The 72,089-nt window shown below is 40.0% G+C and overlaps 2 protein-coding genes across 2 annotated transcripts; both read right to left on the bottom strand.

Annotated features, from left to right (window-relative positions):
• Positions 1 to 31,570: 31,570 nt before the first annotated feature.
• On the bottom strand, positions 31,571 to 32,788 carry LOC138899146 (uncharacterized). Its single transcript, XM_070185268.1, has 2 exons — positions 32,533 to 32,788; positions 31,571 to 32,265 (listed from the first exon to the last, which is right to left on the bottom strand). The coding sequence occupies exons 1-2, from the start codon at positions 32,786 to 32,788 to the stop codon at positions 31,571 to 31,573; spliced, it is 951 nt and encodes a 316-aa protein (XP_070041369.1).
• Positions 32,789 to 63,282: 30,494 nt separating this feature from the next.
• LOC138899145 (uncharacterized) lies at positions 63,283 to 64,385 on the bottom strand. The gene is made up of 2 exons (XM_070185267.1): positions 64,190 to 64,385; positions 63,283 to 63,791 (listed from the first exon to the last, which is right to left on the bottom strand). Exons 1-2 carry the CDS (start codon positions 64,383 to 64,385, stop codon positions 63,283 to 63,285), a joined length of 705 nt encoding a protein of 234 aa, XP_070041368.1.
• Between the last annotated feature and the right edge of the window lie 7,704 nt (positions 64,386 to 72,089).

The following is a 72,089-nucleotide window of genomic DNA, read 5'->3' as shown; positions in this document are numbered from 1 at the left end:
TAACCTTTTTTGCTATCCAAGTAGAACAATCAACAGGTTAAGAGACTAGCTAGGTGTTGTGGGAGAATTTGGTGCTAGTGAAATTTAAACTAAAATATTGTAAATCTAATCTCCTACGTATAGGTGTGTCAAGTGGGCGGGTTAGGTTAATTTTGGACTTCTCAAAATGGGCTGAGTAAATGAATGGCGGATCAATGACCCTGCCCAAAAGTAACTTGGGCTGAAATGGGCTAGGTCAAGTTGGGCTAAAATTTAGGTTATAACCAATTCGTCCAATTCTTACCAAGTTTTAATTAAGAAGAATTAATCAAAATAGCCGCTCACCCTACCACTTAAATTAAAATAGCAGGTAATGTATAATATATGCATAATTTATGTATTATATGTGTATAATCTATGTATATGGGTAGAAAAGTAAACAATTAATATGGCCGGCTATTTGTGTAAAGATCCCTTTAATTAAGAAGAATTATTTTCTTATAAATTGTTTAATTGTCAAATAAACCTTCTTCTTTTTTGTTATGGTCATATATAACATATCAAAGAAAAAATAATTACTTTAAAGATATTTTAGCAAAGTTACTCATGGATCAATTTGGACTAAAAATTAGCCCAACTTTATGGGCTGCAACGAGTTGGACAAGATAGACTGAGTTCAATAAATGAGCGTGTCAATAACTAACTTAACCTTGAACTGATTAGGCGGATCAAATGAGTTTGGGCACAAATTACCACCCTTACTTATACATATAGATCAAATACAGAACACGAGGTTTGCAATTTGACCTGTGCATCGACAAATTTAAACATTTATGCGCAAAATTTTGATCAACGAGATTCAAAATTGAACATGCAAAGATGCCAAGATGATTCGGCATATAATAAGTATATACATAAATAAATTTTGACCTTATATAATATAATTTTTTTGGCGAAGTAAATTCAGTTGTTGTTTTGTTTACCACCTTCCGCTCTCTAACTCAGCCTATACCGGATATCGACGAAAAACAAAAAAAGTCAATTACTGGAATTTAGCTAGCGTTTGACCATAGATTCCCAAATTTATTCTGAAAAATTTGATTTGGGTGAAGTTTGGTTTGAAGTTGAAAATGTGTTTGGACATCTGTTTTGGGTGAAGTTTAGTTTGGAAAAATATGAAACATGACTTATACCCATAAATTCTAAAAAATATCACAAATACCCAACAATATCATTATCAATAACATTCATTATATCATCGCAAACCATAGTCCTGAACATAAATAAATTTGATACAAATTATTATTTTTATAATGAACTACATGATACACTATCAAATGACCAAGAAGACGAAGCAACATCGTTACAAAATAATAAATGGTGAGCTTTTTTATAAAATACAAAAGTTTGAGGCAATTTTTAAAAAATATAATAGTAATATTTTGGCCATAAGCTGATTTTGGGATTTTGGATTTAAGATTTGGCTAAAATATAGATAAAATTTATGACCAAACATGTGTTTGTCAAATAAAACCTAAGTTTATTTCGGCAAAGTGTATGACCGCGGGGTCATTTGGTCCAGCGTCTTAAAATCAAAAGCTAGATGATTTGACAAAAGAATTGTTCCTAAGAGACTGCAGATACCATGCTTTCATATCAGTGTCTCAGTTTCACCGGTTCAAATACCAATGACTTCTTTTATCATTTCTGCGTTCTGCCTATATTTGTAAATATGGCACCAATTTATATTGAAATGATTCCCTCTTTTTAAAATACTGAAATTTGATATTTGCAAATATGGAAGTATTATATATGGGTAAATAAAGCCTTTGTATTTTGATATAATAAATTTACGAGTTTAAGTTATATACGCTATCAATGTAAAGAATTTTAGCACGATTATGTCATTCAGAAAATATTTTAGGGTAAGCATATTTAAAATGTGAAATTTATAATCTAGTAAAACCTAAATTGAAAGTGTAATTTTCTTTTTACACCGACAAAATATATATATAACTTAAACTCGAAATTCATAGATTACTAATAATATTTGCTATACAAGTTGAAGATAGTGGAGAGTTTCTAGAAAAAGGGATTTCCCATTGTGGGATGTTTTTTTTTCAAAGAAGCATTTGATGATGTTGCATTTGGATGTTAGGAAATAATTGAAGTCTAAGGCACATATATAACCCCCCCCCCCCCCCCCCCCACCAAACCACATACCATCCCTCAACACCCGAACACAATATTCCTTTCATTGTCAAATAAGGTGGCTGTCTCTTCTATCTATAAAATAAAATACAGATGCAAATTTAAAATTTCTCGAATGCATCCCCAAAGAAATTTAAGAGCCTCCTCTTTTCTATACCACCATATCGATATAATAGACTTCAAAGAAAACATGATGATTAAACGAAAACCAACGTTTAGTCGTATTTTGCTAGTATCTTAGTTGCTGCTCTCTTTTTATCTTTTCTTGAGTCCACGATCTGAAAACAGGATTTATTTTTTTACAAGAAAACGATAAGGTTTACGAAAACACTATTTTTTCTAGGTCAACTTGTGATAATATACTGAGTTTATTGTTGTTGTTGGAGGCAGATATAATATGAGTTCTTTAAATCCAGCTGAACATAATTTTTTTTTACTCGAAACATATCGATTGTGTGTGTTTACTATAATTAAAATTTTAATACATATTAAATTTTGAATTCATAATTTTAAAAGTGTAATGAGCCCACAAAAACTTAAAAATTACACGTTAATTAAATTTTTAAGTGCGTTCCATAATCTTCATGACCGTGGGGGAATAAGCAACAATATAGAACTATAACTGTCGTACGTCTTGATACAAATATTAAGAAATTATATTGTAATTTGTAATCTAAGAAGAGATAAATTACAAGTCATAAAATTCAGCATTTGCGGCTTAAGAACTTGTAAATTTTCGTTTGTTTATGAAATGCCTTTTGAAAAATAACTTAATTAATAAGCATGTTGGATGAACATGCTATTTATAAATTAAATATATTTATATGTAATAATTTTTCATATTATTAATGTATATAAATCAAATCCTTTTCTAATTCATTTTTAGCTTTGAATCATTATATTCCCGAGGTAATTGTACAATTAAATCCAACAGGGTGTTTCTTTGCTCACAGAGAGAGAAAATAGACAGACATAAAGAAGACAAGGATGAAAGATAAGGAAGAGGTGGTACTTGGTAGGAGAAAAAGTCCTACCAAGACAAGGAAATCATGATCTAATATTCCCTTCTGCTTTTGCGTTGATAATAAAAAAAGGTAAAGAGAGGGTTTGCATGGAAAGCTCACGCGTTATAATCCACAATGATTTTTAAAAAATTTATATTATTATTTTTTTCGTTTTTGTCTTTCCCAAAAAGAATATACCTTCTTATATTTAGAAATAAGTTAAGTTTAAACTTTCTATTTTGTCTTTAATGAGATGATTTATAACCATAAAATATTTTGTGATGACCCAAAAATGTCATCTTTAATTTAAAGATGACATTTAATAAGATGTTGAGAACTTACCTGCTATGAGTTATGTATCACATGAATAGTTGATATTAATGGCGTTCCTTTTCTTGTAATATATTGCTTATGAGGCCATTGTTAGTATTGTTTTCATGTTGTGTTACATTGATTAGATTATGTATGTGTTATTAGAATTGATTTTTGGGATTCTCTGGCAGGTGGATAGACCCAATTACAAAGGAAACTCTGGCAAAATTTTTGGAAATTTTGGGAGTTAGTAAAAATTCAGAAAATTGAAATGGGTGAAAGAAGAGATAAGTTATGTTATGTGTTTGGGGGCGGACTCTGCTTCTCATTTGAGGACTATTAATATGATGTATATCAATTAGATATGATAATAAGTGTACGAGGCATATTATAAGTGATGTGGGGTCTAAGAAGAGGCCTAAGTCTAAGTCAAGTTGGAAAATTTCATAATAGACTAAAGTTCCAAATGAGTACGCACAAGACCAAATTTTGGACAAGCATATCTAAATATATATATATAAGCAGTTATGTAATGAGCAACCTATCAAATGAAAGGTCTTCGAGACTAGTTTCTAACGCTTCAAACCGTTTGTCATTTGGACACTCCTACAAGAAATTATGACCAAATTACCAAAACCTGGAAGAATGTAATTTTTCGGTCAAATGTGCGATCGCAGAATTATTATGCGAACCGCAAAACCAATTGTGCGGCCGCAAAATGGTCGCAGACCTGACCAGTGTATCTCAGTTCTGGGCATCAATTTTGCGGTCTATTGTGCGACCCGCATACCAATTATGCTGTCTATTGTGCGACCGCATACTTGAGTTCGGAGGGTCCATTTTCCTATTTTCATAACCCGACCCCATTTTGATAAATAGGCTTTGGGGTAATTTTTTGATGATTTTAGAGAGAAGTTAGAGTGTTCTAGATAGAGGAAGTACATGAAGTGCTTTGTTCATAAAAAAAACTTGTTCAAGCTTTGAAATCCAACAAGGAAATATCACAAGATCTTCACCCAAGAGGTAAGGTTCTAACCCCTAGTCTTCAATTTCGAGTTTGGGTAAAGATGGGTGAGTGAGAGTGTAATTCTTGGATGTGAGAGTATTAGTTATACATGCTTGTACCAATAAGATTGTGGGAAGATTGTTGAGTTTAAATGGGTAAAGATTGGGTTGAAAATGGTAGAAATATTCAAAGATTTTAATTGAGGATTTGAAAGGCAATCCGATGTCGGAATTCGATAATTTTTGTATGGTTGAACTCGTATCGGAACGGATATTCGAATTTCGTGAGTTTTTCTGGGATTCAAGATGTGGGTCCCACTGTCGATTTTTAAAATAAATTTCAGATTTTAATTCGAAAAATTAGTAATTTCATATGGAATTAATTCCTACGGTTCGTGTTGAGTATATTGAATTGTTTATGACTAGATTTGAAGCTTTCAGACATTAATTCGCGAGGCAAAAGTTTATTGAAATCTTGAATTTAGTTGCAAAGTGAGGTAAGTGTTATGATTAACCTTGACTTGAGGAAATAGTACCCTTAAATTATTTGTTAAGTGAATTTCATGTGTAATGGCGTGTAGGCGAGGTGACGAGTGCCTATACATCGTCAAATTTATTGTTTGCGTAGTTATCTGAAAATCATAAATTATTTTAAATCATGAATTAATTATTACATTAATTATTTCTCTCAAATTCCTTGTTCAATATTATGTCTTAAATCCATGCTGTAATTGCTACATGCTTATTTGAATTATGTGTCGTAATTGCTACTTGATATTTAGCATATTATATATTAAATTTCCTATTTTCTCCCTGATTTCCACAATTAATTGCTACTTGTCATTACTTGTTTCCTAAATAAATCATAATAATTGTATGCTTTGTTGCCTAATAATTTCTTATTAAATGTGATATTTATTGGAGTATTTTTACATTTAAGAGTTGTTTAATTATATTGTTGGAGCGGGTTGCACGCCGCAAACGAATTTATTTTAAGTTTATATTGTTGGAGTGGGTTGCATGCCGCAACAAAATTTAATTGAAAGATTATATTGTTAGATCGGATTGCACGCCACAACGAATTTTATTTTAAATTTATATTGTTGGAGAGGGTTGCACGCCGCAACGGAAATAAATTGAGGGATTATGACTGCTGAATTGACTTCAATTTTTGATATGATTTACCAGTCTTACTTTTATTCCTATTATTATTATTATTAATGCGTACATGTTTATGTAAGCGATCTGCCTTAGCCTTGTCACTACTTCGTCGAGGTTAGGCTCGGCACTTACATAGTGCATAGGGTCGGTTGTACTCATACTACATTTTGTACTTCTTGTGCAGATATCGAAGTTGGTCCCAGCGGCGTACAATAGATTTGCTCGGATTCAACTATTCGCAGGAATCTTGAGGTATGACTGCATAGCGTTCGCGTTCTGAAGTCCCCTTCCACTTTATCATATATGTGTATTTCTTTCAGACAGCTTCATTGTCATTCAGACCTTTATTTGTATTATTCTAGTAGCTTGTGCACTTGTGACACCAGTTCTGGGATGGTATTTAGATATCGCTATTATTATGGATTGTTCACTATATTTCAGACTTTACTTCCGCATTTGTTTCTTTATTATTAATTAATTTAAAATTATTTTAAAATGGCTAATATTATTCTAATGTTAGCTTGCCTAGCAAGTGAAATGTTAGGCGCCATCACGGTCCCGAAGGTGGGAATTTTGGATCGTAACATAAATCTGTAACTTATTTAAACCATAACTTTATTTTTTAAAATATTCATTCTTTCTTAAAACCGTCAGAGGTCGGCGTATGCAGTGTTATAGTATCGAGTTCATCTGAAATCAATACTTTTAACACACAATATAAATTTAGTGTAAAATTTCATAAAAATTATAACATATAATAGGTATGAATTTATAACTTTAAAAATATAATAAATTCAATACTAACAATATTAAATATTGAACTCATAATGTTTAAATTATGGATCCTGACATTTAAACCCGTGCTCGATCAAGGTGTATAAAATGAGACGGAGGTAGTACTATATTTAGTCTACAATGTTGTAATAGTCAGAAGATTATGATGATTGATGTGTTGAATGACGCCACAATCCAAAGCAACCTCTATCTAGTCATTATGTCTTTTACTAGAAAACGGACATTATAAAGGCCATGTTGAAAATGGCCTTTCACCGGCCAATCGCTCCACCCTCATACTTGCATTTTTCTTTGACACTTGTTAATTAACCTAACCATTTTTTCGACTATATTTCTCTATAAAACATTTTTCATACTCATATTTTCCTTATAATTGAATACAAACATAGAACCACAACAACATATTCAGTTTAATCTCACAAATGAAATTTCAGTAAGGTAATAATAACGCAACATTATCTTACCTTTACCTTTATGCAAATAGAAAGATTGTTTCCTATAAACCCGTGCGGCTCAAAGCTGAATAAGGAACATACATCTTTTAATTAATTTATATTACATAAATGCAGTTTATATGATATTTGGTTTACAATATAACTCTTAGAAAGGTCATTTGTTCAAAGGTAAGCTATGTATGAATTAGTAAGTTAGACATTATAGTGGAGATATATAATGCAAGAATTGTAATGCATGAATTACATGCAAAAATTATGTTTTATTGGATATTTTATTTGTTGTATTAAAAATTAAGTGTATAATAGATGTTTAGTTTTAAACAAAATAAAAGACTATTTTATCCTTTCAGTTACTTCTTATTATTTCACATCCTATTTTGCACAAATATTACTCACTCCATTCCTCTTTTTGTGATACACTTTTTTTTTTAGTATATTCCGAAATGAATGTTAGAGTTGAATTATTTGCTTTGATGGATATATGAGATGCTAGCAAGTTTTTCTAAGCCACCTTTTATTGGATTTTGTGTCATTTTCATCTTTCAAACGTGCACTAGCTTGCCGTGTCTCCTTACTCCTTGCGAGTGCGTCGTTTAGTATAAAATCTGGCGATTGGGTTTCTTTCCAAAATCTGGCCAACTCGAAGCCGAAACAAGAAACGTAAAGAAACAATTACCCCTATAGACAAAATGCCCATTTCCTTATTCTTCTTCTTCTTCCCCTTTTTTTAAATCCCTCTAACCCTTATAACTTCTCCTAAAGCCATTTCTTTGTTCATCTTCTCCAAGTAAGAGATTTAGTTTCTATGTGAATAGTACCTCTCTAAAAGTACACTATGTTGAGTTTACAAACATAGAAAGGAAATAGAAGCGCGAATCTGGATTGGTTGAGTCAGTGAATATATGCAGTTAGAAAAAAAGGTTTGGTATTATAGAGGAAAATTTGTGAGATGGATCAAGAAGACAAGCACTATCTATTTTCTTCTTTTCTACGAAACGTCCCACATTCTCTTTTGGTGCAGAAGTGGAGTTTTTGGATTCTCAAGATGAAGGATAACATTATTTTTGAGGATATCTTCTAATATTTAGCTTGGAAAGTGGCAAACAGATTGGAGCCAGGCATTCTTTTTTCCAAAATTCCGTTGCTTTTTTGTTTTTTTTCGTTCTTCCTTTTCCTCCCCTTTTATTTAGACACTGATCATACTCAGGTTCTATGTTGACTAATAGTTCTTGAACCAGAGCCAAGAGGAGTGGAGAGTTTTTTATATTTAAATATAACTCTTGTATTAGAGCAAGTTGGTGCGTAGTATATAAACCTAGTTCCTTTGCAGAACGTTATGATTCTTATTTTCATTTGCGAATTTACTCTGAATGTTAATTGTGTTATTTATTACTGCCATTTCATATCCACTTTTCAAGAAAAGATGCTACTATATATATATGTTTCTACGCATGTGTAAAAATCCTAAAGGGGATATTCAATCAAGATCTTATATCTTAGCTTCAATTTGATAAGTGCCGACTGATATTTTGAATTTTTTATTTGTCTTATCATAGATGCTATGACAACGGACAAATTCAGAATTTAAAGAAGGTGGTTCAGATTTAATGTGTTCTTAGTAGTTAATATTATTTATATGTGTACATTTTAATTTTATTCATATGTATCATATATTATAATGAGTTCATTGAACAGTAGAAATCATACTAGATCCTCTTCTGGCTCCAATCTATTACTAATTAGAAGCATCATGGTGCCCGTATAGGGTATAATATTTTAGACGACGGATCTATGGTAAACTTATAGGTTCATGTGAACTCAGTTTTTGCTCGAACCCTGTATATGCATTTAGAAATTCACTAAATATCTTATAATATTTTACTGAATCTAATTATTATTGTATATTAACTTGAGGTCGTTGTAGGAATTCATGAACTTCATCCTATATCCGCCTCTAAATTTCTGTAACGGTCCGACTTATTGTTTTAAGAATTAACGCTCCGTTCAGTGACTTATGGTTTCTAGCAGCTTCGCAATATGTATTATGACCCGCGAGTGTGGTCGAGATTGATTTGCTGAAGATTCAGAATTAAATTAAAAGAGCAATCCTTATTTAGAAGCTTAAATGGAAAAAGTTGACCGGAGAGTCGACTTTTGAGTAAACGACTCCGGAATAGAATTTTGATGATGTCAATAGCGCTATATGGTGATTTTGGACTTAGGACCGTATCCGAAAAATTATTTGGAGGTCTGTAAAGGAATTTGGCTTGAAATGACGAAAGATGAATTTTTGGGAAGTTTCACCGGGGGTTGACTTTTTGATATCTGGGTCCGAATTCGATTCTGGAGATTTGAATAGCTTGGTTATGTCAATTATGACTTGTATGCAAAATTTGAAGTCATTCCGGATTGATTTAATGTATTTCGGCACAAGATATAGAATTTGAAAGTTCAAAGTTCATAGATTTTGATTTGGGGTGCGATTCGTCGTTTTGATGTTGTTTGAGGTGATTTGAGAATTTGACTAAACTCGTATGATATTTTAGGACTTGTTGGTATATTTGGTTGAGGTCCCGAGGGGCTCAGGTGAGTTTCGAATGGTTAACGGATCAAAATTTTGTACTTGAACAGCTGCTGGAATTTTCTGATATCTGATCCTATTTTCCTTCTATGCGATCCCGTGAATGTGTCTACAATCGCGTAGGCTTAGTTAGGCATTGGAATTTTATTCTCTGCGATCGCGTGGAGATATTTGTGATTGCATAGGGTTAATTGGGGGGCTGCTGAGTTTTGTTCTACGTGATCACGTGAAGAGGGATGTGATCGCGTAGCTCTGGGAAGTTGTGACTCGCGAACGCATAGCTATGGTTGCGATCGTGTAGAGTAACGAAGCAGAAGTGGTGGTCACATATTTTCTCTATGCGATCGCGTGAAGAGAGTTACGATCGCGTAGAGCTGGGAACTCTGTACATCGCGATGGCGTGGCATTGTTTGCGATCACGTAGAGTTAATTTTGGCAGTGTTGAAATTGTGCTTCGCGATCGCGTGAGGAAGGTCGCGATCACGTAGAAGAAATCACTGGGCAGAGAGTTTAAGTTCTGTAAATGGGACTTCGTCCCATTTTCTATTTTTGACAGATTGGAGCTCGGGAAGAGACGATTTTCGGGAGATTTTCAGAGAAAACAACGAGGTAAGTGTTCTTAACTCAATATTGGTTAAATTACTCGAGTCCATGGTTGTTTTTAACATTTAATCGGTGAATTTAGTTGGAAAAAATGTGAAAACCCTCTTGGTTTAAATTTAAGATTTGGAGGTTGATTTGTTATTGGAATTCAATAAACTTGGTATGGTTGAACTGGTATCGGAATGGGTGTTCGGATTTCATGAAAATTATATCGGGTTCCGAGAGGCGAGTCCCGCATTGACTTTTGTTGACTTTTTGGAATAAATTTTTAAGTCGGCGTATTATTATCCGGAATTGTTTTCGATAAATTTTAATGAAGTTGTACAATTAATTTGGATAGATTTGAACTATCTGGAGGTCAATTCAAGCAAGAAGGCTATTTTAGAATATCAGCCTAACTTCAAAAAGGTAAGTGTCTGCTTAACCTCGAGTGGGGGAATTACCCCTTAGGCATCGAGTCTTATGTGCCGTTTGTGAAATGTGAAAAAAAGCCATGTACGCGAGGTAACGAGTACGTACTCAGGCTTATATATGCAAAATATATTGGGTTTAAGTCTTAGGCATATTGTATAGTAAATTGGATAATTTTTGGCATTTATTTAATCATCTATATGCCATGCCTAAATCCTTGTTGGTTGAACTTGTTTTTATATGACAATTTGATGTGATTGTTAGTTGAATATTTATGTAATTCCGTGAGTTTGTTGGTTTAATATTTCTTGGAATTTAATCTCATTATGGATTTTTTCTCTGCAAATAATTAATTAAGCAAGCTTAAGAAGATGTGTTAATATAATTATCTAAATTTAGATTAATGAAGGCTTTGCTTTATGTTGAATAATTTCTATCTCGGTTGATTATTTTATGGTGATATACACATTGTGTGGAGCCTTCGACTATTTGTTGTGAAATTAATTGATTTGGTTGTATCTTTGGAACCTTGGTTGTGGCCAATTGACAAATTGTGATATGAATTGATTTTGTTATTATGCCGTGATAATTTCTCGTGTAAATTGTTGTGTTGTGTGAGTTATTATTTTAGGGAGATAAGGGCGGTATTTCACCGTTGATATTATGTGGGTATAAGGGTGGCATTTCACTGGTGTTGTGTTTGCTGGAATATTGTCTGGGTGGAGCGATAAGGGTGGCAATAGGAGCGATAAGGGTGGCTACTGATATTGTCTGGGTGGAGCGATAAGGGTGTCTATAGGAGCGATAAGGTCGACAATAGGAGCGATAAGGACGGCTATTGTCAAGGACGATATGTGATGATGTGGAGTTGTGGTGTTGGTGATTTTCATGTGATGTTGTGATTTTCTAGTATTTATTTTATACCTTGTGTAATTTGTCTTGTTGTTGGTAAATTGATAACAATCTGATTTATGTTAAAATTGAGAGCCCGTGGCTATTGCTTGGCGGATTATAAAATGAAATGTGGGCACGAGGTGCCGTGAGTAAATAATAAAGATATTGGCACGTGAATTGTCCGTGCGGTTGTGATATGAAATGTGGGCATGATGTGCCGTGAGTAACTGATAATAATATTGGCACATAAACTGTCCGTGCAACTGTGATATGAAAAGTGAGCACGAGGTGCCGGGGAAATATGATGATTTAATTATGGGCACGAAGTGTCATCAAAATATGAAAATGGGTTGAGACCCGTATTTTTATGATTTTGAAATGAGGTGTCACGTGGTGACTTTTAATTTGAAAGAATTATATTCAAAATATTTATTTGGAAGGATTTTTATTCAAAAAGAGTTATATGAAAGAATTGCATTTGAAAGATATTTAATTGAGAAAATTATATTTGAAAAAGAGTTTTATTCGTAAGAATTATATGCGAAAGATATTTAATTGAAGAACTTGATTTAACTAGGTGTAATTATATTTATCAATTGTTGAGCGATATTAATGGTGATTTTATTGTCTTACTGTGCATATCCCTGGTTGTTTTATGTTTCCCTTATCGTTATTTGTTTCCTATTATTTTGTATATTATATTGCACAGGATATTAGACTAGTGAGTGTCTTGATTGTACCTCGTCTCTAAACCACTGAGGTTAGCCTTGATACTTACTGGGTACCGACCGTGGTGTATTCATACTACACTTCTGCACATTTTTGTGCAGAGCCAGGTATTGGAGATATCAGACTTGAGCAGAGTTAAAGCGGGATCGTAAGGATTCAAGGTAGAGTTATTTGGTCGTCGCAGTCCCTTGGAGTCTTTTTATTTCATTGTACTGTTAATTTTTAATCAAACAGTATTGTATATTCGATCCTCGTGATCATTTCACTTATTCAGTTAGAGTTCGTGACTCAGTACTACCAGTCTTGGGATGTTGTATATTCATTTTTGTTTCGCTGTTAGTTTTGATTACCTATTTATCTCTAATTAAAAAAAATGGCTTCTAAATGTAATTGAAAGCGAATTACCTAGTCTTATAGTCTAGGTGCCATCACGACGCCTGTGGTGGGGTTTTGGGTCGTGACAAGTTAGTATCATAGCTCTAGCTTCACAGGTTCTACGAGTCTAGTAGAGTCTTGCGGATCGGTACGGAGACGTCTGTACTTATCTTTGAGAGGCTACAGAACTGTTAGGAAATTTCCACTTCTTTCATTCCTGTCGTGTGGATTTGTTGATTGTGGAATTTGATCTTTTGTATCTCTATTCTCTCACAGATAGTGAGGACATTTGCTACCGGGTTAGTTGAGGAGGCATCTGCACATACTGCTAGGGCTGCAAGAAGCCGAGGTAGAGGCCGAGGTCGAGGAAGGGCACGTGCCGCGACTAGAGCACCTGTCAGAACAACAGTTGAGGAGCCACCAGTAGCTCCAGTTGGGGGACAGGTACTAGAAGCACATGTTGTTACCCCCGGACTTCAGGAGACTTTAGCACAGTTCCTGAGTATGTTTGGTACATTAACTCAGGCGGGGTTGATCTTTGTTGCACCAAATATTTCGTAGATTGGGAGAGTAGCTCAGACTCCTACCACAACTCCAGAGCAGCAGGTTCACGTTCGTCAGGTTTCGGGTAGAATACCGGTACAACCTATTATTCTGGTTCGGCCTGAGGTCAGGCCAGAGGCATCAGAAGAAGAACAAAAGAGAACTGAAAGGTTTAAGAGGTATAGTTCACCTATTTTTAGTGGCACATCTACAAAGGATGCCCAAAGATTTCTAGAAAATTGTCACTGTATTCTCCATACCATGGGTATTGTAGAAGTGAGCGGAGTTGCCTTTACTATATTTCAACTGTCAGGCACATCGTATCGGTGGTGGCAAATCTATGAAGAAGGTAGACCAACTGATGCAACACCACCAACTTAGGCTCAATTTTCAGAAATATTTTTGAAAGAGTTTGTTCCCCAGACTTTTCGAGATGCGTGGCGCACAGAGTTTGAACGGTTGCGTCAGGGCACTATGACAGTGTCAGAATATGCTATCAGGTTCAGTGAGTTAGCCCATCATACACCTATCTTGGTTCCTACAATCAGAGAGCGGGTCTGCAGATTCATTGAGGGTCTCGATTATGATATTAAAATATGCATGGCTCGAGAGTTGCAAACTGATACTCCATTTTCAACAAATAGTGGACATTGCCAGGAAGATTGAGGGTGTTTTAGGCGAGGAGATGGAGTCTAAGGAGGCTAAAAGATCTCGAAGATCTGGAAGGTTCAGTGGATTTTACTCTCCAGCTAGGACCCATTATAGCGGAGGCTCGAGCAATCGGCCAGCTCAGTCTGCATATCATATTACTCGGAGTGCTCCAGTAAGATCTTATGATGCACTACCTGCACGAGATTCCTATAATGGTTATTCCAGTTATCTGGCACAGACTCAGTACGAGTAACCGCAACCTCAGAGGGGTTGTTATGAATGTGGTGATACTAGGCACATCATGAGAGATTGTCCCAGACTTGGGAGGGGTGGATTTCAGCAGAGCACTCAAGCTACAAGCTTTATTCCAGTTAATACTCCATGTATACAGTCAGTTAGAGGTGGAGGACAGGCGGGTAGAGGGCGCCTAAGAGGTGGAGGCCCGACCTGTTGATATGATCGTTGTGATTTGGCTGAGGCTCATACACTAGATGGTGTCGTTACAAGTACGATCCTGATTCTGTTATAAAAGAATATTTTTCTTTAATTTGATTCGGTTCTGAATATTGAGGTGAGTCCTCCTATTATGCTCCGCTTATGGGTTAGCTTTGTAATTTTTTGACTCACTTACATGTTTATCCCTGTTGGGAGATTTGAAGATGTGAGCCCGTGTCTGTCATTTTATTTTTGTACACCATTGAGGTCTATAAGTTCAAAAGTAATTTTTATTATTCATGTGTTTTGAAATAATTGATTCCAATTTTTATGAATTATATGCCCTACCGGTATGAGGGTTCATGTCAGGACCCAAAATCCTAACCTGTCGTGATGGCGCCTATCTCAGTACTAGGCAAGCCGACAACATCAATAACCCACGATTTCCTTTAAGTTTGAAAATATAATGTTTAATACAATACCAAAAGTCTAGCAAATTCCGATATAACACTCCCAAAACCTGATGTCACTGAGTGCATGAGCATCTAATATGATTACAAGTCTGGAAAATACGGTCTATGATAGTCTGAGACCAAATACAGTGAACAAGGAGATAGGGAAGGAGAGACAAGGTCTGCGAAACAGGAAAACTACCTCAAAATCTCCGAAAAATCAACCGCGCGAAACAATCAACACCCGCTATGTCTAGGAACACCTGGATCTGCACACGAAGTGCAGGGTGTAGTATGAGTACAACCAACTCAGTAAGTAACAATAATAAATAAAGAACTGAAGATAGTGACGAGCTACACAATTATAGTTCACTTTCAGTAATTCCAGCAAAGAATAGACATGCTTTCAAATCCAGCAGTTTAAGTCAAATCAATTTTATACAGTTCATGTTCATGTAATACGAATATAGAATCTTTCAGAGAATTTCACAACAATGACAGATAGCAACTAAATGCAACAACAAATGAAAAGCAAGTACAACCTCTCACGGCAATAGTGTAATGACCCGGCCGGTCGTTTCGAGAGTTATAACCCTGTTTTCCCCATTCCTACTTCTTTTTGTGTTATTCAACTATATTATGTTATATCGGGTTAGTTGGTTCGAGTCCGGAAGGAACTCGGAGTGAAATGAGACACCTAGTCTCATAATTAAAAATTTTAAGTTAGAAAAGTGGATCGGATATGGACCTATATATAAACGACCTCGGATTTGAATTTTGATGATTCCAATAGCTCTGTATGGTGATTTTGGGCTTATGGGCGTGTTCAAAATATTATTTGGAAGTCCGTAGAGGAATAAGGCTTGAAATGCCGAAAGTTTTATTTTTGAAAAGTTTGACGGGGGGGGTTGACTTTTTGATATCAGGGTCGGAATCCGATTATGAAAATTAGAATACCTCTGTTATGTCATTTAGGACTTGTGTGCAAAATTTGAGGTTAATCGGACATAATTTGATAGGTTCCGGAGTTGTTTGTAGAAATTAGAAATTCCAACATTCATTAGGCTTGAATTGGGGTGTAATTCATTATTTTAGCATTTTTTGAGGTGATTTGAGGATTCGACTAAGTTTGTATGATGCTTTAGGACTTGTTGGTATATTTGGTTGAGGTCCCGAGGGCCTCGGGTGAGTTTCGGATGGTTAACGGATCAAAAATTGAACTAGAACAGCTGCTGCAATTTCCTTCTGTTGGAAATTGCTTTTGCCTAGAAATCGAGCCCAGATGTGAGCCCAGATCGAGCTCAGGGTCGAGGGCCACAATCGAAGCCCAGATTGAGCTCAAGGTCGAGGGCCATGATCGAGCCCAGAGTCGAAGGCCACGATCGAAGGCATGATCGAGCCCATGGTCGAGGGTCACGATCGAAGGCCGAGTCGAAGACATAATCGAGGGCCAGGATCGAGAACCAGGATCGAGGGGCAGGACCAATGACCAGGATCGAGGACCTCAATCGAAGACCAAGATCGAGGCAAAACCGAGGATGTCTGGGCAGAATTATAAAAACAGGGACTTCGTCCCATTTGCCATTTTTGGCAAATTGGAGCTTGGGGAGAGGTGATTTTTGATATATTTTCAAGGAAAACTTGAGGTAAGTCCCTTATGATTATTTTTACTCCATAATATTGAATAATCATCGAATAATCCGACTAGATTACATGATTTTGAGGTGTAAATCAGAGATTGGAACTTAGAAATTTGGAAATAAGATTTGTAGATTTGAGGGTCGAGTTGAGGTCGAATTTTTGTAAAATTGGTATGGGTAGACTCGTGGTTGAATGGGCTTTCGGATTTTGTAACTTTTGTCAGGTTCCGAGACGTGGGCCCCACATGCGATTTTTGAGCCAATTTCGGGTTTTGGTCTAATTTTGAATCTTCTCTTGTGGAATTCATTCCATTAGCGTATATTGATGGTATTATACTGATTGTGAATAGATTTGGAGCATCTGGAGGCAGAGTCTAGAGGCAAGAGCATTGTAGGGTGGAGATTTGACCGGTTTGAGATAAGTAACGATTGTAAATCTAGTCCTGAGGGTATGAAACCCCGGATTTCGTATCATTCTATTATTTTGAAGTGACGCACATGCTAGGTGACGGGCGTGTGAGTGTGCACTGTTGGGTATTTGTGACTTGGTCCATCCCGTAGCAACTGTAAAGTTACATACTTTGTTGAAACCATTTGATACTTATATGTTTTAGAAAGAATTTCTGTAAATTATGCTGAATGCCATGTTTGGGCCTTGCGCCGATGCTGTTTGGACCCTTAGGGGCTGTTTCTTATTATCCTCTCACTGTTTTCGATTGAAAATCTATACTCAGTCATGTTTATATTTGTTTACCATATAACTCAGTTTTATGACTCTATTTTGATGCATATAAATGTTTTGGACCGAATGCCCTGTTTTACTGAAATACCCGAGGGCTTGATTTGTGAGGATGATTGTGGATCAGGGCTGCCCGCCTGCAGCATACTTGTGACTGAGTGAGGACAAGGGCCTGATTGGTGAGGATGAGTATGGATCGAGGCTGCCCGCCTGTAGCATACTTTATTATTATCGCACGTGAGTTGTCCGTGCAGATTATAGAGCTTGGGCTGAAGGAGCCCCTCCGGAGTCTGTACACATCCCCAGTGAGCACATGTACCTACTGAGTGCGAGTGCTGAGTGACTGGGGGACAAGAGTGATTGTGAGGTATGCTCGAATGGCAAGAGAGATTGTGAGGTATGCCCGAGTGGCAAGAATGATTGTGAGGTATGCCCGAGTGGCACGAGTAACTGTGAGGTTTGCCCGAGGGGCTGTTTATGATTTCATCATTTTGCTCACCTTTGCATTGAGCCTTTGTTTGAAAAACTGTTAGAAAGATGTCTTTAAAATGATTTTTACTGGAACTGGGTTTAAACGAGATGTTTGATTCAAATCCTGATTTTTTTTAAAGCATGTGGTATTTTACTGAGATTTCCTGATATGAACGTTATATGCTTTATTGCTCGTCACTACTGCTTAGTCTTTATTTATTGTTATTACTTACTGAGTTGGCATACTCACGTTACTCCCTGCACCTTGTGTGCAAATTCAGGTATAGCTGGATACGGTAGCGGTTACTAGGTGTTCTGTTTGCAGATTTTCTTGGAGATAGCAAGGTAGCTGTTTGGCGATCGCAGCCCCTGCTCTTTTCTCTCTCATCTTCCTCTAGTTGTATTTAGCTATTTTCTGGGCTGAGTTAGCCTTGATATTGTTAGATAGATTGTAGTATATGCTCATGATTAATGACACCCCGATGTCGGGCTTTTCTTTTCCGCACTTCTCTTTTTCTTTGATTTGAACTCTTTAAATGGAGGTTTTATGTTAAATAACCTTGAAATTATCTTTGAAATGAAAAAATATCGTTTTGTTTTGGAAATGAGTCGGCTTGCCTAGTTCCACGATAGGCGCCATCACGACAGGGGTTAGTTTTGGGTCATGACAGATTGGTATCAGAGCCTAGGTTACATAGGTCTCACGAGTCATGAGCGGGTTTAGTAGAGTCTTGCGGATCGGTACGGAGACGTCTGTACTTATCTTCAGGAGGCTGCAGAACTTTTAGGAAACTCCACATTCTTGAATTCTTGTCGTGCGAATCTGTTGATTCTAGTAACTAAACATCTATTGTTTCATTCTCTCACAGATGGTGAGGACTCGTGCTACCGGTCAGGAGGGCCAGCTACCAGTACCACTAGCCAGGGCCGCGAGAGGCTGAGGCCGCGGTAGAGGCCGTGGTAGGGGCAGAGGTGCAACCCGTATAACAGTTGGGGAAGTACCTACAGATCCATCGGTTGTCCCAGATCAGGACCAAGTTCCAGTTGTTGATGCACCAGTTCAAACACCACATGTGCCTATTGTGATTCCAGGCCTTCAGGAGACCCTAGCTCATATTCTGACAACGTGTACTGGCCTTGCTCAGGCGGTCTCTATTTCGACGGCCGCAACCACTTCTCAGGCCAGGGGAGGCACTCAGACTCCCGTTGCTTGCACACCCGAGCAGGTTATTCAGGGACTTCAGACACCAGAGGCACCACCAGCCCAGCCAGTTGCTGTTGTTCAGGATTATGTGGTTCCTACTATGCCTGAGGATGATCAGCATAGGTTGGAGAGGTTTGGGAGACTTCAGCCACCACCTTTCAGTGGCACAGAGAGAGAGGATGCTCAGGACTTTTTGGACAGGTGTCAGAGGATACTCCGTACTGCTGGTATTTTGGAGACTTGTGGGGTCTCATTCACTACCTTTCAGTTTTCTGGAGCTGCACTCAGATGGTGGGATACTTACGAGAGGCGTAGGCCTGTTGGCGCAGCACCCCTTACTTGGCAGCAGTTCTCCGTGGTCTTTTTGGAGAAGTTCGTGCCTCGATCCCGCAGAGAGGAGTTGCGTAGATAGTTTGAGCGGCTACGCCAGGGTGATATGTCTGTGATGCAGTATGAGATGCGGTTCTCCGAGTTGGCCCATCATGCTATCTGGTTGGTTCCCACGGACAGAGAGAGGATCATGAGGTTTATTGATGGCCTCACTTATCAGCTACAGTTGCTCATGACGAGGGAGCGGGTTTCGGGTGCTACCTTTGATGAGGTTGTCGACATTGCTCGGCAGATTGAGATGGTTCGCGGTTAGGAGAGGGTTGAGAGGGAGGCCAAGAGGCCTCGTGGTCAGGGTGGATTCAGCGGTGTGCCTTTTGGGGGTCAGTTCCAGCACGGTAGAGGTCGTCATTTCAGACAGGCTCAGTCAACTCGGCCATTTCATCTAGGTGCATCATCTGGCCATGGTTCTCACAGTTCTCATTAGGGCCACTCATCACTTAGTGCCCTTCCAGTTCAGAGTTCGTCCCATGCTCTACCTGTTCAGGGCTCTTCCATGCCAGGTTCTTCTACCAGTCATCCCGGTGCTAGGGGTTCCTTTCAATTTCCGCCGTCAGCACCAAGGAGTTGTTTTGAGTGTGGGGAGCTTGGGCATATGTGGAGGCAGTGTCCTCGTCATCATGGAGGTCTATCTCAGCAGAGGAGTCAGCCTCTGACTACAGCCCCAGCTACCTCACCATCCGCCCAGTCAGCTCGGGGTGGAGGTCAGTCAGCTAGGGGTCGCCCTAGAGGCGGAGGTAGATCAGGGGGTGGTCAGGCCCGTTTCTATGCTCTCCCTACCAGACCAGATGCTATTGCTTCAGATGCTGTGATTACAGGTATTGTCTCAGTTTGCCACAGAGATGCCTCAGTATTATTTGACCCTGGTTCCACGTATTCATATGCTTCCTCGTATTTCGCCCATTTTCTGGATATGCCCCGTGAGTCCTTAGTTTCATCTGTACATGTATCTACTCCTATGGGCGATACTATTATTGTGGACCGCATAAATTGGTCATGTGTGGTGACTATTGGGGGTCTGGAGACCCGAGTAGATCTATTGTTGCTCAATATGGTTGACTTTGATGTGATATTGGGTATGGATTGGTTATCTCCATGTCATGTTGTTCTAGATTGTCATGCTAAGACGGTGACGTTGGCTATGCCGGGAATTCCGAGGGTTGAGTGGAGCGGTTCTGTAGATTATGTACCGAGTAGGGTGATTTCATATTTGAAGGCTCAGCGCATGGTTGAGAAGGGTTGTCTATATTATTTGGCTTTTGTGAGGGATGTTAGTGCAGAGACTCCTATCATTTATTCTATTCCGGTGGTACGTGATTTTCCGGATGTGTTTCCTGCAGACCTACCAGGCATGCCGCCTGACAGGGATATTGACTTTGGCATTGATTTGGTCCTGGGCACCCAGCCCATTTCTATTCCACCGTATCGTATGGCACCGACGGAGTTGAAGGAATTGAGAGAACAACTCCAGGAACTCCTTGATAAGGTGTTTATTCGACCTAGTGTGTCACCTTGGGGTGCACCGGTTTTATTTGTGAAAAAGAAGGATGGTTCCATGAGAATGTGTATTGATTACAGGCAGTTGAACAAAGTTACAATTAAGAACAAGTATCCTTTGCCTCGTATTGATGATTTATTCGACCAGCTTCACAGAGCGAGGGGGTTCTCCAAGATTGATTTGAGGTCCGGTTATTACCAGCTGAAGATTCGGGATTCAGATATTCTCAAGACAGCTTTCAGAACCCGATATGGCCATTATGAGTTCTTGGTGATGTCTTTTGGGCTGACCAATGTCCTAGCGGCGTTCATGCATCTGATGAACAGTGTATTCCAGCCCTATTTGGACTCATTCGTCGTTGTATTCATTGATGACATCCTGGTGTACTCTCGTAGCCAGGAAGAGCACGCTCAACATTTGAGGGTTGTATTGCAGAGATTGAGGGAGGAGAAGATTTATGCAAAGTTCTCTAAATGTGAGTTTTAGCTCAGCTCAGTAGTATTCTTGTGGCACGTGGTGTTCAGTGAGGGTATTCAGGTGGATCCAAAGAAGATAAAGGCGGTGCAGACTTGGCCCAGACCGTCCTCAGCCACGGAGATTAGGAGCTTTCTTGGTTTGGCGAGTTACTACAGTCGCTTTATGGAAGGATTTTCATTTATTGCATCACCCTTGACTAAATTGACCCAAAAGGGTGCTCCATTCAGGTGGTTGGATGAATGTGAGGAGTGCTTTCAGAAGCTAAAGACTGCTTTGACCACAACTCCAGTGTTAGTTTTGCCATCAGCTTCAGGTTCTTACACCGTGTATTGTGATGCCTCGAGGATAGACATTGGTTATGTTTTGATGCAAGAGGGTAGGGTGATTGCCTATGCCTCGCGCCAGTTGAAGACCCATGATAAGAAGTATCCTATACATGATCTTGAGTTAGCAGCCATTGTTCACGCCTTGAAGATTTGGCATCATTATTTGTATGAGGTTCATTGTGAGATCTATACTGATCACGGAAGTCTGCAGTATCTGTTAAAGCAGAAGGATCTTAATTTGCATAAGCGGAGATGGTTGGAGCTTCTTAAGGACTATGATATCACTATCTTGTACCATCCGGGGAAGGCCAATGTGGTGGCCGATGCTTTGAGTCGCCGGGCAGAGAGTTTGGGGAGTTTAGCATATCTTCCAGCAGCAGAGAGACCTTTGGCATTAGATGTTTAGACCTTGGTAGGCTAGCTTGTCAGATTGGATATTTCGGAGCCTAGTCGGGTATTGGCTTGTGTGGTCTCTAGGTCTTCTCTTTATGACCGTATCAGGGAGCGTCAGTATGATGACCCTCACTTGCTCGTTCTTCAGGACAGGGTTTGGAGAGGTGATGCTAGGGATGTGACTATTGGTGATGACGGGGTGCTGAGAATGCAAGGCCGGATATGTGTGCCTAATGTAGATGGGCTTCGAGAGCTGATTCTTGAAGAGGCCCACAGCTCGCGGTATTCCATCCATCCGGGTGCCGCGAAGATGTACCAGGATTTGAGGCAATACTATTGGTGGAGGCGAATGAAGAAGGATATATTTGGGTTTGTGGCTCGGTGTCTAAACTGTCAGCAGGTTAAGTATGAGCATTAGAGACCGGGTGGCTTGCTTCAGAGGTTAGAGATCCCAGAGTGGAAGTCGGAGCGGATCACTATGGACTTTGTAGTTGGGCTCCCACGGACTTCGAGGAAGTTCGATGCTATTTGGGTTATTACGGAATGGCTGACCAAGTCCGCGCACTTCATTCCATTTGGTACTACTTACTCTTCAGAGCGGTTGGCTGAAATTTACATCCTAGAGATCGTTCGCCTGCATGGTGTCCCAGTTTCCATCATTTTAGATAGGGGTACTCAGTTCACATCGCAGTTTTGGAGGGCCCTACAGCGAGAGTTGGGTACTCAGGTTGAGTTAAGCACAACTTTTCACCCTCAGACGGACGGGCAGTCCGAGCGCACTATTCAGATATTGGAGGACATGTTGCGTGCTTGTGTCATTGACTTTGGGGGTTCATGGGACTAGTTTTTGCCACTCGCGGAGTTTGTATATAACAACAGTTATCAGTCGTGTATTCAGATGGCTCCGTACGAGGCTTTGTATGGGAGGAGGTGTAGATCTCCAGTTGGATGGTTTGAGCCGGGTGAGGCTAGGCTCTTAGGTACAGACTTGGTCCAGGACGCATAAGATAAGGTGAAATTGATTCAGGAGCGGCTTCGCATGGCGCAGTCTAGGCAGAAGAGCTACGCGGATAGGAAGGTCCATGATGTGTCTTTTATGGTTGGGGAGAAGGTTTTGCTGAAGGTATCACCGATGAAGGGTGTTATGAGGTTTGGGAAGAGGGGCAAGTTGAGCCCCCGGTTCATTGGGCCTTTTGAAGTGCTTCAGAGAATAGGGGAGGTGGCTTATAAGCTTGCCTTGACACCCAGCTTGTCGAGTGTGCATCCAGTGTTTCATGTTTCCATGCTTTGGAAGTATATTGGAGATCCGTCCCATGTTTTGGATTTCAGCACGGTTCAGTTGGAGGGTGATATGACTTATGATGTGGAGCCGATGGCTATTTTGGATCAGCAGGTTCGAAGGTTGAGGTCAAAGGATATAGCTTTAGTGAAGGTACAATGGAGAGGTCATCCTGTGCAGGAGGCCACCTGGGAGACCGAGCGGGAGATGCGGAGCAGATATCCACGCCTATTCGATACTCCAGGTATATTTCTAGACCCGTTCGAGGACGAACGGATGTTTAAGAGGGGGAGGATGTAACGACCCGGCCGGTCGTTTCGAGAGTTATAATCCTGTTTTCCCCATTCCTACTTCTTTTTTTGTTATTCAACTATATTATGTTATATCGGGTTAGTTGTTTCGAGTCCGGAAGGAACTCAGAGTGAAATGAGACACTTAGTCTCATAATTGAAAATTTTAAGTTAGAAAAGTGGACCGGATGTGGACCTATATGTAAACGACCTCAGATTTGAATTTTGATGATTCCAATAGCTCCGTATGGTAATTTTGGGCTTAAGAGCGTGTTCGAAATATTATTTGGAAGTTCGTAGAGGAATTAGGCTTGAAATGCCGAAAGTTTTATTTTTGAAAAGTTTGACCGGGGGGTTGACTTTTGGATATCGGGGTTGGAATCCGATTCTGAAAATTGGAATACCTCTGTTATGTCATTTAGGACTTGTGTGCAAAATTTAAGGTCAATCGAACGTGATTTGATAGGTTCCGGAGTTGTTTGTAAAAATTAGAAATTCCAACGTTCATTAGGCTTGAATTGGGGTGTAATTCATTATTTTAGCATTGTTTGAGGTGATTTGAGGATTCGATTAAGTTCGTATGATGCATTAGGACTTGTTGGTATATTTGGTTGAGGTCCCGAGGGTCTCGGGTGAGTTTCGGATGGTTAACGGATCAAAAATTGAACTAGAACATCTGCTGCAATTTCCTTTTTTTAGAAATTGCTTTTGCCCAGAAATCGAGCCCAGATGTGAGCTCAGATCGAGATCAGGGTCAAGGGACATGATCGAAGCCCAGATCAAGCTCAGGGTCGAGGGCCACGATTGAGCCCAGAGTCGAGGGCCACGATCGAAGGCATGATCGATCCTAGGGTCGAGGGTCACGGTCGAAGGTCGGGTCAAAGACATAATCGAGGGCCAAGATGGAGAACCAGGATCGAGGGGTAGGACCGATGACTAGGATCGAGGACCTCGATCGAAGGCCAAGATCGAGGGCCAAGATCGAGGCAGAACCGAGGATGTCTGGGCAGAATTATAAAAATAGAGACTTCGTCCCATTTGCCATTTTTGGCAAATTGGAGCTTGGGGAGAGGCGATTTTTGATATATTTTCAAGGAAAACTTGAGGTAAGTCCCTTGTGATCATTTCTACTCCATAATATTGAATTATCATCGAATAATCCGACTAGATTACATGATTTTGAGGTGTAAATCAGAGATTAGAACTTAGAAATTTGGAAATAAGATTTGTAGATTTGAGGGTCGAATTGAGGTCGAATTTTTATAAATTTGGTATGGGTAGACTCGTGGTTGAATGGGCTTTCGGATTTAGTAACTTTTGTCGGGTTCCGAGACGTGGGCCCCACAGGCATTTTTTGAGCCAATTTCGGGTTTTGGTCTAATTTTGAAGCTTTTCTTGTGGAATTCATTCCATTAGCGTATATTGATGGTATTATACTGATTGTGGACAGATTTGGAGCATTTGGAGGCAGAGTCCAGAGGCAAGAGCATTGCAGGGTAGAGATTTGACCGGTTTGAGGTAAGTAACGATTGTAAATCTAGTCCTGAGGGTATGAAACCCCGGATTTCGAATCATTCTATTATTTTGAAGTGACGCACATGCTAGGTGACTGGCGTGTGGGCGTACACTGTTGGGGATTTGTGACTTGGTCCGTCCCGTAGCAACTATAAAGTTGCATACTTTGTTGAAACCATTTGATACTTATATGTTTTAGAAAGAATTTCTGTAAATTGGGCTGAATGCCATGTTTGGGCCTTGCGGCAATGCTGTTTGGACCCTTAGGGGCTGTTTCTTATCATCCTCTCACTATTTTTGATTGAAAATCTATACTCAGTCATGTTTATATTTGTTTACCGCATAGCTCAGTTTTATGACTCTATTTTGATGCATATAAATGTTTTTGGCCGAATGCCTTATTTTACTGAAATGCCCGAGGGCTTGATTTGTGAGGATGAGTGTGGATCGGGGCAGCCCGCCTGCAGCATACTTGTGACTGAGTGAGGCCGAGGGCCTGATTGGTGAGGATGAGTGTGGATCGGGGCTGCCCGCCTGAAGCATACTTTATTATTATCGCACGTGAATTGTCCGTGCAGATTATAGTGCTTGGGCTGAAGGAGCCCCTCCGGAGTCTGTACACACCCCTAGTGAGCGCAGGTACCTACTGAGTGCGAGTGCCCAGTGCTGAGTGACTGGGAGGCAAGAGTGATTGTGAGGTATGCCCGAATGGCAAGAGTGATTGTGAGGTATGCCCGAGTGGCAAGAGTGATTGTGAGGTATGCCCGAGTGGCACGAGTGACTGTGAGGTTTGCCCGAGGGGCTGTTTATGATTTTATCATTTTTGCTCACCTTTTCATTGAGCCTTTGTTTGAAAAACTGTTGGAAAAATGTCTTTAAAATGATTTTTACTGGAACAAGGTTTAAACGAGATGTTTGATTCAAATCCTGATTTTTTTTAAAGCATGTGGTATTTTATTGAGATTTCCTGATATGAACGTTATATGCTTTATTGCTCATCACTACTGCTCAGTCTTTATTTATTGTTGTTACTTACTGAGTTGGCGTACTCACGTTACTCCCTACACCTTGTGTGCAGATTCAGGTATAGCTGGACACTGTAGCGGTTACTGAGTATTCTGGTTGCAGATTTTCTTGGAGATAGCAAGGTAGCTGTTTGGCGATCGCAGCCCCTGCTCTTCTCCCTCTTATCTTCCTCTAGTTGTATTTAGCTATTTCTCGGGCTGAGTTAGCCTTGGTATTGTTAGATAGATTATAGTATATGCTCATGACTAGTGACACCCCGATGTCGGGCTTTTCTTTTCCGCACATCTCTTTTTATTTGATTTGAACTCTTTAAATGGAGGTTTTATGTTAAATAACCTTGAAATTATCTTTGAAATGAAAAAATATCATTTTGTTTTGGAAATGAGTCGGCTTGCCTAGTTCCACGATAGACGCCATCATGACAGGGGTTAGTTTTGGGTCGTGAGAAATAGTCACTCAACTCGTCACAACAACTCAACCACTCGGCTCTCAGCCCTCAACACTCACACTCAGTGGGTACTCACGCTCACTGGGGGTGTACATACTCCGGAGGGGCTCCTACAGCCCAAGCGCTATAATTTGCACGACCAACTCACGTGATGCACGGACAACTCATGTGCCATAGTATTAATATCTGGATCTGCACGGCCAACTCACATGTTGTACGGACAATTCACGTGCTATAGTATCAATATCTGGATCCGCATGGCTAACTCACATGCTGCACGGACAACTCACGTGCTATAGTATCAATATCTGGATCCACAAGGCCAACTCACGTGCTGCACGGACAACTCACGTGCTATAGTATCAATATCTGGATCCACAAGGCCAACTCACGTGCTGCACGGACAACTCACGTGCTATAGTATCAATATCTCACAATCAAGCCCGCGGCCTCACTTAGTCATAAATCTCTCCAGTCTCTCGAGCTCTCAATAATCATGAAATCAGCCCAAACAATAATGATATGATGTATCAATAATGAACAATAGAGACTGAGATAAAATAAATAAGTAAACTGTGACTGAGTACCAAACAACAATTTAGCAGATAATTCGGCATGTACACGACCTAAACATGGTATCTAACATGTCTTACAATCAAATTTCCACAACACATAGAGAGCATATAGCTAACAACAAGTTATTCAACTTTACAGTTTCACGGGACGGAACAAGTCACAATCTCCTCGGTGCACGCCCACACGCCCGTCACCTAGCATGTGCATCACCTCCAAAGTAATCACATGATACAAAAATCCGGGGTTTCATACCCTCAGGACCAGATTTAAAACTGTTACTTACCTCAAATCATGTAATTCTTTATTCCGCTATGCCCTTGACACGAGAATTGGTCTCCGAAAGTTTCGAATCTAGTGACAAATAATTTGCTTCATTTAATAAAATTTATTGGAATTAATTCCATAAGAAAATACTAATTTTCCATAAAAATCCGAACTTTAGCTCAAAAATCTCCCATGGGGCCCACGTCTCGGAACCAGACAAAAGTTATAAAATCCGAAAGCCCATTCAACCACGAGTCTACCCATACCAATTTTACCAAAATCCGACCTCAACTCGACCCTCAAATCTACAAATCTTATTTCTAAATTTCTAAGTTCAAATCTCTGATTTACATCTCAAAAACATGTAATCTAGTCAGATTATTCGATGATAATTCAATATTATGGAGTAGAAATGACTACAAGGGACTTACCTCAAGTTTTCCTTGAAAATCTATTAAACATCGCCTCTCCTCAAGCTCCAATTTTCTAAAAATGGCGAATGGGACGGAGTCCCATGCTTTATAATTCTGCCCAGACAGCCTCGGTCCTGCCTCAATCTTGGCCTTCGATCGTGGTCCTCGATCTTGGGTCTCGATCTTGGGCCTCGATCTTGGGCCTTGATTCTGACCCTCGATCATGGCCCTCGACCATGTCCTTCGATCATGGCTTCGGTCATGATCCTCGACCCTGACTTCGATCGTGACCCTCGACCCTGGGCTCGATCGTGGCTTCGATCCTAGTCGTCAACCCTGCCTTCGATCGTGGCCCTCGACCTTGGGCTCGATCGTGGCCCTCGACCCTAGGCTCGATCATGGCTTCGATCCTGGTCCTCGACCCTACCTTCGATCGTGGCCCTCGACCCTGGGCTCGATCGTGGGTTCGATCCTGGTCCTCGACCCTGCCTTCGATCGTGGCCCTCGATTCTGGGCTCGAATCTGGGCTCGATTTATGGCAGAAGGAATTTCCAGTAGAAAGAAATTGTAGTAGCTGTTGTAGTTCAATTTTTGATCCTTTAACCATCCGAAACTCACCCAAAGCCCTCAGGACCTCAACCAAATACACAAACAAGTCCTAAAATATCATACAAACTTAGTCGAGTCTTCAAATCACATCCAACAACACTAAAAACATGAATCACACATAGATTGAATCCTAATGAACTTTGAAATTTTCCATTTATACAAACAATGCCGAAACCTATCAAATCACGTCCGATTGACCTCAAATTTTGCACACAAGTCATAAATGAGATAACAGACCTATTAAAATTTTCTGAATCGGATTTCGATCCCGATATCAAAAGGTCAACCCCCCGGTCAAACTTCCCAAAAATTTACCTTTCGGTATTTCAAGCCTAATTCCTCTACGAATCTCCAAATATTTTTTCGGACACGCTCTTAAGCCCAAAATCACTATACAGAGCTATTGGAATCATAAAATTTTAAATCCGAGGTCTTTTACACATAGGTCCACATCCGGTTAACTTTTTTAACTTAAATTTTCAATTATGAGACTAAGTGTCTCATTTCATTTCGAATTCCTTCCGGACCCGAACCAACTAACCTGGTAGGTCATAAAATAACTATAAAGCATAAATTGAGTAGTAAATGGGGTAACGGGGTTATAATACTCAAAACAACCGGCCGGGTCGTTACATTCTCCCCCTCTTAAATAAACTTTCGTCCTCGAACGAGTTTAGAATAATACCTGGAGTCTCAAATAAGAGTGGATATTTTCTCCACATCTCCTGCTCAATCTCCCAAGTAGCTTCTCTAGCTGGATGGCCTCTCCACTACACCTTCACTGATGCTACGCTCTTCGACCTCAGTTTTCTAACCTGCCGGTCTAAAATAGTCACCGGCTCCACATCATAAGTCAAATTACCGCCCAGCTGTACTGCACTGAAATCCAGAATATGAGATGGATCCCCGACATATTTTCGGAGCATGGATACATGGAACACTGGATGAACACCTGATAGACTAGGTGGCAAAGCAAGTTCATAAGCCACCTCTCCAATCTTCTTAAGTATTTCAAAAGGCCCAATATACCGAGGGCTCAACTTGCCCTTCTTCCAAAACCTCAACACACCCTTCATGGGTGAAATCTTGTGAAGAACCTTCTCCCCAACCATGTGAACAACATCACGAACTTTCCTGTCGGCATAAATCTTCTGTCTAGACTGTGCCGTGCGAAGCCGTTCCTGAATCACTTTGACCTTCTCTAATGCATCCTGAACCAAGTTGGTACCCAATAGCCTAGCCTCACCCGGTTCAAACTAACCAACCGGAGATAGACACCGTCTCCCATATAATGCCTCATACGGAGCCATCTGTATACTAGACTAGTAGCTGTTATTGTAAGCAAACTCCGCAAGTGGCAGAAATTTATTCGAAGAACCTCCAAAATCAATGACACAAGCGCGTAGCATATCCTCCAATATCTGAATAGTGCGCTCAGACTACCCGTCTGTCTGAGGGTAAAATGTTATACTCAACTGAACTTGTGTGCCCAATTCTCGCTACACTGCTCTCCAAAACTGTGATGTAAACTGCGTGCCCCGATCTGAAATGATGGATAGCGGCATACCGTGTAGGCGAAGAATCTCGCGGATATAAATCTCAGCCAACCGCTCCGAAGAATAATTAGTACCAATTGGAATAAAATGCGTGAATTTGGTCAATCGATCTACAATCACCCAAACCGCATCAAACTTCCTCAATGTCTGTGGAAGCCCAACTACGAAGTCCATGGTAATACGTCTCCCATTTCCACTCCGGAATTTCAAGTCTATGTAGTAATCCGCCCGGTCTCTGATGCTCGTACTTTACCTGTTGACAATTTAGATACCGAGCTACAAACCCAATTATATCTTTCTTCATTCGCCTCCACCAATAGTGCTGCCTCAAATTCGGACACATCTTCGCGGTACCTAGATGAATGGAGTACCGCGAATTGTGAGCTTCATGGAGAATCAACTCACTCAAACCATTTACATTAGGCACACATAGCCTGCCCTGTATATGTAATACACTGTCATCTCCAATAGTGACTTCCTTGGCATCACCGTGCTGAACCGTGTCCTTAAGGACAAGCAGATATGGATCATCATACTGGCGCTCTCTAATGCGATCATATATAGAAGACCGAGAAACCACACAAGCCAAAACTTGATTCGGCTCGGAAACATCCAATCTAACAAACTGGTTGGCCAAGGCTTGAATATCCAAGTCTAAAGGCCTCTCTGGTACCGGTAAGTATGCTAAGCTGCCCAAACTATCCGCCTTATGACTCAAGGCATCGGCACCACATTGGCCTTTCCATGATGATAGAGAATGGTAATATCATAATCCTTAAGCAACTCTAACCACCTCCGATGCCGCAAATTAAGATCATTCTGTTTAAACAAATGCTGTAGACTTCGATGGTCGGTATATGCCTCAGACTGGACACCGTACAAGTAATGCCGCCAAACTTTTAGGGCACGAACAATAGCAGCTAACTCAAGATCGTGGACTGGATAATTCTTCTCATGTACCTTTAACTGTCTAGACGCATAGGCAATCACCCTACCGTCTTACATCAGCACTGCGCCGATACCAATACACGACGCGTCACAATACACAGTATAAGACTCTTAACCTGTAGGCAACACCAAAATTGGAGCTGTAGTCAAAGTTATTTTGAGCTTCTGAAAGCTCTGTTCACACTCATCCGACCACCTGAACAGAGCACCTTTATGGGTCAGTTTAGTCATAGGCGATGCAATAGACAAGAAACCCTCCACGAAGCGATGATAATAACTGGCCAAGCCGAGAAAACTCCGAATCTCAGTAATTGAAGATGGCCTAGGCCAACTCTGAACAACCTCTATTTTCTTCGGATCCACCTTAATTCCTTCATTGGAAACTATATGTCCCAACGATGCCACTGAATTAAGCCAGAACTCACACTTTGAGAATTTGGCATAAAGTCTCTCCTCTCTCAGCCTCTGTAATACAATACCTAAGTGTTGTGCATGCTCCTCCTGGCTACGTGAGTACACCCGAATATCATCAATAAATACTATGACAAATAAATCAAGATATGTCTGGAATACACTATTCATCAAATGCATAAATGCTGCTGGGGCATGGGTTAGCCCAAATGACATCACAAGAAATTCATAGTGGCCATAACGAGTTCTGAATGCCATCTTTAGAATATCCGAATCCTGAATTTTCAACTGATGATACCCCGATCTCAAATCAATTTTGGAGAACACCCTCCCTCCCTGAAGCTGGTCAAATAAGTCATCAATATGCGACAAAGGATATTTATTCTTGATTGTAACCTTGTTCAACTGCCTATAATCAATGCACATCCACATAGTACCATCTTTCTTCTTCACAAACAGAACTGGTGCACCCCAAGGTGACACACTAGGCCTAATAAACCCTTTTTAAAGGAGTTTCTGAAGTTGCTCTTTCAATTCTTTTAACTCAGCTGATGCCATACGATACAAAGGAATAGAAGTGGGATGAGTGCCCTGCACCACGTCAATACCGAAATCAATATCCCTGTCGGGTAACATACCCGGTAGGTCTGCAGGAAATACATCCGGAAAGTCTCGCACGACCGGTACTGAATCAATTATAGGAGTATCTACATCAATATCTCTCACAAAGGCCAGATATGACAAATATCTCTTTCCAACCATACATTGGGCCTTCAAATAAGAAATTACCCCGCTAGGAACAAACTCTAGAGAACCCCTCCATTCAACTTTCGGCAACCCCGACATCTTTAACGTCACGATTTTTGCATGACAGTTCAGAATAGCATGGCATGGAGATAACCAATACATATCCAGGATTACATTGAAATCGACCATATCGAGTAATAAGAGATCAACCACAGTCTCCAATTCCCCAATAGATACCACACATGACCGATGCACACGGTTCACAGTAATAATATCGCCCACCGGTGTAGATACACAAACGGGTAAAACTAAGGACTCACAGGGCATATCCGGATAATAAGCAAAATACGATGATACATATGAATAAGTGGAACCAGGGTCAAATAATATAGAAGCCTCCTTGTGGCACACTGAAACAATACCTGTGATCACTACATCTGAAGCAACAACATCTGGCATGGCAGGAAAAGCATAGAACCAGGCCTGACTGCCACTTGATCGGCCTCCCCCTCTTGGGCGACCCCTAGCTTCCTGACCCCCACCCCGAGCTGGCTGGGCGGGTGATGAAACTGCTGGTGCTGGTGCCGTCAGTCGAGGACTCTGCTATAGAGCCCCACTCAACAGCCTAGGACACTCTCTCTTGAAATGACCAAATTCCCCGCACTCGAAACAATCCCTCCTCTGACGGAATTGTTGCTCCTGATATCCCGAGGAATTACCTGTAGAAGCCTGAGCGGGCGAGGCATGATAAGAACTCTGCGTTGGTAGTGCATTGAATGTAGACTGGCCTGAGTGAGCACTGTAAGAACTATGGCTAGCTAATGAGCCACGATGAGCTGGACGACCCGTCTGAGCGTGTCTGTAAGAACGACCCCTACCACGGTAAAACTGACCCCCTAAAGGAACACCGCTGTAATCACCTGGACCACGAGGCTTGTTAGCCTCCCTCTCTCCACGTTCCTGGCTACAAACCATTTATATCTACCGAGCAATTTCAACTACCTCATCAAAAGTAGCACCAGACACCCTCTCCCTAGTCATAAGTAACCGCAACTGATATGTGAGGCCATTAATAAACCTCCTAATCCTCTCCCTATAAATGGGAACCAACCAGATTGCATGACGAGCCAAATCAGAAAATTTCATCTCATACTACATCATAGACATGCCATCCTGACATAACTGCTCAAACTGTCTGCGCAACTCCTCTCTGTGAGGCTACGGCACGAACTTCTCCAAAAAGAGAACGGAGAATTCCTGCCATGTAAATGGTACTGTGCCAACTGGTCTGCGCCTCTCAAAAGCCTCCCACCATCTGAAGGCAGCCCCAGAAAACTAAAAAGTAGTGAACGAGACCCCACTGGTGTCCAAAATACCTGATGTCCGAATCATCCACTGACACCTATCTAGAAAACCCTGAGAATCCTCTGACTCCGTAATGCTAAAAGATGGAGGTCGAAGCCTCTCAAATCTCTCAAGTCTCCTCTGCTCATCATCTGCCATAACAGGAACTACTTGGGCCTGTGCAGCTGCAGCCGGCTGGGCTGCTAGTGCCCCGGTATCTAAAGTCCCTGTACTACCTGTTCTAGAGTACGAGCAACAGGGGTATGAGTACCTCCCCCGGCCTGAGAAGTGGCAGGTGCGACCTGAGCCGAAACCACCTGAGTCAAACCAGTGAAAGCTGCCAATATCTAGGCCAAAGTCTCCTGAAGGCCTGGAATCTCGATGGGCACAGCTGGTGCCTGAGCCGATCTTGTCGGCTCAGCTATATCTGGAATCTGCTCCTGAGCTGGAGCAACTGCTGGTACTATAGGTGCTGATCCAACAGTGGTACGAGCTACACCTCGACCTCTACCTCGGTCCCGGCCTCTGCCACGACCCCGGCCTCTCGCAGCCCTAACTGGTGGCACTAGTGGCTGACCGTTTGATCCGGTAGTACGTGTCCTCACCATCTGTGAGAGAATAGAATAACAGAAATTTAGTTTTCGGAATCGACAAATTCGCACGACAGAATACAAGAAAGAATCCTAACCTGTCGTGATGGAGCCTATCTCAGTACTAGGCAAGCCGACAACATTAATAACCCACTATTTCCTTTAAGTTTGAAAACATAATGTATAATATAATACCAAAAGTCTAGCAAATTCCGATACAACACTCCCAAAACCTTGTGTCACTAAGTACCTGAGCATCTAATATGATTACAAGTCTGGAAAATACGGTCTATGATAGTCTGAGACCAAATACAGTGAACAAGGAGATAGAGAAGGAGAGACAAGGTCTGCGAAACACGACAACTACCTCAGAATCTCCGGAAAATCAACTGCGCGAAAGAATCAACACCCGCTATATCCGGGAACACCTGGATTTGAACACGAAATGCAGGGTGTAGTATGAGTACAACCAACTCATTAAGTAACAATAATAAATAAAGAACTAAAAATAGTGACGAGCTACACAATTATAGTTCACTTTCAGTAATTCTAGCAAAGAATAGACATGCTTTCAAATCCAGCAGTTTAAGTCAAATCAATTTTATACAGTTCATGTTCATGTAATCCAGATATAGAATCTTTCAGAGAATTTGACAACAATGACAGATAACAAATAAATGCAACAACAAATGAAAAGCAAGTACAGCCTCTAAGGGCAACAGTCACTCAACTCGTTACAACAGCTCAACCACTCGGCTCTCAGCCCTCAGCACTCACACACAATGGGTACACGCGCTCACTGGGGGTGTACAAACTCCGGAGGGGCTCCTACAACCCAAGCGTTATAATCAGCACTGCCAACTCACGTGCTGCACAGATAACTCACGTGCCATAGTATCAATATGTGGATCCACACGGCCAACTCACGTGCTGCACGGACAACTCACGTGCTATAGTATCAATATTTGGATCCGCACGACCAACTCACATGCTGCACGAACATCTCACATGCTATAGTATCAATATCTGGATCCGCACGGCCAACTCACGTGCTATAGTATCAATATCTCACAATCAGGCCCTCGACCTCACTCAGTCATAAATCTCTCCAGTCTCTCGGGCTCTCAATAATCATGAAATAAGCCCAAACAACAATGATATGATGCATCAATAATGAACAATAGAGACTGAGATAAAATAAACAAGTAAACTATGACTGATTACCAAACAATAATTTAGTAGATAATTCAGCATGTACTCGACCTCTGTGGGTCCCAAAAGTACCAACATATAGCCTAACAATGGTTTCTAACATGTCTTACAGTCAAATTTCCACAACACATAGACAGCATATAGCTAACAACAAGTTATTCAACTTTATAGTTTTACGGGACGGACCAAGTCATAATCGTCTCGGTGCATGCCCACACGCCCGTCACCTAGCATATGTGTCACCTCCAAAGTAATCACATGATACAAAAGTCCGGGGTTTCATACCCTCAGGACCAGATTTAAAATTGTTACTTACCTCAAACCGCGTAATTCTTTATTTCGCTATGCCCTTGCCACGAGAATTGGTCTCCGAAGGCCTCGAATCTAGTCACAAATAATTCATTTCAGTCAATAAAATTTATTGAAATTAATTCCATAAGAAAATACTAATTTTCCATAAAAATTCAAAATTTAGCTCAAAAATCACCTGTGGTGTCCACGTCTCGGAACCCGACAAAAGTTATAAAATCCAAAAGCCCATTCAACCATGAGTCTACCCATACCAATTTTACCAAAATCTGACTTCAACTCGACCCTCAAATCTACAAATCTTATTTCCAAATTTCTAAGTTCAAATCTCTGATTTACACCTCAAAAACATGTAATCTAGTCAGATTATTTGATGATAATTCAATATTATGGAGTAGAAATGATCACAAGGGACTTACCTTAAGTTTTCCTTGAAAATCTATCAAAAATCGCCTCTTCTCAAGCTTCAATTTGCCAAAACTAGCGAATGGGACGAAGTCCTATGCTTTATAATTCTGCTCAGACAGCCTCGGTCCTGCCTCGATCTTGGCCTTCGATCGGGGTCCTCGATCTTGGGCCTCGATCCTAGGTCTCGATTCTGGCCCTTGACCCTGGCCTTCGATCATGGCTTCGATCCTGGTCCTCGACCCTGCCTTCGATCGTGGCCCTCGACCCTAGGCTTGATCGTGGCTTCAATCTTGGTCCTCGGCCCTGCCTTCGATCGTGGCCCTCGACTCTGGGCTCGATCTTGGGTTCGATCCTGGTCCTCAACCCTGCATTCGATCATGGCTCTCGATTCTGCGCTCGAATCTAGGCTCGATTTTTGGCAGAAGGAATTTCAAGTAGAAGGAAATTGCAGCAGCTGTTGTAGTTTAATTTTTGATCTGTTAACTATTCGAAACTCACCCAAGGCCCTCAGGACCTCAACTAAATACACAAACAAGTCCTAAAACATCATACGAACTTAGTCGAGTCTTCAAATCACATCCAATAACACTAAAAACAGGAATCACACATAGATTCAAGCCTAATGAACTTTGAAACTTTTCATTTCTACAAACAATGCCGAAACCTATCAAATCACGTCCGATTGACCTCAAAATTTGCACACAAGTCATAAATGACGTAATAGACCTATTTAAATTTTCAGAATCAGATTTCGACCCCGATATCAAAAAGTCAACCCCCGGTGAAACTTTCCAAAATTTCAACTTTCTGCATTTCAAGCCTAATTCCTCTATGGACCTCCAAAAAACTTTTCGGACACACTCCTAAGCCTAAAATAACCATACGGAGCTATTAGAATCATAAAATTTCATATCCGAGGTCTTTTACACATAGGTCCACATCCGGTCAACTTTTCTAACTTAAATTTTTAATTATGAGACTAAGTGTCTCATTTCATTCCGAATTTCTTCCGGACCCGAACCAACTAACCCGGTAAGTCATAAAATAATTATAAAATATAAATTAAGCAGTAAATAGGGAAACAATATTATAATACTCAAAACGACCGGCCGGGTCGTTACCGTTCATTATGTGTTGTGAAAACTGTTTATGAAATATACTGAAAAGAAGAAAGAAAGGAAATTGAAATTTTAGTTGGCACAATGTGCAAATTACTTGTGATTCGGAGTTGAGGACGAGATCCTCGCATTTTTATATGATGTGAAATATTTAAACCGGGCTGCAAGCCACGGTGGAAGTTATATAAGGACGAGGTCCTTGTGGTGAAATATTTATGAGTTTAAAATTCTCCCTGTGTGAAATTTAATTTGTATAATAATATTAATAGGGAGTCATGCCTGTAAGGCTTATTTGATAATTCTTGTATATTTTATGTGCATATTCAGCCATTTTCGTGTTGTAAACATTGAGTTTTAGCCTAGGAGATAAGTGCCCAGGCGGCATTAAATGTGAATCATTAAATCGAGTAAATAGTTATGAGGTCTTCATGCCTCACATTTTGTTCTCGGTGTTGTGAAAATTCGAAACGAGGTGTTGGTTAATATGAGATTAATTGATGATGCTGTAATTAATTATGAATAGATTTTAATACCATAGATGTGGTGATGGGCATACATAATGATGTGCTTCATATCCTGATATCATTATGATAATGCGGTGCATGTAATGCTGAGATTAGTGTTATTCATATATACATTGTGGTGCTTTTTTGGGTTGTGGATGTGTTATTAGAAGTTATTTTGGTGTTACTCTGGCAGGTGGATTGACCCATTTACAGGGGAGGCTCTGCCAAAATTTCTGAAAAATTTGTGAGTTAATAAAAATTTGGGGATTGAGATGTGAGAAAGAAGAGAAAAATTATGTTATGTGTATGAGGGCGAATAAATCATAAGCGGGGGAGAATGTAGCACCCCGGAATAATTTCAAAGTACTTCAACACTATCAAAAAGTTGATGTGTGTGTAGGCACGAGTGGCTATAGCCAGTTGAGACTAATACCGTGCGTTGTTTTAAAAATCAGGCCTTTAGAAGATGTTTGGAGTGTAAGAAATTGGTCTTAAAGTTTACAAGTATGGATAAAAAAAATAATCTCAAATAAGATGGTGTTGTCGGGCTTATCTCAAATGCGGTAACGTGGTATCAACCGCGCGTATATGTGTAAAAATAAAAATCATCAATTTGGTAACCTCAGAATAATTTTTAGCATGTTCGAGGATGGACGTTTGTTTAAGAGGTGGAGAATGTAATGACCCGACTTGTCATTTTAAGAATTAACGCCCCGTTCAGTGACTTAAGGTCTAGAGCAGCTTCGCAATATGTATTATGACCCGCGGGTGTGGTCGAGTTTGATTTACTGAATATTCAAAATTAAATTAAAAGAACAATCCTTATTTAGAAGCTTAAATGGAAAGAGTTGATCGGAGAGTCGACTTTTGAATAAACGACTCCGAAATAGAATTTTGATGATGTCAATAGCTCCGTATGATAATTTTGAACATAGGAGCGTGTCCGAAAAATATTTAGGCTACTAATTCTACAGTTACGTCTGTAGGGAAATGTTTTTCCGTAAATAAGGATAATACTGCAATAATTATTTGTTATTCGGATATAGATACACGGATTGGCTTGAGTCGTGCTGGGCATTGTCCTAAAAAATTATTTTAGCAATGTGAAATATTTTTCCAGGATTAAACAAGCATACTTCTATTTATTTAGAGGATACATGCATCAACAAAATTTAATATTAAATACAACAGGTTCAGAAAATTGGAGAGAAGAATTAATAATAATAGGTAATGATTGTAGGAATAAAGTAATGATTAGCTAATTATAAAGAAGGAAGAAGCAAGATGAATTCTCAAATGAGAATTGAGTGAGTATGATGGCTAATCCACAACCTATTTATTGGTAATTAGAGAGGTTGCATGTATGACAAGTGTCGAGAGTCTTTTAACACTTGTCCAAATATATTAGTCCACTTGGCTTTAATATTAACAAGTATACCTAGTTTTCCATGCATGAAGACACATAGTATATTTACATAGCCACTTGTCAAAGCCCTTCAACACTTGGCTTTAAGGCTTCATGCAAGAAGCCACTTGAAAATAGATAGGACACTTGTAAAATAAAAAGACACATGGTTGTTTAAAATTTTGAAAATACTCCCACAATCCCCACATATTTTCAAAATTTATAGGAGAAAGATAAAGGAATGGAAGAATTGACTTGTTGGATTTGCATGGTCCAAATGTAATGGGTTTGGTGTCTTCAGGACTATGAACTAAACTTACACCAATAAAGATTAACTCACAGAATTACTGGTGAAATATAATATTTTTATGAACCAATAATTCTTATTGTAAGTCAGAGATTTTATCAATCACATTTTGACCCTCACAATTTTGCTGTTCAACGCGGTTTTGTACCACTAGGCCATGCGCGTGCGCCTGGTTATTCATGAGAGCTCTAGAGACTAGGCCAAAATCTCATAGGAGCGGCCCACTCCACTCCTATATAGGTGAATTCATCAAGTGTATACTGCATTTAAATATACCATCCATAAAGAATATGAATCCATTAAGAGTTATAACTCAACCACTCAATTAGTAGCAGTCAAGCACTCTCTTGTAGTGCTTCAGTGTCAATATTGACTTATTATTACCCATATGAACCTACTTCATGGGATCTCCAATCACATAGGTTGGGTTACCATATCTATTGACAACATGTCGGCCTTAACCCCATCTCTCTTGAGGTTTGAAGAATTAATTTTGTTCCCATAGGTTTAGTCAGAGGATCGGCCAGATTTATTTCTGATTTCACATAGCCAATGGAAATTATTCCATCTCTCAACAGCTATTTTATGACATCATGTCTTAATTTTATGTGTCACCTTTTACAATTATAAGATTTATTCTTTGCAATGGCTATTGACGCTTGACAATCACAATGCATAAACATAAGAGGCCATATGTCCTTGATTAAAGGAATATTAGCTAAGAAGTTTCTTAGCCATCAAAGCCACAAACTCTGATTCCATAGTCGATCTAGCAATAATCGTCTGTTTAGCTGATTTTCACAGTATTGCACCACCACCAAGGGTGAATACATAACCACTAGTAAATTTTGTCTCATCAGAATCAGAGATCCAGTTTGCATCACTGTACCCTTCCAAAATAGAAGGAAATCTACTATATAAGATACCATAAGTCATGGTTCCTCTCAAATATTTTATTGGTCAAGCAAATGTAAACCAATGCTCGTTGTTGGGATTACGAGTATATCTACTCAGTCTACACACAACATAGGCTATATCAAGCCTTGTAAAATTCATTAAATGCATTAAACTCCAAATAATCTAAGCATATTTAGACTAAGCAACAGGGTCACCATTATTCTTTTTCAATTGAGAGTTAGCATCAAAATGAGTGCTCACATGTGTGATATTAAAATATTCAAACTTCTTAAGAAGTATCTCAACATTATGTTCTTGTGACAATATTATGCATCTTCACTCCTTATAACTTTAATTCCCAATATTGTATTTACTTCACCCAGATCTTTCATATCAAAATTAGTAGACAAAAATAATTTCGTACTTTGTACAAAATTTAAACTTGTACCAAATATAAGTATGTCATCAACATATAGACATATTATCACATAATCATTGTCTACCACTTTAGTATAAACACATTTATCCACCTCAATTGAAGAAAAACTATCTCTCAGTAAGACTTGTTCAAATATCCCATACCACTGCTTAGGAGCTTGTTTAAGTCCATAAAGAGATTTAATTAATTTAAAAATTTTATTTTCTTGTCCAGGATTGACACAGCCTTCAGGTTGAACCACATAAATCTCTTCTTCTAAATCACCATTTAAAAAGTTGTTTTAACATCTATTTGATGGATAAAAAGCTTGTGGATTGAAGCTAAGGCAATTAAAACTCGAATAGAAGAAATTCTAGTCACTGGTGCAAATGTATCAAAATAATCTATATTTTATTTTTGAGAAAATTCTTTTGCTACTAACCGAGCTTTATATTTATCTAAAGATCCATCAGGATTAAATATCTTTTTGAAAATCTATTTACAACCAATAGGCTTTGCACTAGGAGTTAAATCTGTTAAAATTCATGTTTTATTTTTCAAAATAGAATCGATTTCAACTTTTATTGCCTCTTTCCAATAATTAGCTTCTGAAGAAGATGTAGCTTCAAAATAATTTGATGGTTCGTTATCGACAATAAAAGTTTGAAAATTATTTCCATAAAAAAAAATATTATTTCCTAGGCCTTTTGCTCCTTCTCAGTTCCTCTTTAGAGGTAGTCTCATTATTTCTTTCGACAGGTGCATGAGAAATTTTATCAGACAGTGGAAAAATATGTCCAAAGAACTCTGCATTCTTCGTCTCAACTATAGTATTGCAATCAAGCACATTACTTTTTAAAATAAGAAATCTATATGCAGTACTATGTTCAGCATATACAATAAGCATGCAATTAGCAGTTTTAGAACCTATTTTTCTCTTTTTAGGTTCGGGCAAAAGAACTTTAGCAAGGTACCCCCACACTTTTAAGTATTGTAAAACCCTTCCACAATTCATACAAAGTTTTTGTCACGACCCAATTTCACCTATAGGTCGTGATGACTCCAAACACTACAGCTAGGTAAGCCAACTAGTAATTTAAATATACATTAATTATTTTCAGAATAATTTTCTAAGTAATTTTTATTATTTTACTAGCAATATTAAAGAAAATATAAAAGATACCGATTAATTTAAATCCAAGATAAATAATCAACTCCCAATTCTACCAATGTGTGTGCCAAGACTTGGTGTCACAAGTGTATGAGCATCTAGTAGATTATACAAAACTCCAAATATTGTCTGAAATAAAAATAGACAGAATAAAAATGCAAGAAGAGGCGCCGGTAGCTGCAGAACGGTTCAGAAAGGCAGCTCACCACTACGTCTCTGGATAATGTGGATGTGCAATGATAGGTCCTCCACTAGTACCTGCCTCAGATCCTGCATAAAAAGTGCAGCAAGTGTAGCATGAGTACGTAAACAACGTGTACCCAGTAAGTATCAAGTCTAATTTTGAAGTGGTAGAGACGAGATGATCGACTTTGACGCTCACTATGGGTCAATAATAATAATTGAAATAATACTAGAATATCTAAATCAACATGATTCATAGAGTTAACAATAATTTATTTAACCAATAGAAAAAAATTAAATTCCTTTAAATGTAACAATTTCCAAACTATTAACTAGCCTCATTTACAGGGATAACAATAATTTCTTAACAAGCAGATATAATTAATTTTTTAAATTTCAAAGATTTTCAATTTATCAATTAGCTTCACAAGCTGCAATATACTATCCAAATATCGTGTAATTATTATTATTAAGCACGATTTTTTGCCGAGGTCGTACGACCCGATCCAGAGTGTCATGTCGCTGCTGAGGGACGTGCAGCGCGATCCATAGATGCATCTATCTTGCCGAGGCGTTCGGCCCGCTCCACAAGAAAGGAGGACATTTTCTTATGTACCTCCGGAAGGAGAGTATATTTATTATAAGATAAATTCTGGAGGAAGAACAATTTCTCTTAACAATTAATTAATTTAAACAGAAAATTAAGTATATGAGATTTCCATCCTTTAATATTTTTATCTAACAATTCACAATATATATATATATATATATATGTGTGTGTGTGTGTGTGTGTGTGTGTGTGTGTGTCAAATAATATTAATTAAATAAAGAATACAATGTACACAAGTAATTCATGCTTGAGTCCTAAACTACCCGGACTTTAGCATTAATAGTAGCTACGCATGTACTCTCGTCACCTCGTGCGTACGTAACCCCCACAATTAGCAACAATTATTACTTTAATTACCTATAGGGTAATTTCCCCCTCACAAGATTAGACAAGAGACTTACCTCAATTTGCTCCAATTTAATACACTAGAAGGCCTTTTCCACGATTATCCAATTGTGTCTAGCTCGAATCTAGCCAAATTAATTCGATACAATCACTAAAATTTATAGGAATCAATTCTATAAGAAAATACTATATTTTTCAATGAAAATCCGAAATTAATTCAAAAATCGTCCGTGGGGCCCACGTCTCGGAATCCGGCAAAAGTTACGAAATATGAACGCCCACTCAACTACGAGTCTACCCATACCAAAATCACTAAATTTCGATAACAATTCGGCCCTCAAATCCTCAAATCTATCCAAGAGGTTTTTAAAACTTTTCCAACTTAATTCACCAATTAAATGATAAAAATAGTGATGGATTCAGGTAATTTAACCAATTTTGAGTTAAGAACACTTACTCCGTTGTTTTCTCTGAAAATCTCCCAAACATCGCCTAAATTCGAGCTCCAAATCGTTAAAAATGGAAAATGGGACGAAATCTCATTTTCAGAACTTAAACTGTTTGCCTAGTGATTTCTTCTACGCGATCGCGAACTTCCTCTCGCGATCGCGAAGAACAATTCCAACACTGCCCAAAATTAACTCTACGCGATCACAGAAAGTCTCACGCGATCGCGAAGCACTGACTCCGTAAACCTACGCGATTGCGAACCTCCTCACGCGATCTCGAAGCATTAAGCGCGTGGCCCAGTTCCTCCCCAGTTTCCCCTACTCGATCACAAATAACGCCACGCGATCGCGATGCACAGACTGGCCCAACCTATGTAATCGCGGACTTGCCCACGCGATCACATAGAACAAATTTTTCTGCTGCCCAGTTAAGCCTACGCAATCGCAACCCCATTCACGAGATCACGTAGAACAAATTCACCTCTGCCCAAATTACCCTACGCGATTGCAGATAGACTTACGCGATCGCGTATAAGGAAATTTGAAGAAAATTCCAGCAGCTATCAGCAATCTCCCAAAAGCCAACAATGACCCGTTAGCCGTCTGAAACTCCCCCGTGCCCCTCGGGACCTCAACCAATTATACCAAAAAGTCCCAAAACATCATACGAACTTAGTTGAACCCTCAAATCGCACCAAACAATGCTAAAACTACGAATCATCGTCCAATTCAAGCTTAATGAAACTTAAGATTTTCAACTTCTACATTCGGTACCGAAACCTATCAAATCAAGTCCGATTGACCTATAATTTTTCATACAAGTCATAAATGACATAACAGAGCTATGAAAATTTTAGAATTGGATTCTGACCTCGATATTAAAAAGTCAACTTCCCGGTCAAACTTCCAAACTTAAATTCCTGTTTTAGCCATTTCAAGCCCATTTTAACTACGAACTTCCAAATGAAATTCTGAACACGCTCCTAAGTCCAAAATCACCATACGGAGCTATTGAAACCGTCAAATCTCGATTCCGGGGTCGTTTTCTCAAAATATTGACCGAAGTCAAACTTAGCATTCTAAGGCCAACTTAAGAAACCAAGTGTTCCTATTTCAACCCGAACACTTCCAAAACCCGAAGCAACTATCCCCGCAAGTCATAAATTAATAAAAACAGATACATGGAGTTTTATTTAGGGGAACATGGTTCTAAAAGTCAACATGACCGGTTGGGTCATTACAGTTTTACCAGTTCTTCTATGTGGTATTCTATTTTTTAAGTGACATGCAGATAATATAGCTTCACCCCACAAATTATCAGGAGCATTAGAACTAACTAACATAGAGTTCATCATCTCTTTCAATATTCTATTTTTTCTTTCAACTACTCCATTTGACTCAGGTGAATGAGGCAGAGTTACTTCATGAATTATTCCTTCTTTTTCACAAAACTCATTCAAAGATAAATATTCTCCACCTCTATCAGATCTAATTCCCTTGATTTTTCTACTAAGTTGATTTTCAACCTCAGTTTTATAAAAAATAAAAGTATTAAAAGTATCATCTTTATTTCTAAGCAAATACAACTTAGTATATCTAGAAAAATCATCAATAAAAGTTACATAATATCTTTTACCACCTCTAGTCATGGTTTGTTTTAAATCGCCTAAATCAGTGTGAATTAATAATAATAATTCAGTTTCTCTATTCATAGAAAAACAAGTCTTTCTAGTACTTTTAGCTTCAACAGATATTTCACACTTGTCAATATTATTTGAGTTTAAACCAAATATTAATCCTATTGACTGTATTTTCTTTATATACGCGACATTAACATGTCCTAGTCTAGTATGCCATAAAGAAATAGAATCAACCATATAAGCAGAAGAAGATGCATTTTCATTGCTAGTATCAGAAATATTAAGCATAAATAAATCATGGTTATAATATCCATTGCCTACAAAAATATCATTTTTGGTCAATATGACCTTATCATTCTCGAAAGAAACCTTCACTCCAACTTTTCATAATAATCCTACTGAAACCAAACTGGTTTGAATATTAAGAACATGCAATACATTACTCAATAGATGTGAGTTTGAGAAGAATTTTTCCTTTCCCAAGAACGCGAGTTGTTTTTGAGTCACCAAGATAAGTAGTTTCTTCTCCTTTCTCAATTTGGGTATAAGACAAAAATTCATTTTTGTCCGCATAAATGTGCCTAGTAGCATCAGAGTCTATCACCCAATTTTTCACATTGGCCACATTGTTTATTTAGGAAATGACCGCAATAATTATATTATCCACTTTAGTCAAATTTAATTTTGACTTAGCGAGATTGTCATTTATCCCAACTCTTTTCTTGCATTGAGATTCATTTTTCTTGAAGGTTTTAATATTAGAATTGGATATGTAACCATGTCTATTTACATACCTGTATTTGACATCAGTGTCTGCTCAAGTTGTAAATGCAATAACGGATTTGTAGCACCATGAATATCTGGTAGAACAATTGGAACAACAGTAGCAGAGACAACACCAAAGTTGGCATCATCATCAAAAATTTTCATAGTAGTACCACTTGCCATAGTTTCTTAGATTGTAAGAAAATAACACGGGAAATAAGGATAATACTGCAATAATTATTTGTGATTCAGATATAGATACATGGATTTACTTGAGTCGTGCTGGCCACTGTCCTAAGAAACTATTTCAGCAATGTGAAATATTCCCCTAGGATTAAACAAGTCTACTTCCATTTATTTAGAGGATACATGAATCGGCAAAATTTAATATTAAATCCAACATATTCAAAAGATTGGAGAGAAGAATGAATAATAATAATAATAATAATAATAATAATAATAATAATAATAATAATAATAATAATAATAATAATAATAATAATAATGGGTAGTGATTGTAGGAAGAAAGTAATGATTAGCTAATTACGAAGAAGGAAGAAGCAAGATGAATTCTCGGTTGAGAATTGAGTGAGTATGATGGCTAATCCACAACCTATTTATAGGCAATTAGGGAGGTTGCATGTATGACAAGTGTGGAGAGTCCTTTAACACTTGTCCAAATATATTCGTCCACTTGGCTTTAGTATTAACAAGTGTACCTAGTCTTCCATGCATGAAGACACATAGTAGATTTGCATAGCCACTTGTCAAAGCCCTTCAACACTTGGCTTTAAGGCTTTATGCAAAAAGCCACTTAGAAATAGATAGGACACTTGTAAAATAAAAAATCACATAACTATTTAAAATTTTGAAAACACTCCCACAACGTCTAGTCATCTTTGATGAGGTGAGCTAACAGTATAAATATTACTTTGAAATAAAACAATAAATAAAAGAAGAATATTGCAAAGAAAGAGAGAGAGAATTCTATTGATTTTGAGATGGATTACAATGGGGTAAGACTCCTCTATTTATAGGGGAAAATGACGTAGCCACAAAGTAACAAACTCTCTAAAAGATAAATATTCACTCTAAGTACAATTCTATTCATAACACTCCCTCTTGAATGTCTATTCAATAAATAATGTGCCTCGTTAAAACCTTAACTAAAATAAAATTCAGTGGGTAAAAGTTTCAGTAAAGGAAAAAGAGTACACATATTTAGAAATACGCCTTTTAGTTGCCTCGTTAAAAACCTTGCAAGGAAAACCCAGTGGGACAAAACCTTGTAAGGAAAAAAGTGTACAACGCGTATTAACTCCCCATGATAAGTGCATCAATTCACATCTTTGACCCTTCACATCCTGATCTTGTACACTAGCTACTTGAAGGTTGACGTCGGTATAGATTTGGTGAACAAATCAACCATATTATCACTTGAACGAATCTGTTGCACATTGATATCACCATTCTTTCGAAGGTCATGTGTGAAAAATAACTTTGGTGAAATGTGCTTTGTCCTATCTCCTTTTATGAATCCTCCCTTCAATTGGGATATGCATGTTGCATTGTCTTCATACAAAATCGTGAGTGATTTGTCACACTTCAAACCACATTTGTCTCGAATAAGATGTATTATAGACCTCAACTGCACACATTCTCGACTTGCTTCATGAATAGCAATTATCTCAGCATGATTAGATGAAGTAGCCACGCTTTATTACTTAGTCGATCGCCAAGATATGGCAGTGCCTCCACATATAAATACATAGCATGTTTGAGATCGAGCTTTGTGTGGGTCAGATAAATACCCAGCATCGGCATAACCAAAAAGATCGGGACTGCAGTTATTGCCATAAAATAAGCCCATATCGGTAGTCCCTTTTAGATACCGCAATATATGTTTGATTCCATTCCAATTTCTCCTTGTAGGAGAAGAGCTATATCTTGCTAAAACATAACTGACAAAGTTATGTCAGGCCTTGTTATATTAGAAAGATACATTAGTGCACCAATTGCACTAAGATATGGTACTTCAGGACCAAGTAGCTCTTTATTCTTTACTTGAGGTCAGAACAGATCTTTATTCACATCAAGTGATCGAACAACTATCAGAGTACTTAATGGATATGCTCCATTCATGTAAAGTCATTTCAATACCTTTTCAATGTAGGTAGATTGATGAACAAAAATCCCATTTTCCAAATGTTCAATTTGCAAATCGAGATATAATTTTGTCTTTCTGAGATATTTCATCTCGAATTCCTTCTTTAAATAATCAATTGCCTTTTGGAGTTCTATTGTGATGACCCAAAATGTCATCTTTAAATTTAATTATTAATTCTTTATTCTAAGACCTCGAAAAGTACTATTTTATCATTCCTCGACTTGCGTGTGTAGTCCGTATAATTATTCGGAAAGTCTTTATGTGAAAAATGGATTAAAATATGAATTAGAGCTTTAAAACTCAACTGAGCTGACTTTGGTCAACATTTTGAGCGAACAGACTCAGATCAATGTTTTGACAGTTCCGGTAGGTCCGCATCATGATTTGGAACTTGGGCGTATGCCCGGAATCAAATTCCGAAGTCCCTAGCCCGAGATATGAAATTTTGACGAAACATTTAAAGTTTAAGTTCAAATAGTGATCGGATGTCGAATTATATGCAAATGACCCCGAACTAGAATTTTGATGATTCCAATAGCTCCGTATGGTAATTTTGGACTTAGGAGCGTAATCAGAATTTTATTTGGAAGTCCGTAGTGGAATTAGGCTTGAAATGCTAAAAGTTGAATTTTTGGGAAGTTTGACCGAGGGGTTGACTTTTTGATATCGGGGTTGAAATTCAATTCTGAAAATTTTCATAGCTCTGTTATGTCATTTATGACTTGCGTGCAAAATTTGAGGTGAATCAGACTTGATTTGATAGGTTCCGGTGTTGTTTGTAGAAATTGAAAGTTTCAAAGTTCATTAGGCTTGAATCTTTGTGTGATTCATGATTTTAGCGTTGTTTGATATAATTTGAGGTTTCAAATAAGTTTGTATGATGTTTTAGGACTTGTTGGTGTATTGGGTTGAGGTCCCGAGGGCCTCGGGTGAGTTTCAGATGGTTAACGGATAAAAAATGGGACTTAAACAGCTGTTGCAAATTCTCTTCTGCTGTGCAATCGAGCCCCCAGAAATCGAGGCGAGGATCGAAGGCAGGCTCGAGATCCATGATCGAAGGCCCAGGATCGAGGGTTATGACCAAGGCCAGTGATCAAAGGCCATAAGGATCGAAGCCATGATCGATAGCCAGGATCGATGGCTGTGATCGAGCCCCAGGGTCGAGGGCCATGATCAGACTCCCCATGATCGGACTCCTCATGATCAGACTCCCCATGATTGGACTCCTATGATCGAGGTCCAGGATCGGACTCCACGATCAAGGTCAGCCTGAACAGATCCGTAAGTTATAAAAAAAACATGGGGGTTTCGTCCCATTCGCCATTTTTAACAACTTGGAGCTTGAGCAGAGTCAATATTTTATATATCTTCAAGGAAAAACATTGGGGTAAGTTTTCTTAACTCAATCTTGGTTAGATTACCCGAATCCATCACTGTTTTTAACATTTAATTGGTTATTTAAGTTGGAAAATTTTGAAAACCCTCTTGGATAGATTTGTGGATTTGAGGGTCTAATCGTCATTGGAATTTAGTCATTTTGGTATGGTTAGATTCGTGGTTGAATGGGCGTTCATATTTCGTAACTTTCGCCAGATTTTGAGACATGGGCCCCACGGGCCATTTTTGAGCTAATTTCGAATTTTATGGAAAAATGTAATATTTTCTTATGAAATTGATTACTATAATTTTTGTTGACTGTATCAAATTTATTATGACTAGATACGAGTCGATTGGAGTTGAAAAAATCAAGGAAAAAGCATAATACTTGATTAAATTGGAGCAAGTCGAGGTAAGTGACTTGTATAACCTTGTGTGGAGGAAATATCCCCTAGAATTGATATTAATGTGATTATTGAAATGTGTTGAAAGTCATGTAAACGAGGTGACGAGTGTGTACACGGGCTAAATGTGAAAGATTATATTTTTAAATTGTGTAGATCATTGTTGTGCAATTATTAAATTATTTACCTTGTTATATTCTTCATTATTGATCTGTGATATATATTTTAGATTTGTTTACCTTTTTTCTGCTAATTATTTTACCTGTTTAATTGAAACTTGGTTTCTTTTATACTGTGCATTATTTGAAGGTTAATTTTCTTTAAATTAAATATTATTAATATGAAGTATCTGACATTTTTAAATTTGATATTGAAGCAACGTATTAAAAATTTGAAATATTATTTTCCTGAATTATTTATTCTTGAATATTTTCGTAAGATTTTTTTTTTGGATTATTCTGGCATGAGCCGTGAGCTCTTTATTATTGAAAAATATTGTTGTTGATTTTTTTGGTGAAAATTTGAAATATTGGGCACTTGAGGTGCAAATTGTGATATTAATACGCATGCGGTGGTATAAGGTCTGGGTGTTGAAACGCATGTGGTGAGATAAGGGTGGCTTGATACGCGTGGCTAGTAGGGGTGACTACTAGAAGTCATGCGGTGTGATAAGGGTGGCTAAAACGCGGGATGCTATTTCAGAAAAAAAAAATGCTTTCTTTAAATAAATTGTGAAGGCTCCCGCGGTGGTATAAGGAAATGAGATATTGTGAAATTATTTATAATTTGGAACTACGAGGCGGTACCTCGGTAGTGCCCTTGTTGATATTGATTTATGGCCATAGTTGCTTTCGATTAATTGTTGTGATTTTCATAAAGTTGAAAGAAATTCTGTTTTGAGTCCACGAGATATTATTTGCAATTATTTGGTGTCATTAAATGTGACATACTATTTGATTCATTTCCAATGTCATTTTATATTACTATATTGATAAACATTTTACCATGCTATTATTATATTCCAGTAGGGCCTCACCTGACCTCGTCACTACTCTACCGAGGTTAGGCTTGGCACTTACTGGTAACGCTGTGGTGTACTCATACTACACTTCTGCACATCGTTTTGTGCAGATCCAGGTACATTTTTCCAGCCTAGACATCAGTGAGTTACCTGCGCACGGAGACTTTGAGGTATATCTGCCAGCGTCCGCAGACTCCGGAGTCCCCTTGTATCATTTTATGTTGCTTCCTTATATTTTATTTAGACCTTGACATATAGAGACATTGAGAATAGATTCTTAGAAGCTTGTGACTTATTTCTACCGGGTTTTGGGAGTTGTAATCATTTGAATTGTAGTTTATTTATTTTCAGATTTTTATGATTATTCCGCATTGATAGGCTTACCTAGTCTTAGAGACTAGGTGCCATCACGACCTCCTACGAAGGGAATTTGGGGTAGTGACAAGTTGGTATTAGAGCTCTAGGTTCATAGGTGTCATGAGTCACAAGCAGGTTTAGTAGAGTCTTGCGGATCGGTACGGAGACGTCTGTACTTATCTTCGAGAGGCTATGGAACTGTTAGGAAATATTCACTTCTTTGATTCCTTACTGTGCGTATTTGTTGACTTCAAAATTTTAAACAATTGTCTTTCTATTCTTTCACAGATGGTGAGGACACGCACGACTGGATCTGATGATCAAACACCCCATCCCCTGTTGGAGCCGCAAGAGGCCGGGGTTGGGGCAGAGGCCAAGGAAGACCACGTGGTGCAGCCAGAGCACCTGCACGAACTGCTGCACCAGAGCCACCAGTAGCTCCAGTTGCAGAGCAGGCACCTGAGATGCCTGTTACTACTCCTGCACTTCAGGAGACTCTTGCCCAGTTTTTGAGCATGTTTGGCACTTTAGCTCAGGCAGGATTAATTCCGCTTGCTCCTGCCACATCTCAGGCTGTGGGAGGAGCGCAGACTCCCGCTGCTCGTACTCTAGAGCCACGTGCCCAAGTTGACCATGCCCCAGAGGTTATACCAGTGCAACCAATTGTCCCAGTTCGGCCTGATATTAGGACAGCAGTTTCAGAGGGGGAGCAACTCAGGCTCGAGAGGTATAAGAAGTACCACCCTCCCACTTTTAGTGGTTTAGCTTCAGATGATGCTCAGGGTTTTCTGGAGGAATGTCACCGTATCCTTCGTACTATGGGTATTGTGGATTCCAGTGGGGTTTCTTTCACTGCAATCCAGTTTAGAGGAGCAGCCTACCGGTGGTGGCGGGTATATGAGTTGGATAGTCCCGCTGAGGCATCTTCACTCATTTGGACTCAATTTTCGGATATGTTCTTAAGAGAGTATGTTCCTCAGAGTCTTAGGGATGCATGGCGCGCAGAGTTTGACCAGTTGCGCCAGGGTTCTATGACTGTGTCAGAGTATGCGGTCCGATTCAGTGATTTGACTAGGCATGCACCAGCCTTAGTTGCTACTGTTTGAGAGTGGGTTCGCAGATTTATTGAGGGTCTTCACCCTAGTATCAGATACAGTATGGCCCGAGAGCTAGAGATGGACATCACATACCAATAGGTGGTGTCAATTGCTAGAATATTGGAAGGTATACGGACTCGAGAGAGGGAAGAGAGGGAAGCTAAGAGACCCCGAGGTTCTGGAACATATAATAATTCTTGTGCCCCAGTTGCAGCCCGTCATGGTAGAGGTTATGTGAGCCATCCTATTAATTCAGCACTTCCAGCTTCCAGTGGTATTTCGACTACTCCCAGACCACAGGTTCCATATTATGCACCACCAGTGTCTTCTGTACCTCCTGTACGGGGTGCTTTCAGCGGACAGTCTAGTCGATCAGGCCCAAGCCAGTCTCAACAACCACGTCCTCCGAGGACTTATTTTGAGTGTGGTGACACTCGTCATATTATGAGAGATTGCCCTAGATTTAGGAGGGGTGCACCTCCCCAAATTTCTCAGGCCCCTCCTATTCCACAGGGTCCTCAGGCTTCTCAGGCCATGATTACTGCACCAGTTGCCACTCCACCTGCACAGCCAGCTAGAGGTGGAGGTCGAAAAGTTAGAGGTTGCCCTAGAGGGGGAGGCCAGGCCAGATATTATGCCCTTCTTGCTAGGACAGATGCCGTTGCATCAGATTCTATTATCACAGGTATTATTCCAGTTTGTCATCGAGATGCATCAGTTTTATTTGATCCAGGATCCACTTATTCTTATGTGTCATCTTATTTTGCCCCGTATTTGGGCGTATCACGTGATTACTTGAGTTCTTCTATTTATGTATCTACACCCGTGTGTGAATCCATTATTGTGGACCATGTGTATCAGTCGTGTTTAATTGTTATCAGTGGTTTTGAGACCAGAGCTGATTTATTATTGCTCAGTATGGTGGATTTCGATATTATTTTGGGCATGGACTGGTTGTCGCCCTATCACGCTATTCTTGATTGTTACGCCAAGATGGTGACATTGGCTATGCCGGGTCTACCGCAGCTAGAGTGGAGAGGTACCTCGGATCATGTGCCTAGCAGGGTTGTTTCATTTCTTAAAGCTCAACGAATGGTTGAGAAGGGGTGTGATGCGTATCTGGCCTATGTGAGAGATGTTAGTATTGATACTTCTACTGTAGAGTCAGTTCCTGCAGTAAGGGATTTTCCTAATGTATTTCCAGCAGATCTTCCGGGTATGCCACCCGACAGGGATATTGATTTTGGTATTGATCTATTACCAGGTACTCAGCCCATTTCTATTCCACCATACCGTATGGCCCCAGCAGAGTTGAAAGAATTAATAGAACAGTTACAGGAATTGCTTGATAAGGGTTTCATTCGGCCTAGTGTATCGCCGTGGGGTGCTCCTATCTTATTTGTAAAGAAGAAGGATGGTTCTATGCAGATGTGTATTGATTATCGCCAATTGAACAAGGTTACAGGGAATAACAAGTATCCATTGCCACGTATTGATGACTTATTTGATCAGCTTCATGGTGCCAGGGTATTCTCAAAAATTGACTTGCGTTCAGGCTATCATCAGTTGAAGATTCGGGAGCCAGATATTTTGAAGACTGCTTTCAGGACTCTGTACGGTCATTACGAGTTCCTTGTGATGTCTTTTGGGCTGACGAATACCCAGCAGCATTTATGCACTTAATGAATAGTGTATTTCAACCCTATCTTGATTCCTTCATTATTGTATTTATTGACGACATTCTGGTATATTCACGGAGTCGGGAAGTTCATGAACAACACTTGAGGACTATGCTTTAGATTTTGAGAGAAAGGAAGTTATATGCAAAATTTTCAAAGTGCGAATTCTGGCTTGATTCAGTGGGATTTTTGGGTCATATAGTTTCGTGCGAGGGAATCAAGGTAGATCCAAAGAAGATTGATGCAGTGCAGAGTTGGTCCAGACCGTCCTCAGTTACGGAAATTCGGAGTTTCCTTGGTTTGGCTTGGTATTATCGCCGATTTGTAAAGGGTTTCTCTTCTATTTCTGCATCTATGACCAAATTGACCCAAAAGGGTGCTCCGTTCAGGTGGACCGAGGAATGTGAGGAGAGCTTCCAAAAGCTCAAGACAGCTTTGACTAGAGCCCCAGTATTGGTATTACCTACAGGTACATGATCTTATACAAAGCTCAAGACAGCTTTGACTACAGCCCAATATTGGTATTACCTACAGGTACATGATCTTATACAGTGTATTGTGATGCGTCGCGTATTGGTCTCGGCACAGTGTTGATGCAAGACGGTAGGGTGATTGCCTACGCTTCCAGATAATTAAAGGTGCATGAGAAGAATTATCCTGTACATGACATGGAGTAAGCAGCTATTGTTCATGCCTTAAAACTTTGGCGGCATTATTTGTACGGTGTCCATTGTGAGATCTACACCAATCACCGGAGTCTACAGCATCTGTTTAAACAAAAGGATCTTAACTTGCGGCAGCGGAGGTGGTTGGAGTTGCTTAAGGATTATGATATCACCATTCTCTATTATCCTGGGAAGGCCAATGTGGTGGCCGATGCCTTGAGTCGTAAGGCGGAGAGTTTGGGCAACTTAGCATATTTACCTGTAGCAGAGAGGCCTTTGGCCTTGGATGTTCAGACCTTGGCCAACCAGTTTGTTAGATTGGATGTTTCCGAACCGAGTCGAGTTTTGGCTTGTGTGGTTTCTCAGTCTTCTCTTTATGATCGTATCATGGAATGCCAGTATGATGACCCCCATCTGCTTGTCCTTAAGTATACAGTTCAGCACGGTGATGCCAAGGAAGTCACTATTGGAGATGACGATGTATTACAGATGCATGGCATGCTATGTGCGCCTAATGTGGATGGCTTGCGTGAATTGATTCTCCAGGAGGCTCACAGTTCGCGGTACTCCATTCATCCGGGTGCTGCAAAGATGTATCAGGACTTGAGACAACACTATTGGTGGAGGCGGATGAAGAAAGACATAGTTAGGTATGTATCTCGGTGTCTAAATTGTCAACAGGTGAAATATGAGCATCAGTGACCGGGTGGATTACTTTAGAAGTTAGAGATTCCAGAATGGAAATGGGAGCGGATCACTATGGATTTCGTTGTTGGACTCCCATGGACTCAGCGAAAGTTTGATGCAGTTTGAGTGATTGTGGATAGGCTAACCAAATCAGCTCATTTCATTCCTGTGATTACTACTTACTCTTCAGAGAAGCTGGCTTAGGTATATATTCGCGAGATTGTCAAACATCACGGTGTACCGGTATCTATCATCTCTGATCGAGGTGCACAATATACCTCACGATTTTGGAGGGCAGTACAGCGTGAGTTGGGTACTCGGGTAGAGTTGAGTACATTCATCCTCAGACAGACGGGCAGTCCGAATGCACTATTCAGATATTGGAGGATATGCTTCGGGCGTGTGTGATAGATTTTGGGGGTGCTTGGGATTAGTTCTTACCACTTGCGGAATTTGCTTACAACAACAGTTACCAGTCAAGCATTCAGATGGCTCCATATGAGGCCTTGTATGGTAGGCGGTGCTGGTCTCCAGTGGGTTGGTTCGAACCGGGTGCGGCTAGACTATTGGGCACAGACTTGGTTCAGGATGCCCTGGAAAAGGTTAAGATGATTCAGGACCGACTTCGTACAGCCCAATCTAGACAGAAGAGTTATGCGGATCGGAAGGTTCACGATGTTGCATTCATGGTTGGTGAGCGGGTATTGCTCCGGGTTTCGCCTATGAAGGGTATGATGAGGTTTGGGAAGAAGGGCAAGTTGCTAGGTATATTGGGCATTTTGAGATTCTTGAGAGAGTTGGAGAGGTGGCTTACAGACTTGCACTACCACCTAGTCTTTCTGCGGTTCATCTGGTATTCCATGTTTCTATGCTTCAGAAATATCACAGTGATCCGTCTCATGTGCTATACTTCATTTCGGTTCAGTTGGAGAAGGACCTATCTTATGTTGAGGAACCAGTGGCTATTTTAGATAGGCAGGTTCGAAAGTTGAGGTCAAAGAACATCGCTTCCGTGAAGGTTCAGTGGAGGGGTCATCTGGTCGAGGAGGCGACTTGGGAGGCCGAGCATGATATACGCAGTTGTTATCCACACTTATTCACCAGCTCAGGTACTTTTTCTAACTCCGTTCGAGGACGAACGTTTGTTTTAGAGGTGGAGAATGTGATGACCCAAAATGTCATCTTTAAATTTAATAATTAATTCTGTGTTCTAAGACATCAAAAAGCACTATTTATCATTCCTCGACTTGCGTGCACAGTCCGTATAATTTTTCGGAAAGTCTTTATGTGAAAAATGGATTAAAATATGAATTAGAGCTTTAAAACTCAACTGAGTTGACTTTGGTCAACATTTTGAGCGAACGGACTCGGATCAGTATTTTGACAGTTCCGGTAGGTCCGCATCGTGATTTGAAACTTGGGTGTATGCCCGAAATCCAATTCCGAAGTCCCTAGCCCGAGATATGAAATTTTGACGAAAACTTTAAAGTTTAAGTTCAAATAGTGACCGGATGTTGAATTATGTGTAAATGACCCCGGAATAGAATTTTGATGATTCCAACAGCTCCGTATGGTGATTTTGGACTTAGGAGCATGATCGGAATTTTATTTGGAAGTCCGTAGTGGAATTAGGCTTGAAATGCCTAAAGTTGAATTTTTGGGAAGTTTGACTGATGGGTTGACTTTTTGATATCGGGGTCGAAATCCGATTTTGAAAATTTTCATAGCTCCGTTATGTCATTTATGACTTGCTTGCAAAATTTGAGGTCAATCGGACTTGATTTCATAGGTTCCGGTGTTGTTTGTAGAAATTGAAAGTTTCAAAGTTCATTAGGCTTGAATCTATTTGTGATTCGTGATTTTAGCGTTGTTTGATGTGATTTAAGGTTTCAAATAAGTTCGTATGATTTTAGGACTTGTTGGTGTATTGGGTTGAGGTCCCGAGGGCCTCGGGTGAGTTTCGGATGGTTAACAGATCAAAAATGGGACTTAAACAGCTGCTGCAAATTCTCTTCTGTTGTGCAATCGAGCCCCCAGAAATCGAGCCGAGGATCGAAGGCAAGCTCGAGATCCATGATCGAAGGCCGTTGATCGAAGGCCCAGGATCGAGGGTTATGACCAAGGCCAGTGATCGAAGGCCATAAGGATCGAAGCCATGATCGATAGCCAGGATCGACGGCTGTGATCGAGCCCCAGGGTCGAGGGCCATGATTAGACTCCCCATTATCGGACTCCCAATGATTGGACTCCCATGATCGAGGTCCAGGATCGAACTCTCATGATCGAGGTCCAGGATCAGGCTCCACGATCGAGGTCAGCCTGGACAGATCCATAAGTTATAAAAAAATATGGGGGTTTCGTAGTGCCCTTGTTGATATTGATTTATGGCCATAGTTGCTTTCGATTAATTGTTGTGATTTTCATAAAGTTGAAGGAAATTCTGTTTTGATTCCACAAGATATTATTTGCAATTATTTGATGTCATTAAATGTGACATACTATTTGGTTCATTTCCAATGTCATTTTATTTTACTATATTGATAAATATTTTACCATGCCATTATTATATTTCAGTAGGACCTTACCTGACCTCGTCACTACTCTACCGAGGTTAGGCTTGACACTTACTGGGTACCGCTGTGGTGTACTCATACTATACTTCTGCACATCTTTTTGTGCAGATCCAGGTACATTTTACCAGCCTAGACGTCAGTGAGTTACCTGCGCACGGAGACTTTGAGGTATATCTGCCAGCGTCCGCAGACTCTGGAGTCCCCTTCTATCATTTTATGTTGCTTCCTTATATTTTATTTAGACCTTGACATATAGAGACATTGAGAATAGATTCTTAGAAGCTTGTGACTTATTTCTACCTGGTTTTGGGAGTTGTAATCATTTGAATTGTAGTTTATTTATTTTCAGATATTTATGATTATTCCGCATTGATAGGCTTGCCATCACGACCTCCTACGGAGGGAATTTGGGGTCGTGACATCTATTGGAGTTCCAATAAGGTTTATGTCATCGACATTGTCACGATCCAATTCCATCATAGGCCGTGATGATGCCCAACACCAATTTTAGGCAAGCCAACACTGATCAAACTAAGGGTTTCCTGTTTAAATAAGTTACTAAGTGGATAACATTTCCTCATTTGTTAAAAAAAGATTTTGAAATTTGCAAGTGTGACAAAATTAAATGAAAGCAAGCGAATACAAATCTAATCTTGTAAACAAATCCAAAATCATAAGTTTACTAGTGTGTGTGCCAAGACTTGGTGTCACATGTATGTGGGCAATCTAGTAGAATATACAAAAGAATACTAGCCTACTGTCTAAAAGGAAATAGACAGAAAATAAAATATAAGGGAGACTCCAACTGCTGCAGAACGGCTCGGAAGGCAGCTCACCGTGAAGTCTCGAGATGGGGATCAAATCTGCGCACCAGACTGGCAACCAGATGTACCTGCCTCAGATCCTGCACAATCAAGTGCAGAAGTGTAGCGTGAGTACATAAACAACTTATATCCAGTAAGTATCCAGTCTAACCTCGAAGAAGTAGTGATGAGGGGTCGACTTTGACACTTACTATGGGCCAACAATGATATATCAAATATATACTAAGCATGGATTTCATGAACAATACTGAAAGCTCAATCACATGAAATAGTAAATTCTTCTTTCCCAAGTATTAAATCCCAAGCTTAGTTTCATTATTTAACAGCTTGTAATTCAAGGCATTTTAAGCAATGTAAATCATGAATATTTCCAAAGGTTTTCATGTGCATATTATGCCGAGGTCATACGACCCGATCCAACATAATATTTAAACTGTGCACTGCCGAGGGTCGAACGGCACGAACCATAGATGCATCTATTAGTAGCTACATTTCAAGTATAGCATGGTATGAGTCCTAGACTACCCGGACAATAGCATAATTAGTAGCTACATACAGACTCTCGTCACCTTGTACGTACGTAGCCCCCACACGTAGGAGCACATATTAGTTATAATTTACCTATGGGGTTAATTCCCTCTTACAAGGTTAGAAAAGAGACTTACCTCGTCTCAAGCCTACTTCCCAATTCAAGAATGCGCTCAGACCTCCAAATTTGATGCCAAACAACTCGAAACTAGTCAAACATTACATAAATCAATCAATCTATGCTCAAAAGTTCATATCTCCACTATTAGAGTGATTATCCAACCCAAATTGCAAGATTCCTAAAATTCATCCCCGGGCCCACATACCCGGTTTCCGAAAATATTTGAAGAAAGTTGTTACCCATAACCTTAGGAACATAAATATATGGTTTTCACTAAGTTTCATAATCATTTTCGTGGTAAAATCTCATTTTTATTAAACCAAAGGTTTTTCATCTAAACCCATGATTTCTACCAATTTTCATGTTGAAATCTACCCATAATCTATGTATTAAACTCACATTAAGGTAGGAATTACTTACCTTCAATAGCTATGTTGAAGTCTCCCTTTTTGAAGCTATAAAATCACCCAAATGTGTGAAGAATTGGAGAAAACGCCTAAGTCCCGTATTAAATAAAGTTCACTACCTCCAGTGATTTCCGCACCTGCGGTCATAGGGCCGCACTTGCTCCCTCGCTTCTGCGGACAAAAGCCCGCTTCTGCGAAACTCCCTTGGGCCGGTAGGCGTTGCTTCTGCGGACAGGTTTCCACTTCTGCGGTCCGACTTCTGCGGAGGATGGGCCGCACCTGCAGAACCTGGGCTGACCTTCCTTGGCCGCTTCTTCGAGGCTTGGATCGCACCTGCGAGCTCGCACCTGCAGCTGGCCAAGTGCAGGTGCGATTATGACAGACCTGATGCTTCAGTTGTTGCTCTAAATTCTCACATTGGTCTGAGCCTCATCCAATTGACACTCGGGGCCGTCCCACCCAAACATACCAATAAGTTTGGAATCATAAAATGGACTCGCTCGATCTCTCGTAATGCCCGAAACATCATCAAAACTAAGAATCGCACCCCAAAACCAATTGAGTCAAACTTAAGAACTTCAAGTTCTTCAATTTACTTCCAATGCACCAAAACATACTTAGACTACTCGGAATGACACCAAATTTTGCGTGCAAGTCTTAAATGGCATTACGAAACTATTCCAGGTCTCGAAATTCTGTTTGGACCTCGATATCACCAAAAACCGCTCCCAACCAAATTTAAAGAACTTCTAAAACCTTCAAGAACCAACTTTCACTATTAGGTGCCAAAACGCTCCCGGGTCATCCAAAACTCGATCCGAACATACGCTCAAGTCTGAAATCATCATACAAACCTATTGGAATCGTAAATCCCGATTCCAAGATTGTTTACTCAAAATGTTGACCGAAGTCAAACTTAGCTTTTTTAGCTAACCTTAAGGAACCAGGTGTTCCGATTTCAACCCGAACCCTTCCAAATCCCGAACCAACCATCCTCGCAAGTCATAAATTAATAAAATTACATATGGGAAGTCTTATTTAGAGGAACAGGGTTCTAGAAAGTAAAATGACCGGTCGGGTCATTACATTCTCCACCTCTTAAACAAATGTTCGTCCTCGAATGGGTTTAGATTCATACCTGGAGTGCTGAATAAGTGTGGATATCTTCTTCGCATGTTCTCCTCGGACTCCAAGGTCGCCTCCTTGACTGGTTGGCCCTCCACTGAACCTTTACCGCGGAAATCCTCTTGGATCTCAACTGGCAATCCTGCCTATCAACAATGGAAACCGGCTCCTCTTCCTAACCTAGACTCTCATCTAACTGAATCGTGCTGAACTCTAACACATGTGACAAGTCTAGATGATACCTCCGGAGCATCGACATGTGGAAAACCGGGTGAACTCCCGATAGACTGGGAGGCAAAGCAAGCTCATAAGCAACCTCCCCAACTCGTCTCAACACCTCAAATGGGCCTATAAACCTTGGGCTCAACTTGCCCTTCTTTCTGAATCTCATAATCCCCTTCATCGGTGAAAATTTCAAGAGAACCTTCTCGCCCATCAAAAATAATAAATCACGCGCCTTGTGATCCGCGTAACTCTTCTATCAGGACTGAGCTATGCGAAGCCGCTCCTGAACTAACTTTACCTTTTCCAAGGCATCCTTCACCAAATTAATCCTATACAACCTAGCCTCACCGGTGTCAAACCACCCAATGGGAGAACGACATCGCCGACCATATAAGGCCTCGAATGGAGCCATCTCGATGCTAGACTGATAGCTGTTGTTGTAAGAAAACTCGGCCAAAGGCAAGAATCGATCCCACTTCCCTCGAAAGTCAATCACACATGCTCGGTGCTTGTCCTCCACTATCTAAACTGTCCTCTCCGACTAAGCGTTGGTCTGCAGATGAAATGCTGTGTTGAGCTCTACGCGGGTCCCCAACTCACCCTGTATCGCTCTCCAGAAATGTGATGTAAACTGAGGACCTTTATCGGAAATGATGGAAACGGGCATACCATGAAGTCGAACTATATCCTGGATATAAATCTAGGCCAATCTCTCTAAGGTGTATGTAGTCATCACAGGAATAAAGTGTGCCGACTTGGTCAATCTGTCTACAATGACCCAAACTGCATTAAACCTCCGCAAAGTCCGCGGTAACCCAACCAGGAAGTCCATAGTGATGCGCGCCACTTCCATTCGGGTATAGTCATCTACTGTAGTAGGCCTCCTGGCCTCTGGTGCTCATACTTAACCTACTGGCAATTTAAGCATCTAGCTACATACTCAACTATGTCTTTCTTCATCCGCCGCCACTAAAAATGCTGCTTCAGGTCGCGATAAATCTTCGTAGCACCTGGGTAAATGGAATATCAAGAACTGTGTGCCTCCTCTAGAATCCTCTCCCTCATGTCATCGACATTAGGAACACATAGACAACCCTGGAGTTGCAGAACACCATCCTCGCCAATAGAAACCTCCTTGGCACCACCCTGTAGTACCGTCTCTTTGAGAACCGCCAAATGCGGATCATCAAACTGTCGAGCCTTGATCTGCTCTAATACTGAAGACTGGGCAACAACAAATGCAAGAACTCGGCTGGGTTCTGAAATATCTAACCTCACAAGTCTGTTAGCCAAGGACTGAATGTCCAAGGCTAGTGGTCTCTCCTCTGCTGAAATGAATTCCAAGCTACCCATACTCTCTGCTTTTCTGCTCAAGGCATCCACGACCACATTCGCCTTTCTCGGATGATAAAGAATAGTGATGTCATAGTCCTTCAGTAACTCAAGCCATCCTGCACTGCCTCAAATTGAAATCCCTTTGCTTTAACAAGTACTGCAAACTACGGTGATCAGTGTAAACCTTACAAGGCACCCCATATAGATAATGGCTCCAGATCTTAAGAGCATGAACAATCGCGGCCAACTCCAAATTGTGCACAAGATAATTTTTCTCATGGGGCTTCAAGTGACATGAAGCATATGCAATAACTCGCCCCTCATGTATCAATACACAACCCAAGCTAACGCGTAAAGCATCGTAATACACAGTATACATCCCCGAACAGGAAGGCAACACTAGAACCGGTGCTGTAGTCAAGCCCGTCTTGAGCTTCTGAAAGCTCGCCTCACAATCATCGGACCAACGGAATGGATCACCCTTCTGGGTCAATCTAGTCAAAGGTGCTGTAATGGATGAAAAGTCCTCTACAAACCGGCGATAATAACCTGCTAATCCCAGGAAACTCCTGATCTTAGCCGCCGAAGTGGGACAATGCCAAATCTGAACTGCCTCAATCTTCTTGGGGTCCACTTTAATACCCTCGCCTGATACAACATGCCCCAAGAATGCCACAGAATCTAAACCAAAACTCACACTTGGAGAACTTAGCATACAACTTCTGTTCCCTCAAAGTCTGGAGCACTACTCTCAAATGTTGCTCGTGCTCCCCCAGGCTACGTGAGTAGATCAAGATGTCATCAATGAAGACAATGACGAACGAATCAATATTAGGCCTGAACACCCTGTTCATCAAATCCATAAACGCCGCGGGGGCATTGGTCAAGCTGAAGGACATCACTAGAAACTCATAATGGCCATATCTAGTACGGAAAGCAGTCTTCGGAACATCTGAGTCCCGAATCTTCAACTGATGATACCCTGACCTTAAGTCAATCTTAGAGAACACCCTAGCACCCTACAACTGGTCAAACAAATCATCAATACGCGGCAACGGGTACTTGTTCTTAATAGTGAGTTTTTTCAACTGGCGGTAATCAATGCACATCCGCATAGTCCTATCTTTCTTCTTCACAAATAATACTGGTGCACCCCAAGGTGATACACTCGACATGACAAACCCCTTTGTTAACAACTCCTCAAGTAGTTCCTTCAACTCCTTCAATTTTTTCGGAGCCATACAATACGGTGGGATTAGATATAGGCTGAGTTCCTAGAGCCAAGTCAATACAAAAATCAATATCACGATCTGGTGGCATGACTGGAAGGTCAGAAGAAAACACATCGGCGAACTCCCGGACTACTGGCACTGAATCAATCGTCGGAGACTCTGCGGTGGTATCTCGAACATAGGCTAGATAAGCCAAACACCCCTTCTCGACCATATGTCGAGCCTTCAGAAAATAGATAACCTGATTAGATGTACTTACAGACGAACCCTTCCACTCCAATCTCGGCAACTCTGGCATTGCTAAAGTAATAGTCTTGGCATGGCAATCAAGTATGGCATGATATAGGGATATCCAGTCCATGCCCAGGATGACCTCAAAATCGGTCATATCAAGCAACAGAAGATCTGCCCTAGTCTCATATCTACAAAATGTAACCATACAGGACCAATAGATCCGATCCATGACAACAGAATCGCCTACAAGAGTGGACACATAAACAGGAGTACCCAAGGACTCACGAGGAATATCCAGAAAATGAGCAAATATGGATGACACATACGAATAGGTAGATCCTGGATCAAATAATACTGAAGCATCCCTACCGCAGACAGAGATAATACCTGTGATCATGACATCTGAGGCTACTGCATCTGGTTTGGCCGGAAAAGCATAAAATCTGACTGGAGCGCCCCCTGGCTGGCCTCCGCCTGCCTGACCTCCACCTCTGGGATGACCTCTACCCACCTACCCTCCACCTATGGGCGGCCGAACGGCTAGTGCGGCTACTGGAGATGTAATCATGGGCTGTTGGCCCTGCTGCACTGCCTGGGGCAAAATCTCCGCACATGACTAAGATCGCCGCACTCAAAACAACCTCTCGGCATGATGATCTGCTGCCTTGAAGTCTGACCCTGATAGCCTGAATACCCACTGGAAGAACCCTGAATAGCTGATGGGCGATATAAACTCTCTGGCATGGAACTGAAGTAAGCACTAGAAGAACCTTGATAAGCAGAGTACCCACTGGAAGGACCCTGAACAGCTGGCGGCCGGGAAGAACTCTCCGGCATAGCACTGAAATAGGACCGCGCTGGAGCACCCCGTGGAGGCGGCGGTGCCGGATATGGGGGCCTACTGGACTGACCCCTCATAAAATGACCTCTGCCCCTAGCTGGGGCACCTCTGAACTCCCCGGAGTAACGGACCCTCTTTTCCTGCTACATTTGCTCCGTACCCCTCTAGCGATAGCCCTCAATCCTCCGAGCAATCTCCACTACTAGCTGGTAGGAAGTCCACATCTCTACCTCTCGGGCCATACTAGCCTGAATACCTGAATGCAACCCCGTAATAAACCTCTGCACTTTCTCCGCCTCAGTAGGGAGTATCATGAGTGCATGGCAAGACAGCTCACAGAACCTCTCCTCATAATCGGTCACAGATATCTGACCCTGCTAGAGCTGCTCAAACTGGAATCGCAACTCTTCCCTCTGAGAGGGTGGAATATGCCTGTCCAAGAATAGGCATGTGAACTGGCCCCAAGCCATGGGAGGAGAATCTACTGGTCTACCAAGAAGATAAGACTGCCACCACCTACATGCTCGACCCTCTAACTAAAAGGTAGTGAAATCCATCCCGTGAGACTCCAATATCCTCATGTTGTGCAGTCTGTCCCTACACCTATCAATAAAGTCCTGAGGATTCTCATGCCGCTCAACCCCGAAGATAATAGGGTGTAACCTAGTACATCTGTATAAAAGCTTCTCCGGCTCATCGGCCGCAGCTAGTCTAGGCTCAGGTACAGCTGCTGCGACTGGATGAGATCATTCCATGGGGAAAGTTCTCGGGTTATGATATACAGCGGCTACATGCCTAGGAGTCTGAGCGGTAGGGGTCTGTGATCCCCCTCCCGACTGAGAGGTGGAGGGGTCCGCTGGAAATAAATCAGCCTGAGTCGTAGTGTCCATGAATCGTAGCATACGACCCATGACCTCCTGAAAGCCCAGTGCTGACATGAAATCTACCGGGGCTGGCTCTGTTGTGGGCACCTCGCCCTGCTCCTCAATGATGGGATCCTCCACTGGATCCACTGGTGGTGCAACTGGGGCAGCTCTGGGATATTCTCATCCCCTACCTCGAGTTGGTGCCCTCCCCTGGCCTCTGCCTCGGCCTCTAGCAATGGTGGGAGCAGTTCCTCCCGGGTCTGGAACATCCGCCATACGCATTCTCATCATCTGTGAGAAAATGAGAGAAAGGAACTTAGTATACCATCAACTGCACGATAGGAGATGAATAAAGAGTAGTTTCCTAAAACCCTATAGCCTCTCGAAGATAAGCACGGACGTCTCTGCATCGATCCATAAGACTCTATTAGGTCTGCCCATAATTTATAAGATCTATGTGAACCTAGCGCTCTGATACCATGTTGTCACGACCCAGTTCCATCATAGGCCGTGATGGCACTCAACGCCATTGTTAGGCAAGCCAACACTGATGAAAAGCATCTGGTGTCACAAATATATGGGCAATCTAGTAGAATATACAAAAGAACACTAGCCTACTATCTGAAAGGAAATAGACAGAAAATAAAACATAAGGGAGACTCCAGCTGCTGCAGAACGGCTCGGAAGGCAGCTCACCGTGAATTCTCGAGAAGGGAATCAAATCAGCACAGCAGACTGGTAACCAGATGCACCTGCCTTAGATCCTGCATAATCAAGTGCAGAAGTGTAGCGTGAGTACATAATCAACATGTACCTAGTAAGTATCCAGTCTAACTTCGAAGAAGTAGTGATGAGGGGTCGACTTTGACACTTAGTATGGGCCAACAATGATATATCAAATATATACTAAGCATGGATTTCATGAACAATACTAAAAGCTCAATAACAGAAAATAGTAAATTCTTCTTTCGCAAGTATTAAATTCCAAGCTTAGTTTCATTATTTAACAGCTTATAATTCAAGGCATTTTAAGCAATGTAAATCATGAATAGTTCCAAAGATTTTCATGCGCATATTATGTCGTGGTCGTACGGCCCGATCTAATATAATATTTAAACTGTGCACTGCGAGGGTAGAACGACATGAACCATAGATGCATCTATCTGCTACCAAGGCATTCGGCCAGCTCCACAAATAGAAAACATTTCAAATAACACAAATTCTCATTTATTTATATTCAATTGTTCCATTCACAACTTTAAGTAAGTAACTTTAACTTTTTTCAATTCTTTTATCAACTTCCAATATGCCTTAAGCAATTAAATCAACAAATGGGAGTGCAAACATTTCAAGTATAGCATGGTATGAGTCCTAGACTACCCAGACAATAGCATAATTAATAGCTACATACAGACTCTCGTCACCTTGTACGTACGTAGCCCCAACACGTAGGAGCACATATTAGTTATAATTTACCTATGGGGTTAATTCCCTCTTACAAGGTTAGAAAAGAGACTTACCTCGTCTCAAGCCTACTTCCCAATTCAAGAATGCGCTCAGACCTCCAAATTTGATGCCAAATTACTCGAAGCTAGTTAAACATTACATAAATCAATCAATCTATGCTCAAAAGTTCATATCTCCACTATTAGAGTGATTACCCAACCCAAATTATAAAATTTCTAAAATTCACCCCCGGGCCCACACACCCAGATTCCGGAAATATTTGAAGAACGTTGTTACCCATAACCTTAGTTACATAAATATATGGTTTTCACTAAATTTTATAATCATTTTTGTGGTAAAATCTCATTTTATTAAACCCTAGATTTTTCATCTAAACCCATAATTTCTACCAATTTTTATGTTGACATATACCCATAATCTATGTATTAAACTCACATTAAGGTAGGAATTACTTACCCTCAATAGCTAGGTTGAAGTCTCCCTTTTTGAAGCTCTAACATCGCCCAAATGTGTGAAGAATGGGAGAAAATGCCTAAGTCCCGTATTAAATGAAGTTCACTGCCTCCAGCGATTTATGCACCTGCGGTCATAGGGCCGCACCTGCTCCCTCGCTTCTGCGAACAAAAGTCTGCTTCTACGGAACTCCCCTGGGCCGGCTGGCGTCGCTTTTGCAGACGGGTTTCCACTTCTGCAGAGGATGAGCCACACCTGCGGAACCTGGGCTACCCTTCCTTGGCCCCTTCTGGGAGGCTTGGCTTGCACCTCAGCTACGGCTGGCCAAGCGCAGGTGCGATTATGACAGACCTGATGCTTCAGCTGTTGCTCCAAATTCTCACCTTGGTCCGAGCCTCGTCCGATTTACACTCGGGGACCCCGGGGCCCGGTCCGAACATACCAACAAGTTTGGAATCATAAAATGGACTCGCTCAAACTCTTGGAACACCCGAAACATCATCAAAACTAAGAATCGCACCCAAAACCAATTGAATCAAACTTAAAAACTTCAAGTTCTTCAATTTAATTCCAATGAGCCGAAACGTACTTAGACTACTCGGAATGACACCAAATTTTGGGTGCAAGCCTTAAATGGAATTACGAAACTATTCCTGGTCTCGTAATTCCGTTTGGACCTCGATATCACCAAAACCCGCTCCCAACCAAATTTAAAGAACTTCTAAAATCTTCAAGAACCAACTTTCACTATTAGGCGCCAAAAAGCATCCGGGTCATCCAAAACCCGACTCGAACATACGCTTAAGTCAGAAATCATCATACGAACCTATTGGAATCGTCAAATCCCGATTCCAAGGTCGTTTACTTAAAATGTTGACCGAAGTCAAACTTGGCCTTTTTAGCCAACCTTAAGGAATCAAATGTTCCGATTTCAACCCGAACCCTTCCAAATCCCGAACCAACCATCCCCGTAAGTCATAAATTAATAAAAGCACATATGGAAAGTCTTATTTAGGTGAACAGGATTCTATAAAGTAAAACGACCGATCGGGTCGTTACAGACATATACGACAAGTACAGCAAATTCCTATGTTGTTTTATTTATAAAAACACATGGATAAATAGCATCATTTATATAACCTTCCTTTAATAAATACTCACTAAGACGATTATACCACATTCGTCCTGATTGTTTTAGACCATATAAATATCTTTGCATTTTGATTAAAAATATTTCCCGGGACTTTGAATTTTGTGCATCAGGCATTTTAAATCACTCGGGAATTTTCATATATATCTCATTATAAAGTGAGCCGTAAAGGTAGGCGGTAACCGCATCCATTAAATGCATGCCAAGCTTTTCATGGATAGCAAAACTAATGAGATAACGAAGTGTTATTGCATCCATAGCAGGTGAATATGTCTCTCCATAATCGACACTAGGCTTTTGTGAAAATCCTTGTGCAACAATGCGTGCCTTATATCTTTGTACCTCATTTTTCTCATTCCTCTTGCGTACAAAGACCCATTTATAGCCAACAGGCTTAACACCATTAGGTGTTTGGACTACATGCCAAAAGACTTCACGTTTTGCAAGTGAATTCAACTCTGATTGGATTGCTTCTTACTATTTTGGCCAATCACATCTTTGTCGACATTCTCCAACAGATTTAGGTTCAAGATCCTCACTATCTTACATAATTCTAGATGCAACATTATATGCAAAGACATAATCCACCGCTATATCCAATCGATTCAAATTTGTCTCAATCTCGATTGAATTTATTGATAGTTCCTCATTTTCTTGAGTCTCAGGCTTAGTGATTTCCTCATGAATCTCAAGGTTGGTTGAACCGTGGATTTCTTCATGAGGCTTTTTTGTAGTGTCATCTTGATCATTTGTTTTTATTTTTCTAGGATTTCGATCCTTTGAACCCAATGGTCTTTCACGCTTTAGGAGTGCTTTTGACTCATCAGCTATGGCACTAGAAGATTGTCTAACAGGGACATCAATACGGATTGGAACTTTCTCTGCAGGGATATGTAATTTTGTTATCCTTTTCAGATCCTTAAATGCGTCTGGCATTTGATTTGCTATTTTCTGCAAATGAATAATCTTTTGCACCTCTTTTTCACAAATAGAGAAATGTGGATCAATATGAGACAATGATGGCTTTTTCCACAAAAGTTTCTGTTTGGTTTTACCAATTTCTCCCCCTAATTTTAGGAAAAGTGTCTCATCGAATCGACAGTCTGCAAATCGAGCAGTGAATAAATTTTCCGTTAATGTTTCGAGGTAGAGAATAATGGAGGGCGATTAAAACCCAACATATATTTCTAACCTTCTTTGAGGACCCATTTTGGTGCTATATGACGGTGCTAGAGGCATATATACTACGCATTCAAAAATTCTTAAATGGGATATATTAGGTTCATGACCCAAAACTAATTGTAATGGGGAATATTTATGATAATTTGTCAGTCTGAGACGAACTAGTATTTCTCCATGCAAAATGGCATGACCCCAAACAGAAGTAGGTAACCTCGTTTTCATGAGTAACGGTCTTGGTATCAATTACAGACTTTTAATCAAAGACTCTGCAAGGCCATTTTGAGTCTGAACATGAGCTACAGGATATTCCACTTTTATCTCAATTGATAAGAAATAATCACTAAATACTTAGGATAAAAACTCAGCAGCATTATCAAGTCTAATAGACTTAATCGGATTATCTGGAAACTGTGCCCGTAATCGAATTATTTGTGCCATTAATTTTACAAATACGAGGTTGCGAGATGATAATAGGCACACATGATACAATCTAGAATATACATCTATTAAGACCATAAAATATTTAAATGACCCACTATGTGGGTGAATAGGTCCACAAATATCCCCTTGTACATGTTCCAAAAACGCATGGGACTCAATCCCAACCTTTATTGGTGATGGTTTGATAATTAACTTGCCTTGATAACAAGAAGTGCAAGAAAATTCATTATTTAAAAGAATCTTTAAATTCTTTAATGGATGCCCATTTGAGTTTTCTATAATCCGTCTCATCATAATTGATCCTGGATGTCTCAATCGATCATGCCAAAGTACAAAAGTATTAGAATGAGTAACCTTTTGGTATACTATAGAATGTGCCTCAATTGCGCTAATTCTTGTCAAATACAGGCCACAAGATAAATATGGGAACTTCTCAATAACCCTTTTCTGGCCGGAGATATTTTTGGTAACGATGAGATTTTCAAGATTATTCTCATATATTGTCGCAATATGATATCCATTTCGGCGGATATCTTTAAAACTCAACAAGTTCCTTCTGGACTTGGAGGAGAATATTGCATTATCTATGACAAGTATTGTTCTCCTTCGAAGAGTTATACTCCCTATGTTTCAAATTAGATGAAGTAATTCCTTTTTAGTCTGTTCCAAAATAAATGACACATTTCTAAATTTGGAAATAATTCAACTTTAAACTCTTCATTTACCCATTTTACCCTTAATGAGAAGCTTTTATAACCATACAAATGTCATGGCCCCACAAAACTTTTACCCCTTAAGCTTTTAAGACCACAAGTTTCAAAAGTCTTTTTTTTCCTTAAACTTCGTATCGAGTCAAACTACCTTGTCTAATTTGAAACGGAGGGAGTAGTAGATTTTCCACAGCCTTCAATTAAATTACTACTACCAGAAATTGTAGTAACATTTTTCTTATACATACTTAAATGAGAGAAATATTCCTTCTCCTTAAATATTGGATGTGTCGTACATGAATCAACTAAACAAATATTTAACAATTGAACTTTGATCCAAGGTGGCTTTATGAGATATCCATATTTTCTTCCCATGGTTTGACATACAAAAGAAATATACGAATAAATATTAGTATATTCTTGTCTATTAAATATATTCGTGAATTTATTCTAGCATTTAACAAGGGATTTTTTTTAATGAATGGATATGCTAATAATAAGAAAGATTACAACATATAGTAGAATTAGATACCATACACCTAAATAATATGATAACACAGTGTGAAATTGTAATTGTGGAATAGATTGTATACCAGCAGCTACTCTTCGCAGAGTTGGCGTACAAGTAGGAGAAGAAAAGAAAGCAAACTAATTTAAAAATTAGTTTTACCTACTGCATTTCACTTGAAGATTTGATTATAGATTGGTACTAATGTGAATTGATTTTCTTCCCGTTGTAAAAGAGAAGATGAACAGTAATGACTACAATTTTTTGACTTTTGTTTTGTATCCGTTTACGTGTTTGAACCAAAGTGTTATTACTACCACCAGAAACCAACGTGTTAAAACGTATTTGAACGAGCACACATTGTATAAAATAAATACTAGAACTATATTTAATCAAAACGAACTAACATTATTTCACAAATCAAATAATACTAATTGATACTAATGACTACTATTCATGTAAAATAATTATGATTACATGATATTTATTCACTAGTTACTATGAATAGACAAAAAAAGTTAAACTACTCAATCATCTTTAACCACAGATCCATCACCGATCAAGTGGTCTATTTTTTTACCAGGGTACTCAAAGAAATTCGCCACATCCAAATGGGTGATGTCAAATTCATTGTCAGAGACAAAATTGGCTTCAGAGCATTTATTCTTTAGAGATGCTTGACAAAGCTCAACCAAATATTTTGATGTATGACAATATTTGCCCAATGCCCTTTTCCACCGCAACGATAATATTCAGTTTCTGGACCCTCTGCCTTTGGCTTCTCATCTTTCCCTTTTCACTTTTGGTGGTTATTTTTCTTTGGGGGTGATTAACAGCAGGAAAATTTTTCCTTGGCCACGGCCACAAACATAGCCACGACCTTTTCCACGCTTAGCATAATGAGAATATACCTCATCCACTTC

Source organism: Nicotiana tomentosiformis, chromosome 9 (genome assembly GCF_000390325.3).
Source record: "Nicotiana tomentosiformis chromosome 9, ASM39032v3, whole genome shotgun sequence".
Lineage (NCBI taxonomy): Eukaryota > Viridiplantae > Streptophyta > Magnoliopsida > Solanales > Solanaceae > Nicotiana > Nicotiana tomentosiformis.
Note: the sequence above shows the minus strand (reverse complement) of the source record. Positions and strands in the feature narration are given on the sequence as shown.

What these genes read in the sequence shown, in the direction of transcription:
- LOC138899145 (XM_070185267.1), bottom strand. Translation starts at nt 64,385, where the DNA reads ATGCCGGAGAGTTCTTCCCGGCCGCCAGCTGTTCAGGGTCCTTCCAGT. An exon ending in GCAGATCATCATGCCGAGAG is followed by an intron (nt 63,792 to 64,189) that starts GTTGTTTTGAGT and finishes CCACTCTTGTAG; the next exon opens with GCGATTCTGTTGTCATGGAT.
- LOC138899146 (XM_070185268.1), bottom strand. Translation starts at nt 32,788, where the DNA reads ATGGTTTGTAGCCAGGAACGTGGAGAGAGGGAGGCTAACAAGCCTCGT. An exon ending in GCCCGCTCAGGCTTCTACAG is followed by an intron (nt 32,266 to 32,532) that starts GTAATTCCTCGG and finishes CTGCCATGCCAG; the next exon opens with ATGTTGTTGCTTCAGATGTA.